The sequence below is a fragment of the Dendronephthya gigantea genome, unplaced genomic scaffold (assembly GCF_004324835.1).
Source record: "Dendronephthya gigantea isolate DGI-Jeju-01 unplaced genomic scaffold, DenGig_1.0 000058F, whole genome shotgun sequence".
In the NCBI taxonomy this organism is placed as follows: domain Eukaryota; kingdom Metazoa; phylum Cnidaria; class Anthozoa; order Malacalcyonacea; family Nephtheidae; genus Dendronephthya; species Dendronephthya gigantea.
The window spans coordinates 949,169-1,020,127 of NW_021163068.1; the positions used below are offsets into that span (position 1 = coordinate 949,169).

A 70,959-nucleotide genomic window follows, 5' to 3' on the forward strand; every position below is an offset into this window, starting at 1 on the left:
TTAGAAATGTGGGTTGGTCTTAGAAGCTCGTACGTTCCAGCTCTCATATCTTGTTTGTATAAGGCGTTGACGCACTAGTCGAGTTCGTCTTTAGCTCTATCGATCAATACTTTCAAATGTTCACAACTTAAAATATTTATTGTCAACATGCAAGTATTAAAATTATCAAACATTGTTTCTGTGAACCTTATTTTATAGCTTAACTATTTATTCTACTATTTTAATCGATTTAAACTTTCTCTGACGTAATCCTTAAAATGCTCGACCGCGCATTATAAAAAACACATTTGATTGACATAAGAGCTTCACATGCAGCTGCCTCGAGCATGCATATTTTCAATTATGACAGTTAAACTTGGCAACGACATACGATTGTTGATCCAGATGCGCACGTTCTGACAGGATGATTGATATTTTCACCTTACTACTTTATTCAATCCCACGAAATGTCATGCATGAAAGGAAATGTGATTAATGGTTGCGAATGGGCCGAAATTATATTTACTCAGGCATCTTGTGGCAAAAATTAATAATTAATCCCTGTCATGCTCTTGCTACTTCTATTTTTATGGCTATTTTTATATGCGTATCTCAATCACTATAAAGCCTTGCGTAACAACTCTAAAGCAGGACGGGGACACTACGACGGCAGCTATCAATTCAATGCTTTATTGAAAATAAATGAATTATTAAATACCTATGGGAGTTTTAGACGTAATACAGGGTGTCTCAAAAAAAAACTATTGAAATCACCCGTAACAATGCAATTGTTAGAGTTTGCATGCTTATAGGCACTCTGTTGGGACCCACGAGTGTATATAGCCTGATTCACACTAGCTCCTAAGAATCGGGGATCCATTGTATTTTTTTCCGGTAGACAAAGGTTCTTGCACATCAGTGACCTCAGACAAAGGGAATCCCAGATTCTTACGACAAGTGTGAACCAGGCTTAAGTGTTTGCCATACGCATTTTCATGCATGCGTATGATGCACTAAAATTTGCTTGTCTGCGCAAAAATTATATTTACTAACAATATTTACATCTACATGTCAAAGGCCATTACCTTCGACATGTCGCCTTTCTCTTGCAACACAAAGCATTTAGCATATTAAGTTGCATTAAATCCCCACGGGCTGAAATTCGTGAGCACGGTATTCAAATTTTAACAATGAGTGATTTCAATAGTTTTCGGGTTTTTTGAGACACTCTGTATAGGAAAGAAAAAGTTTAATGTTATCTAAAGTGGCGGTAGAATCAGTTCTTTAGACTGGATTTCCAGCGAGAAATAGTTCGCCATCGAATTATTTCCCGACAAACGACAAACGCGCTTCGTAAAAAAACTGTGTAGCTCAACATAATAATCATTAATACCAAGTTGATACCAACCGTTGGTCTCTATTTCGAATTAGTATAGTCACGGGGAACCCTTGCCATCCAAAGACACATACTAATTCGTTAACAGTAACATAACACCTTTATGTGTCATTTTAAATAAATAGCATACCTCTTCGATGTATGACCTATTTAGTTTAATAAAGCGCATTTATAATTAGATCGATGCAACTAATATTAACATGAGCAGGCACGTTAGTACTTTTTTCCGGGTTCATATTTCAGACAAATGATGATATTTGCATTAGCTGATAGCAGGTGTTTGATAGCAGGTGTTTCCAGAAAGACGTGGAATTCATAGCAACGGTGCATGATACATTGATTATCATAACAACAGCAGACGCGCACTACTAAAACATTGTAAGAACGGGCGGTTTATTTTATTAATATTGTATTTCGCGTTGGATTTTATATAAAGAAAAAGCTGAGAGGTGCAGAAGAATAAAGTACGTAACATAATTATGCCTTATTATTTAAATGCAATTACGCAACATAATTATGCCTTATTATTTTATGCCTTATTTTGCTATAGGGTTCTGTGACAGTAACTCGGGGATTTTAAGTAGATGTTAATGCTTATGTTCATGCATTTGTTCGTTTGTTTGTTAATCGTTTAGACTTAAATTCATTATATCCTTTTAAAAGTGAATAAGAGTCGCAAGTTTTCATGTCACAAATTTCCATGGCGGTATCTCAGTATCTCCGTAATTGGAGATCTATATACGTTGGCCCGACAACACCCTGATTTCTATTTCACAATATTTGCTATAATAGGCCCAAGATTTGAAAATAAATGTGTTTATCTTTACTTCCGATCAACTGCTTGAAAGCAGTTATTTGCTGCGGGTAAGAAATTAATACAGATTTCCTAGAAAGTATCGTTGTTTTGAACATGTGTTGTGTGCGAGTTTAATTATTATTAGTTGAGCAGAACAATACTAACTTCCCGAACGTAACAATATCGGCAATAGTGGAGGCTGTAACACTTCAAAAATAAAGCAAAACAATTTCATATTTTTATTTTACATGAACTGAAACCCATGAGCCAATAATCCCGAATGAGAATAACTTGACCTTTAAGGGAATGACACATAAAAATGAAATAAACAAACGAAAAAGCATTGTCAAGGCGACTTTTTGTGTGCGGGTTTAAGTTTATTGACGATTACATGCATGACAACAACACTAAGTTTCAGCCCGGGCTAAAAACACTCCATGTAATCAGCCCCTTATAGCTTCTGGGAATGTTTAGCTAAAGTTTTCCCCACACGGCATTACGTACAATAGTGAAAGTGAAACTGTATTGGAACATCATACATAAAGTAGCTATAATATTTATTATAGTGTTTTTGATGCAGCAACAGACCTCAAACGCTTAATAGCGCCGATACAGTTACTACTATACAGGGTGTATCAAAAAAATGTCCTAAATGAAAAATTTCCGTTTTTCAGGATATTTTGCAGAATTTGGCAATTTTTTGTGTTCCTAGAGATAGTTAAGACTTATCTGGTATACCTAGGCCAAGTTGGGTTTTTCATTTACAAAATTATGTTACCGGGGGGCGGTTCCTTTCCACTTATATTGAGAGGGCTTGCGCGCGAAAATGCATGTGAAGCTGAAATTGAGATATTATTTAGCTGTCTAAAAGTAGCAAAGCTTTTTAATAAGCTGTAAAAGTTTCAGGAAAAATAATGCAAACTGGGAGCAACGCGCTACCCATAAAAGTGATAAATATTTCATTGCGCGCAGTGGATTAAATGCATGGTTGATTTTAGCGTGACCGATCTCATGCAAGGCTGTGCAAATGAATAAATTAAAGCGAGAACTTGAACAAGAAGACGAAGCGATTTAGTAACAAAATTTTTATTCTTGATGTTAATCCTCAACATTTCTACCATTTCTTTCTAAGCAAACTGCGGCTCGTCTGAGCGTGGTAAACACTGAACGGCGAACCACATTTGTCTGTCCTGCCTCAAATTATCCATTTCGTTCGAAATTCTTTCTTGCAAATCGCCTACGCTACCACCGGCAAATCTAGGCGAATGGACAGACAAATGGTTCGCTGTTCAGTGTTTAGTATGCTCAGACAAGCCGCAGTTTGCTTAGAATGAAATGGTGGACATGCTGAGGATTAACATCACGAATAAATCGCTTTGTTTTTGTGTTCAGTTTCTCGCTTTAATTTATTCATTTGCCCACCTTGTATGAGATCGGTCACGCTAAAATCAACGATGCATTTAATCCACTGCGCGCAATCATATTTGTCACCTTTAGGGATCGCGCGTTGCTCCCAGTATGCATTATTTTTTCTGAAACTTTGACAGTATACTAAAAAGCTTTCCTACTTTTAGACAGCTAAATAATATCTCAATTTCAGCTTCACATTTTCGCGCGCAAGCCCTCTCAATATCAATGGAAAGGAACCACCCCCCCTAATAACAATTTTGTAAATGAAAAACCAAACTTGGCCTAGGTATACCAGATAAGTCTTAACTATCTCTAGGAACACAAAAATTTGCCAAATTCTGCAAAATATCCTGAAAAACGGAATTTTTACATTTGGGACATTTTTTTTGATACACCCTGTATATCAGATATTTTATCAATATGGCGATTATGGCCGCTCTAGTAACGTTATAAGTCAATTTCGTCAATTAAGACGCCATATTCGCTTTTAGTCATGTTTCTTTGATCGTTACTATTTACTATTCTATTATAATTGAGCAATAACTTAGACGATCAGGAAGTTAAACTATTCGAGCGTCACGCAATGTCTGAATCACATGCATAAGTCTATATATATGCCTATCGCCCTCAGAGATTTACACCTTAATCATGGAATTAAATCAAAGCTTCCAAAGAATTAGGTATTCTTTAATATTAATCACTAATCTTTTGGTATAAAAAGGACTTGATGTATAACCTAGCTAGTTCATCTGGTCCCTGATGACGACTGAAATCATAGCCGAAAAGTCGCTATTTCTTTATACATTTGGTTGATCGATGCCACTAATATCTCTAAATCGCAAAAACATAAACGCTTTCTTGCCTTTATTTTACAGTGATGATAAGAAATTGTAGTGGGTAGTGGCATAATATGTTTGCTTGTTTTTCGATGCAAAATAATTATAACACCCAGGGCCGTAGCTAGAAGCTTAATTGGGGGGGTGCATATTCATATATTCGTCATATGCCCGAATGATTTCTTTTGTATGCTATTGTTCCTATGGTATATAAAAATGAATATATGAATATACACCACCCCAATTAAGCGGTCTAGCTACGGCCCTGATAACACCAGGGGAACAAGGGGTACATTATCATAACAACAGCTGGGGTTAAGTTTATTCATAAACTATGGTTTATTGAAAAGCAGTATTCAAAGACGTATATCGAACTTGATACTGCATTCCGCGTATCATAGTAATGATCTATCTGTAAAGATTTTGAGAGTTTGGGCATTGGGTATCGTTTGAACCATAGCTGAAAGGTGTCGAAGAATAAAAGTACGGTAATATATCTATACTTATTTTGATAAAAATGCGATACAATTCAGTGAGAAGAAATCAGGAAGTGATTTATTGTAGTGTACGTATGGTGGTCGACTATAAGGACTCACTAATAAAATTCATTTAAGTCGTTTTATTTGTTTAATTAATCGACTTTTTAGCTAATTAGTTCGATTTTACCAAACGGGAATGAGAAAAATTTTCTTTGAAATTTACCGCCTATACATTTCATATGTTATATATTCATCACTATAAGACTAGCGTTTTTACGCGACTGTTGTCTTTATTTTTAAAAGATTTCGCCCTTAATTGACAAGCCACTGCATTCATGTTCGACTGGCAAAACCGTAATTTATCTTTGCTAATTTCGAGTGAATTTTCAAAATACATGTGTAAAGCTCTACTACTTAACTTTCCACGACATCACGACATTTCAAAATCCACGAATTCATTGCTATACGTCATTATAAAGCATAGTTAAGTAAACACGATAATTTAGAATCTCAATCTAGCTTCTGCGGCTCTGCTTTAGCTGACAATCTGTACAATTCGCTTATTATATATTGATCGAGCGGTCATGACAGAATTGCAACGGGAGGTACGACAATTAATTAGTCATGTTAATAGGTTAATCCTTAATTAAATCACATGCAGGAACTAGCTATTATTATGGATAGTTATTCGTCGTCACACAGCTATTCTCCTAGCTCATTAGCTTTAAGATAACAAAATTTTCTCTACACTGCGATGTCCAAATGACCAAGCGGACTAAGCGGATAAGAAATTACATAGATCAGTAAAATTAATTTGATTTGCTTTCACTATCAGCTCAAGAATATCAAAATATTGATTCATATTATGACTCTTTTCTGTTTATATAAAGTAGAGGATAATTAATATACTTTGTATACAAACTTTGATACGTAGTTAGTATAGAATTGAAGTATCGCATCTAAAGAAAGAAGCTGTTTTTTGCTAATATGCAGTTTCTTAAGTGAATCATATCATCTGTTAGTTGTAAGTGCAGTTTGGCGAACAGGAAAAATTTTCTAACCGTTTGTTCGTCCGTTTGGAGAAAGGACGAAAAGCATTAATTCTCACGTCTATAACACCAGGGGGTAACCTATAAATAAACCTAATTTGCATGAAGGACTTTGCGTTGTATATTATGTTATCAATCGTGATCGTAAGTAAAGGGAAAATTTTCAGATACAGTTAATCGTAAAAAATAAGAAAATATCCTTGCTTCTTTTCAGGAAAACTTGTATTTTTTGCATACACAGGAGTGACAAAAATTGCATGGGTTCAGTTCAGAAAATGTGTTAGCCTTGCTGTGAAAAAGAATATATCTCGCGAGGAAGAATATCCCATTGCAGGAGCTACACGTAATGAATTGCTGCTGATTTCAAATTTGACTTAGTAGATATCATTTCTGTTTCTGTTTTACTTAAATCTAAATTTTTAGCGCTCAGACAAAGCTATAGAAGTAAGAAGAAAAATGACACTCCCTTCGCGAAAATTTCGACAAGTGGAAAGTGACTGAAAATTCAGTATAAGGAACACTAAATAAACAACGCGTGGAATATTCACATATACACTCTATTAAGCCTTGAAACTCTTATGGTAACCAACTCAGTATATTTTTTTCGTTACAGCTACCTGTTTACAAGATGACGAGCTTTGCCTTCATGACTGGCGCGATTTTCCTTTTAAATCAATTTGTACCACATCAATGTCAAGGTAAAGCATTAGCGAGATTAAGATATGAGGCCTCGAAACTAAAGCCGGTCGCAGTAATATACATTCTGAACTAAAAGTCACTCGAGTTCTTCCAGTGTGGGGCGACGTTTTGCGAGTTTTTGTTCACGCGCGCCATTTACGCCGAGTGTTCAACACGTTGAATAATTTGCAATGTTTTGCCAATTTGCATATTATCGGTTCTTTTTTACTGCAGGGATTTGCTCTCTTTGGGCGCATGGAATAATTTGGTGCAAGAGTGCGCACTTACCCCACGTGTGCACGAAAAGATAACAAATTCCTGCAGAAAAAAAAAATCATATTAGCTTGCTATGACAAAAATTTGCTCTCTCCACCCACACTCTACGTACTTATTGAACGTTGAATATTCACGGACAGCAAAACGTCTCCGCACACTGGGGGCACTTGCTTAAGCCTAACCTCCACATGCACGTACTGTCAGTGCGGCCGATTTGGCGCATTCTGGGTGACTCGAAACTGGTCGCTAATGCCGACAGTAGAATTGTAGTCTACTTCAAGGCGGCCCGTCAACGCGAACGTGCGATTTCGCTTACGTATAATCCTATACCAGCGCCAACCTTTGCACAGATTGCATTAATATCACCTTCCCAACTAAAATATTCATCTTACTCAACTCCTAAACATTTTATAGATCTATACCATTTTAATGATTTATTCTTACAGACCACTGCTTGTTAAAATTTGATGACTCCAAATTTTGCTTCCAGAATTTCATTTACATGCTTAGCTATATACTGAAAATTCGCGTCGCGTTGCCGCTTCGTGCCGCGGTCTGTAAAGGCCCTAGCTTAAGCTAATCTTAACTGAGCAGAATGCTCTCGTGTGCAGCAGGTTTGGGGTTATAAGTATAGGGTTATACACACTGGAATACACAATCAAAGGAGAAAAGAAATTTCGAATAAAAGAAAGAGATACGCTTACAACGCCTGATTTACATAATCACACTCGCTGACTCGAAACTGGTCGCCAAGCCGGCCGTCTTTGTATGTATAACACGTTTATTGTTATGAAATGGGAATGTCCTTTGGCTTAGAACATCGCAAACAAAATGTGTAATGGTGCAAATGCATTCCAAAAGTTTCAATTTAATTCCTAGATGGGTCGCTAAGGTTACAAGGACCATCAAGTTGGAATGGTGCTGGCCGTGTTGAAGTATTGCACAAAGGATACTGGGGAACAATCTGTGATGTTGGATGGGATATGAAAGATGCTAAAATCGCATGTCGTCAACTTGGGTATAAAGATGTTGCAAGAACTCTTAAGAGGAACGAGGTTCCTTCAGGCTCTGGAAATATTTGGCTAGTTGCTCTTGATTGTACTGGAGAGGAGGAAAATATTACAAGCTGTTATCATAATGGATGGGGGATTCATTTTTGCTCCCATACTCAAGATGCTGGAATGAAATGTTCTACAACGGGTATAAATATAATAACATTCTTGCAATTTTCTATGATGACAACAAATAAGTAAATTAGCTTGTAGGTAGACCACGTAAGTATTTAATATCGTAAAGCTTTAGGTCTGTTAACACGGGCCTATTGCATTGATAAAGACTTGGGTTAACGGACCAAAAGCGTTGCAGTACTAAATACTTATTACTTATGCATTGTACCTATATAAGTATTGATATATTTCAATAAACTAATTTCGATGCTTGGAATGAAATTTTAACACTCACACTTGCTTAAGGCGGCTCTCTACAGTTTAATGTAACAAACGGCTGTATTCTAAAAGCTCACTCACACTCACACTCAAGTTAAACTCGAGTGAGCTGCTCCCAAGTGTGTTTGAAATGTGAGAATAAGTGGAGGGTGAGTATAACTTTGCACTTTGAAAGGGCGTACTCATTTGAGAAGCAAACTGGTCAAATTGCATTCAAAAAGCTTACTCAAGTGCGACTAACTGGAGTGCAGTTCAGTAAATAATCATGTATATAAGAGTTTGATTTTCTCGGCTGTGAAGTCCAAAGACAACGTGCAGTGAGATGTCCCAAGGCAGGCAGTATTTTTCACAACTAGAAAAGTCACTTCTTACAGAGTTAGTGGCAAAACACAAAGACGTCCTGGAAAGTAAAAGAAATGATTTTAGGACAATATCCCAGAAAAACGCGTTGTGGGAAACGTTATCGCAAGAATTTAATTCGCAGTCAGGTGTGACTAAGCGGGATGCAAAGCAACTTAAAAAATGTTGGGAAACTTTGAAGATGCGTGCCAAAAAGGTTCTTGCTAAAGAAAAACGGGCCGCTAAATTAACTGGTGGTGGTGTATCCACATCACTTGCAGACGAACAATCATCGGCTATTGCTTGAATAATCCCTGCTCAAATAGTCAGCCTAGAAAACCCTTTTGATGACGATAACTACGAATCTGGTAAGGGTATATGCTATATAGTAGAAAGATTATGGTATTGGGCATGTTTCAATTCTCATTCATTTAATAGAAACCGAAAATGGCGAGGCTCAGTCTGGTACAACATCAACAGTTACTCCGCATCAACAACCGTCAACTGTTGTAGAAGCTGCCTTTTCGTTACCAACGACCACAAAGAAACCAATATCTGCGGCTCAAGAGCGTTGTTTGAGCATGCAAGAACAACAACATGAGGCGGAGATGGAATTGTTGGTTATTAAAAAACCCCAATTGATCACTGAACACACAAGAAAGCTTGAAGTGCTGAACGCTGAACTGGAGTATTGGAATTCGATGAGAAAACACGTAAAACCTAACGAAGAAGAACAGCAGAGACCATTCACCCGTGCTAGGATGCACAAACAATAATTATTGAAGTGAATGATGTTAAACAAAAAACGTCATATTACAACAATTTCATTAATTAATATGTTGTTGTGATAGACGATTCTTACAAATCAAGTTGGCAAACGGTATAAATAACTTATATAATATATACAATATGTACAGGTATATATATGATGTAAATAGTATTTGAAACATTGCTTTGAACCGTTGTTTTGAAACCTTTCTCAAACATATTAAAGATGGCTTATTATAATTTAAGTGAAATGTTGTATTATCAAGGCGTCGCGCACAGCAAAACCCAATCGTCCATCATGACCTTCAACATCCGGAATCTCGTCATCTTTCTCTGGAATATAGTCCGGTTCTTCAAACGGATCATTTCGGCTTCGGACAAAGTTGTACAAAGTAGCTGTAGCAACAATAATAGTGAGTGTTGTTTCTAGTTTTGTACGTAGACTCATTGATAAGCATGGAAATAGTCTCTTTAATAATCCAAATGTTCTCTCTATCGTATTTCTCGTCCGTATATGTTTGGGCCATGTTATATCTTCGCTCTTGCGGTGTTTGCGGATTCAACAGTGGTGTCATCAGATAAGGCCGACATGGATAGCCACTGTCGCCCAATAAAATGCCATCAATGTCCCCTCGTTCAAACTTTGCACATAAGCGACTGTTATCAAAAATTCTCGCATCGTGAACACTACCTGGCCAGCGTGTGACAATATTATTTTAGAATTTCCAAATTTGCTCCGCAAACAACTTGCACGTTAATGGAAAAATACCCTTTTCGATTTCGATACAGTTCTGCATTTTGACCCCCGGGAGATGTAATTTTAACGTGGGTACAGTCTATTGCTCCAACAACGTTGGGAAATCCACCAATGCGCCAGAAATTAAGCTTGCTTTGCTGTTGCATATTCTCATTAGGGAATTTTATGTGATTATTCTTTAGACGAGCATTAGCTTCCGACACGCGTTTTATAATGCGATTTGCTGATGGCTGGGATATTTCACATAAGTCCGCACATGCTAACTGGAACGAACCAGTCGCATAAAATCGGAGAGTTGTCAGCAGTTGAATAGTAGCGGGAATAGGTCTTCCCCTGTCGTTATGTGCACGTATATGTGGTCGAATAATCCGCAGCAACTCCTGAAAAGCATCCTTTGTTAACCTATATATCCTCCTAAATTGCTCATCGTCATACGTGTCTATATTGAACGTATATGTCTTCATTTTATTTCTGTTATTGAATATAATATTATCGACGGCAATCAGTCTATTTATAGCGATCTGCCGGCCATGTTTTTATGACATACACACTCGTGAGTGCGGGTCAAGGGAGGTATACATTTCACTCACACTTCACTCCATTTTTAGGCCTCATTGGAGGGTGAGTAACGTCTTTGAATGACTGGAGTGTGAGTGTAACAATCAACTCAAAGAGTTCGAGGGGGATCTCATTGAGTTTTAAGTTTCACTCATTGAGCATAAGCGTCCACTCGTCAAGTGTGAGTGTGAGTGAGCTTTTAGAATACAGGCGAAAATCATTAATAAATGAAATAATGCCATTGTTTATATTAGCAATATTTTTTGGCAAGAATCAGGGGCGGATAGATTTGAATATTTGATTGTCATTTTATTACCTAAAAATACGTAAGCGCGCGACTGACTGGACTTATCCCAGATCCGCCCCTGTAGGAAATGTAATTCCAATAGATATATACATTTGCACCAAAACGTGGTTAGATAGCCATACACACGTGTTGTCGCGCAATGAAATTAAAATCCTCATTTTTTGTGATGTCCTGAATATAAAAATAATCGTATATTTCTCGTGTTTCCTTCGGTTAATATTTTTAAAACTTCTCTAATATTGAAGTGCGTAAGATATGCAAGTTTTAAGAAAATCGTACGAGCCGATTTGATTTATTCTAAAAAAGGTTTTTTGAGGATTACAAATTAAGTGCTCGTACGATTTTTTTTAAATGCCATTATTTAAACTAATAATCTATGCAAATACTGCAAAGCTTTTGGTACGTTATCCCGGGCCTTCATCGGTGCAATTGATTAACTTATTGCGCAAATTTACTTATTTGAGGACACTAATCAAACTTATAAGAATATTATGTGTGCAACCTAATTAAAACTCTAGACAGCCACCGCAATATACAGAAATAAGGGCCGCTGATAATCATAATGTATACTATATATTGTTATAACATTACAACTCCCAGAATATTTTACTCCACTAGGTGTGGTTGGAAAATATATTATTATATAATATTGTGCTATACGCCAAGAATTAATTAAGGTCTAACCCATTAGTTCTCGTATAGCATCCGAAATTCCTTTTAGATTTCGACACTAACCCTATCCGAGTGAGGTTACAAGGACCATTAAGCGGGAATGGTATCGGCCGTGTTGAAATTCTCTATCATGGATATTGGGGAACAATTTGCAATTATGGATGGGATATCAGAGATGCTAGGGTTGTTTGTCGTGAACTTGGTTATGATTTAAATGGGGTACATGCCAGAACGCTTTACCGAAACCTGGTCCCATCTGTTCCATCAAGTTCTAGACAGATATGGTTAGCCCACGTTGCTTGTAATGGAAAGGAATATAATATTACAGGTTGCTCTTATAATGGTTGGGGAGTTAATTATTGCTCTCATTCTCAAGACGCCGGAGTGGAGTGTTCAAACACAGGTGATATTATTATCATGGTAGCACTACATAACAAAATTGCCCTTAACTTTATTATACTATTAAGGCAAATTAGTACCCTCGCACGGTTGTCCGGACCGACTCGGAGAAAATAAAAATCCCCCAGGATTGGACGGGATTAGTGCTAGATTTTTAAAAGATGAAATAACTTTCTATTATTGTAATTGAAATACTATTTTCATTACCTTCAAGAGGTATTGATAAAATTGCAAGGACCGATAAGTGCTAATGGTACTGGTCGTGTGGAAGTATTCTACAATAATGAATGGGGAACGATTTGTGATGATCGGTGGGACATAAGAGATGCTCAGGTTGTATGCCGTCAACTTGGTTATAAAGATGCTGCTAGGGCACTTCATCGTGGTCAGGTTCCTTCTGGTTCTGGACAGATATGGCTGGGTTACGTCGATTGCAATGGAAAGGAACAAAATATAACAAGTTGTCATCACAGAGGATGGGGAGTTGATTATTGTTCTCACAGTGAAGACGCTGGAGTTGAATGTGCTACAACAGGTATGACTGAGTTCCCAATGAAATTCATATCAGACTTATTGTATTTATAACCGCCTTCAAGTTAGTGATAGTGAAATTTATTATCTTTTCCTCAAAGGGGCTTTTCAAAGATAATTACAAAATCGGTATGATAATATATAAAAGATTATAAGCTAGCCTATATTTACATTAATTAATATATTTAATTTGCTAAAAAGTCGATTAAAAGTTTGTTTCGAATGCTTTTCTTGAAACTGGATACGTTGGGGCAAAGTTTGAAATGTGCCTCTAAAGAATTCCACAAGCTTACAGTTTAAAGTTTAACTTTAAATTGCACTGAGAACAAGGATATTCACTTCTTTTCGTCGACCATGCGTCTTAAAGCCGTACTAATACGACAACTAGATGCATGATGCAACGACTCGCTATTTAAAAGCAAACACCCAATTTCCTGAACAAGCCTAATCGGAACTTATATTATCAAATGACTCAAAGCTCAATAGTGTTTCTATCATTCAATACGAAGTATTTACAAAAGTGTACATTGCTCGCCTCTTTGCTTCATTATGCTATAAAGGAGAGAGTTGATGCCAATGATGGACTCTTGCAGCTTAATCCTAATCTTGGGACAACCAGACCTAATCAATGACAATGTCCTTCATTTCTGCTTTGTCTTGGTTGACCCAATTTTCGACTAGTACAATAATCACTGTCGACTAGTACAGACCATCCAAAAGCCTAGACTCAATATTCGGAAAAATTTGTCCATAAATTATGACCCTCTATAATACGAACGTGTCATTGTCTCATTGACTTTATCTGGGAAGATATCACATGATATGGGAACAGATTAGTAATACAAACGTTAATCGCGCGACGATGTTCTTTTAAGATATGCCAGCTTCACCTGTGTCGCTCCGGTTACAAGGCCCATTAAGTGAAAATGGTACTGGTCGTGTTGAAGTATTTTACAACGGCCATTGGGGAACAATCTGTGATGATGGATGGGATTTGAGGGATGCTAGGGTAGCCTGTCGTCAACTAGGGTATAGAGATGCTTTCAGACCACTTCAAAGATACACTTTTCCTTCTGGCTCTGGACAAATATGGTTAGCTTATGTCGCTTGTAAGGGGGAGGAACAAAATATCGCAAGTTGTTCCCACAGCCCTTGGGGAGTTGATTATTGCTCTCATTATCAAGACGCTGGAGTGAAATGTTCCAAAACCGGTATGGATGTCCTAATCTCCTTGATGCCCCAATTAATTTATATAATATAACGTTTTAGGGTTAAAAGAATCCAACCAATTTCATTGATCGAGAACCATGATCTTTAAGAGGATAGACGCACGGAAAACGTCACAGAAAATTTTACCGAATTTTGTCAATCATCGCTTGTTTATTTTGTCAGCCAATTATATTTTCTTACGTGTCTTGGGAGAAACAAAAAAAACTATTTGAACGTTTAATTTGGGAACTTTTCGATTTTATTTATAAAATAAATAGATAACATTTAACCCTTGTCCGTTCAGTTAAAGATACGCGGTATTAAGTTATTTGTGATGAGACGTTTTTTTTCTTATCGCAAATGACCGTACCGTGTCTCTATAGCTGAACAGACAAGAGTTAAATGTTATCTATTTTTTAAATATTCATATATATATATAGAGAAATATATCTCTGTTTTTGACTAATTGCTAATTTACATGTCTTGCATGTTTTTTTAGAAACTTAATTGAATTAGGGCGGGTGTTCATATTCATATATTCGTCCCATGATCGACTGACTCCCTTTGTACGGCCTGCATGGGCTATTTTCAAAATTAGATGATACTTATTACATATGGCCCAGCCTAATTTTAAAAACAGACTGACACAACTTTTTTAAAGATTACCCAGATGATATTAAGTCCGTGAAACTAAGATTACAAGGACCTCACAGTGCAAATGGTGCAGGTCGTGTTGAAGTATTCTATCATGGATATTGGGGAACAATTTGCGATAATGGATGGGATATGAGAGATGCTAGGGTTGTTTGTCGTCAACTTGGTTATGATCCTGATAATGTACATGTACGCACGCTTCAGAGGAACTCGTTTCCTTCTGGTTCTGGTCAGATATGGCTAGCCAACTTAGTTTGTACTGGTGATGAACAAAATTTAACAAGCTGTTCTCATGATAGTTGGGGGGATCACTCTTGTTCTCATTATCAAGACGCCGGAGTGAAATGTATTTCGAAAGGTATAAAGTGTTACTATATAATTTTTACTATATAAAGTCCTACTATATATTTTGCAAATTATTCGTGTAATGCATTCTTGACCGGAAATGCAGGCCATTATGGTTGCCAAGCATGCGTGATTAAGCGCTAATTAAAAGAGAATTATCAAAATTTGCTTTCTATGCAACCCACAATTGAGAAGTCATGTTTTTTCACGTCCAAAACAACATCAATCTTATCGATTTTTAACAACTGAAAATTAGAGAAGTGCTCGAGATGCCCAAGTATGTTCCCGACAAAGAATATTTTAACGATTGAAATTGTATAAGAAAGAATATACTCCGAGCATATTAGGTACCTTAATTACAGCTCCAATTTCTGCTTGTTGTTGGCAGGCATCGGCAAATGTCCAGAGTTGGTTTGTAAAGACTCAGTATTTACATTGCTTTTTAGAAGCTTAAAAAGACGCGTAAATGTAGTCGCCAACGCGATGAAATACATCAGTTTCATAGAGTTTATTTTTGATCGCCATTATGCAAATAAACAACCATTGTAAATACACAACCACGATACTGCAAACGAATTCATACGAGAAACAGCGTATTTTATTTGTCTTTTTGTATTTTCAGTGTGTGAATCGTCAATAAGTTGAGAAATCTAATTAAATTTTGGCCAAGGTCCACGGTTGCGAGAAGGATTTTGACAGATGGGATTTGCTTAAAGCATAAAGAGTGCAATGAGACAAATGTATAGTACAATTGCACTCTGGAGTGAGAGTGCAATGGAACGCATTCGATTGCACTCTTGGGAGATGGGACTTTCTATTTATGATCAATAAGACATGACCATTATCAACCGATTAAACGATCTAAATTCAATGAAGTATAATATGATATTTTATTTTAGCTGTTGCTATATTACCGCAAATTAGGGTGATCAATTCTCCCGTTCTCGAAACTTCTAACGAAATGAAAGTTTATAGCAATAAAATTGCCTTTGCCACCCACCTCTAGCTCAAAGGAACATGCAGCCGTTTCCCAAAGTTTTAACAAGGAGTTACCTACCTGGGTATTGCTAGGTTCGGTATGGTTAATTGAACGTCTATGCCGAAACTGATGATCACCGGACCGCAGTATACTGAAACAATAGGGACCTTAAGCATGTAGGACGGCAACACGACGACGACGCGGCTGAAATTCTCCTTTAAATATTTCTATGGCAAAGTTGTTGTTTTATATTATTAATTGTACCAATTCAGTGAGATATAAGGCGTTAAAAACATTGTGTTCATGTTTAAGGACAATTCTATAGAGCCTAATTCGAGGGAGGGCTCGCTGGGCCTGAAATGCCACCGTTCTAGGCAAGACGTAAAAAACGACGTTTTCCCGTTGTAAACAGAACGAAGACGACTATCGCAGAACCTCCAACTTGGTTTCTGCCGTACTAATGCGCATTCAAACCCCGATTCAGGGGACTGTATCTTTCTTGATTGTAATATTTATTAGATTGATTTGATTAGCTATTTACACAAGTTTAACGCGTCTCGTTCACCGATCTCGAAGCCTCTGCCCAAGGCCAACAACAATACGTCGTTTTATCCACCGGTGACATCACTACATATCAAATTACATTAGATCAACTATTAATTAAACTATATTTACATAAGTATTCAAAACAACCACCGCTGTATTAAGGAGCTGCTGGCGCTGCGCAGGGAACCTACAACAACGACGTCTAAAACCCATCATGGGTCTTTAAATATTCATTTCTTTTCAATGACCCATTGTATTGATAGCCGCCGTCGCGTTCGCGTTCTACATGCTTAAGGTCCCTAATAGAAACCCTGTAGGACGCGAACGCGATGACGACGGCTATCAATACAATGGGTCATTGAAAAGAAATGAATAATTAACACCTGTGCACGTGGTGGGTTTTAGACGTTGTTTTCGTTCTGTTTACAGCGGGAGGACGTCGTTTTTTACGTCTTGCCTAGAACAGTTGCATTTCAGGCCCAGCGAGCCCTACCTCGAATAAAGTTCTATATAGAATTGTCCATAAACACAATGTTTTTAACGCCTTAAATCACACTAAATCTGTACAGTTAATAGTAAACAACCACCACTTTGCCATAATAATTATTTAAAGGAGAATTTCAGCATCGTCGTCGTCGTGTTGCCGTCCAACATGCTTAAGTCTCTATTTAAATTACGAATACGAAGGACAGTATCTTGAACCAATGCCAACTATTTTTGGTCAATGAGACCGCGATACGTTGCTGTTCGATAGTGGATGCACCAATAAACACAAGCTACCTTGCAAAATTAATACAAACTTGTAGCATAATTATAGATATAAAAATGGTGAGCTGCGTTCATAAAATAAGCGTTCTAATAAGCGATATGTTATTGAATAACTATGAAGAGCCTTCTTTAAAAAGTAGGTGCTAATGAATTTAATTTACCATTTCTTTTGAGAATATGGTTCTTCCAGCGTAGGTCCTGTAGACGCGTATATGCATGCTATAAACACTGAAATCCACAGGAACGCTATTTCTCATCTCAGATTTATTCAAAATCTACCATTAGCCTTTTGCCAAAATCGTGTACAAAAATTATAAATACTTCTTGAAATATACCCAAAATATGAAGACAAAATTTGAGGAATAACCTTCTTCTTAAAGCAAGTAAAATATGTTCATATTCGTCTCATTTACTAGTGAGCTGGCAATTTTCATGCTAACTTTCATATGCAAATCCGCTGTAATTCTGCTGCCATATGTAGAGACACACAATAGACCGAAATAGTTGGCTATGCAAAATTTCCTGTTATAAATATATATTTTATATATATTTATATCTGAAATGATCAACACATGTGTTTAAATATGTGTGGGACTTTACATATGATACATGGCTGAGAGAGAAAAACTTTTAATATCTTACAGCTGTATTGGTAAGGTTACAAGGACCATTAAGTTCAAACGGTACTGGTCGTGTTGAAGTATATCTAAATGGAATCTGGGGAACAATTTGCGATCGTGAATGGGATATAACGGATGCCAGGGTTGTATGTCGTCAACTTGGTTACCTAGATGCTGTTAGGGCCCTTAAGCTTGAGACACCTCCTGGTTATAGAAGATCGTTGTTATCTGGCGTCGCATGTACTGGGGAAGAGCAGAGTATTTTAAGCTGTCCTCACAATAATTGGTCAACGGAGTTTATTCATTTTTTTTGCTTTCACTACAGTGACGCTGGTGTTGAGTGTTCCACAGAAGGTATACCTTTCAGTGATTTCCTCCAAAACTGTTTGATGTAATATCGCATCTAATGTGGTATACCAACTACCTAAAAAGACACCAAGAAGTTCTCGATATTTCGATATAATATTAACTCTATAAATCAGTAATTTATACATAGCTACTAACTTTCTATAATAACTCTTGTATGCATTTATGATACCAACTCTTTATATACATATATGTGTATATATATATATATATATATATATATATATATATATATATATATATATATATATATATATATATATTTATATATATACACCCATTTTCAAAAACGTTGGCTGCAGATAGATATATAGATAGATACTCGAAATCTAATTAGAATTGCATATGTTGTGTAATATGATTGAAATCCTATGCAAATGTAATCATATGCAATTCTAATTAGACCTCGAGTATCTATCTATCTATCTATCTGCGGCCAACGTTTTTGCAAATGGGTATATATATATATATATATATATATATATATATATATATATATATATATATATATATATATATATATATATATATATATATATATATATATATATATATATATAGGAGTCACCATTGCGCTCTAGTGATAGCCGGGAGGGCACATTGTTTTACACATGTTATATATATATATATATATATATATATATATATATATATATATATATATATATATATATATATATATATATATATAGGTATATAGGTTCTTTCTTGTCTATTTTAGGCAGATATATTATACCACAATAGTGATGCGCGAATTTGTTTGAAGACGCTGCCACGCTGCTAATATTTTTACTATTGGGTACAATATAGTCACTTGTTTGATGTCACTAAGTCACTTGTTTTCTACAGGCGCTTTATAGGCCCTACCAGCTTAGGTAACTGCTAAAATTTCAATATTTAACACTTCAGCTTTGATTTTGAAGTGACAGTTTACATTAAAATATAAATTTACGCTTTCAAAAACCGTTTTTAAAGTTATAGCGATGATAAGTTAAACGAGATAAGTTAAAAGGTAAGTTAATTCAGTCTAGACACGTACCAGTTTAACACATTTTAAAACTTTATTTATTGAGTATAAATCGTTACTTTTCTGTTTTTTAATCTTGAAAAGCAACCCTTTTTGTTTTTGATAACCATTTCCTGATTATTTTTCCATTTTATTTGGTGTAACTTTTAAAAATAGGTACGCAATGCGTACATGTGGGTAGCCTGTAATGCGATAAAGCTGCTATAATCGTAAATATCAACTGATGCAATAAAATATTATTTTCTAGTCTTATGTTCTAATGCCATAGACAACGGAATAAACGCCATATAGTTAGCTGGTTGAATACAGTTATAACGAAGTCGATTTATTCAGGGCCGTAACTACAACGATAATTGGGGGGGTGTTTATTCATATATTCAGTTTTGCCCGACGGATTTCTATTGTAAGCTATTGCACTTACAAAAGAAACCCGTCGGGCAGAACTGAATATATGAATAAACACCCCCCCAATTATCGTTCTAGTTACGGCCCTGGATTTATTATGCAATCTTTATGCAATCTATATATTATAATATTTTATTGTATTAAATACATTTTAAGACAGATCAAAACATATATAAAAGCATTTTTACAAGAGATAGGAAATGAAAAGAATAGGTGAACAGAACAAAAAGGAGAGTAAGTTTCCGGGATGGTGGCACACATTGTCTGATAACATAAAGCTTAGTTTAGAAGGAGAAAGATCTTAACAAAGATTTCATTGAGGATAAACTACTTGACCAGATCATTTTACAGTCACATAACAAAGAGTCCAAAATTGTTTCAAACGTTTCGCATTAACATTTTTTAAGGACTTATCTATGTATCTGAACAATATTTTAAAGATTTTTGATCAGTTGAAATGCACTTTTGTTAACAGTTTTGTTTTTGAACTCCAAAGCATTTGGTTTAATAGCCGCATGTCCACAAGCAAGAAATTGACAAGTGAAATATTGTATTATAATTTATAAAACAGGGCAACTTGTTACTACCATTTGCATTAAGGTAATGTATTTGGTTTAATAGCTGCATGTCCACAAGCAAGAAATTGACAAGTGAAATATTGTATTATAATTTATAAAACAGGGCAACTTGTTACTACCATTTGCTGAATTATAATTTATAAAACAGGGCAACTTGTTACTACCATTTGCATTAAGGTAATGTATTTGGTTTAATAGCATGTCCACAAGCAAGAAATTGACAAGTGAGTATTATAATTTATAAAACAGGGCAACTTGTTACTACCATTTGCTGAATTATAATTTATAAAACAGGGCAACTTGTTACTACCATTTGCATTAATTAAGGTAATGTATTTGGTTTAATAGCTGCATGTCTACCAGCAAGAAATTGGCAGGTGAAATATTGCATAATAATTTTTAATTCATAAAACAGGGCAACTTGTTACTACCATTTGCAATAAGGTAATGTATTTGGTTTAATAGCTGCATGTCCACAAGCAAGAAATTGACAAGTGAAATATTGCATTATAAGTTATAAAACAGGGCAACTTGTTACTATTTATTTCCTATTAGTGTAACTTTGTAGTTGTAGATTCCACGCTCACCGATCGCTTTTTCGTCTTTAATTTTAAAAGTACTCAACATCGCTTTAAAATTTGACAAACGTATTAACGTAACTTCGCTTCCGTCCTTCGAAAACAACGAAATTTTCCGTAATATTCGTCATATATCCAACGTTTGCCGAAGATTATCCGACGATTGCCACACACACACACACACAGATCCGGACACTTTTTCGACTACATAGTGGTTAGCCGCGCATGCGCAGGCTACCCACAAAAACAGTTTGAGGAAAAAAATAGAGAATTTTAGTTTATTTGAATTGCTCACGTTATTTATATTTAAATACAAATTTCTGACTCAGCCAATCAGCTGGTTGCTGATTAACGATTTTCACTCACTAAAATTTCGCGCATGCGCATAACTTACAAAACCATCCAAGGTCCAATAACAGAATTTGAACAACCTTGGATTCCGCTATGTTCTGTCGCACTATCCGGGTGTAATCATAATCTCCGGCGGAACAATTTTTTAGGATGATGGAAAAAAATTAGGAAAAGAAAAAATTTAAAATAGCACTTAGCTGACGTAAACACGCAACTTTATTCGAAATTTTAAGCTAATAAGATCAATTTTATTTTTCTGATCAAACTACTACAGTCTCATTTACCTTGAACTTGTTCATGACATATATTACGGAGATATAGACAGTATAAACTCGATCTCTTGGCATTCATGCACGGCTAAATTGGTACCTGTGCCCAATTTTATTAGGGTGCAGGCTACTACTAAAAAACCTGAGCACAATCGACATTAATATGGCCGAGCACCTATATTTTGTCGTGCGTTGGCAATATATTGAGTGTAGCGTAAACAAGGCCCATGCATGCCTCATGGCATACGCCTATGCTAATTCAAATCTCCCATTGGAATTAGTACCCAAGCTTGGCGCAAGCTAAAACTAGGCCCGTTTCAGACGTCGAATATTTCATGTGCCGAACCTAACGTTAATCAGCTAAAATCTTTGTTTAAGTTTATTTCCATTCGATTCGGCGCATAAAAAGTTCCACGTCTAAAACAGACCTTAAGGTGCAGCAGCCAACAAGATTTTTTATTATAAAGATTTTCCTGAAACGTAAAATCTGTATATATCTTTTCTCGCCACTCGCAAGCAAAATTATTGACAATACTATTTCGCCGTTCTTTTTCACACGAGTTTGTATAGGCTATAAATTTTTAACCGTATTTTCATTATACTGTATTCTTTTCATAGATTTTTCAGCTACGCCTGTGTTAGTCAGGTTGCAGGGACCACAAAGCTCTAATGGTACTGGACGTGTTGAAGTATTCTTTCATGGAATTTGGGGAACAATCTGCGATTACGGCTGGGATATAAGGGACGCTAGGGTTCTATGCCGTCAACTTGGCTACCTCGATGCTGTTAGAACTCTTCGAGCGGACGAGGTTGCTTCAGGTTCTGGACAGATATGGTTAAATTTCGTAGATTGTACTGGCGAAGAACAGAATATAACTAGTTGTTCTCACAGTCCTTGGGGAGAACATTATTGCCCTCATTATTATGGCGTCGGAGTGGAATGTTCTACAACAGGTCGGTATTTGAAATTCATCATACAGAAAGTCGTCTTATGAATGTTAGAAAATGACAGTATTATTAGGACATAATTTCTTGAAATAGAATATGAACATGCAGTTGCTGTATTTAACGAAACGTACATTTTTTGAAAGTTATTATGCGGTTGCATCCCAGTCATCAGTTCGTCTGTTCAAGCCTTATATTTAGGGCATCATTTGGTCCCAAAACCGTATACCAAACAGACTAAAGCTCCGTTTCCCTTCACTCGGTTATCAGCTCGCCTAAAATTGGTACCCGTGCAAATTTCATCTGTGCTAGGCTTTTGTATTGATAGCTTGAACACGACCAATAGAGACTCGTTTTAGTCCATAGCTTCTTGAAATAAGGTATAAAAATTAATGATACAGCCAAATGGAAATCAATATTTGAATATACTTAAAAGACGATATAGGAGATTCATGCAACAGCAGCATTCTAACATTGTTTTTTATTGAAGCTGTTCCGCTTCCAGTTTTTATAAATCAGCCGCCCTTTTCTCGTGACATGTTATCAAGTTTTCAACTGTGGGGTATGGGACACTTAACTAAATGTTCGTGCAATACTCTACGTAGGGAATTTACAGATCTCTAAAATATGATTTTTACTAACTAATATTAATATTAAAAAATATGTTTAAAGACTTAGTATAGGTAATAGTATGGTTTCGAGGGCAATTTGGAAAAAACATGCACGAGTGAGTTTTTCAAAGACTCAAAAAGCACGAGTCCGAAGGACGAGTGCTATTTTGGGTCTTTGAAAAACTGACGAGTGTATGCTTTTTTCCAAATTGCACGAGAAACCATACTATTACTTGTTAATAATATACATGAAAATGTTCGAGACAAACACACTTACGAGTATTTCTTGTATTTCTGGTCCCCAGGTACATTTTGTTGATCGATTTTTCCTTTATATTGAATATTTCCTTTAGCGACGTTATATTTCTTAAATATTTTGTTGTGAAACCATTGTTTTAACGTTAAAAAGTCGCGAAAATCCAAATTTCCGTGCTTGATTTACGTTGCCATCTAGGTTTGTTTTGTTTGGGGTAAGCATTATATTTTTCCCGCCAAAACGTAGCTCAGATTTGATTGGCTGATATATTTATGACAGCCAATCAGATTGGTCTGTAACAAATTTTTCCACTGTTGTTACAGATTTTTGCACTGTTGATACAGATTTTTGCACCGCTGTTCGGGATTAATTGCACTGAAATCGACCAATCACAGTCGAGAAACATTTTCATGTATATTATTAAAATATTTATTACATTTTCGTAGTAAAATCATGACAGTTTGCTGACATTCTCGCTGAAATACCAAATTTTCTCCTTTTGCGTTCAGTACGAGTCATTACTCGTAAAAATTTAGGCATGCCCATAACCAAAAAAAACAGCCAACGTCGATTGTTCATTACATAGAGTTGAAATATAATGAGTAGAATATATAATCATACTATATATAATTGTATAATTTTCTTAGATATTTCAACTACACCTGTGGCGGTCAGGCTGCAAGGACCATTGAGTAAAAATGGTATAGGTCGTGTTGAAGTATTCTATAATGGATATTGGGGGACAATCTGTGATTATGGATGGGACATAAATGATGCAAAGGTTGTATGTCGTCAACTTGGTTTTCCGGATACTGTTAGGATTCTTCAAAGAAATCTGGTCCCCTCTGGTTCTGGACAAATATGGCTAGCCTACGTCGCTTGCACTGGGAAAGAACAGAATATTACAAGCTGCCCAAATAACGATTGGGGGAACAGTTTTTGTTCTCATTATGAAGACGCCGGAGTAGTATGTTCAAGGACAGGTATAATATATTTCTCTAGCCGTACGATCAACTCCAATTCGAAGAAAAAAAATGAGCAGAAAGGCTTTTCGAAATTCTGATTGAGTGAAAAAGGCGAACTGCTGAATGTAGCTATATGAATTATATACGCCGGAACAAAATAATTTTGAATTAAAAGCAACGTTCATTGAATGGCACTGCATGTAAAAATACGCATCCCAAGTCATCATAGCACGTATATTGAATAGCTAATATATATTGAAAAAATATTGAAAAATTATAAAAAACAGCATACCATTCTATATCTAAATTGAGCTTTCTGACCGTAACTGGCGTAAAAAAAATTTGACTTACTTTGGCCAGTGCCTCAGTCACACATGCATATTCATAGGAATGATGTACTCTCCATTCTTTTTTTTAGTTATAACTGTTTCGCTCAGGTTACAAGGGCCATTAAGTGAAGACGGCACTGGTCGAGTTGAGATATTCTACAATGGAACATGGGGAACAATTTGTTATAGTGGATGGGATATGAAAGATGCTAGGGTTGTATGTCGTCAACTTGGTTTTAAAGATGTTGCTAGGGAACTTCGTAGTGGACAGTTTCCATCTGGTTCTGGACAAGTATGGTTACAATCCGTTGATTGTACAGGCTCCGAGCGTGATATAGCAAGGTGTTCTCATAGTGGTTGGGGTGTTACATCTTATTATTGCAAACATTCAAAAGATGTCGGAGTCGAATGTAGTAGAACAGGTAAAGGTTGTCGAATATTTCGGGTTTTCCGCAATGCTACTACTTGATCAGTCCTAAACTAGAATGGCAATTTACGGAAAGGAAAATCTCAGCTTTAAAATTTCTGAAAATCAAGTTGAAGTTAATTAAAGTTGGCTCAATATTCAGTAAATATAGAGTATGAGGCTGCAGTTTAGAGTCAGTTTGATGTTTTACAGAAGGCTCGCAGTTCCATTTTAAATAAAACAGCTCGTCATCTTTTTACTTTTGTTTTTCTATTTATTCTCCAAAATTTGTACTATAAAAATAAGAATATATTAAAAAGCTATCCTTTTAGGTTTCACTTCATATAAATATTGGATTTTAGAAATTGTAGTCATTCATTCCTTTTAGATTTTTCAACTACCCCTGTGTTGCTAAGGTTACAAGGCCCAGTAAGTGAAAAAGGAGCTGGTCGTGTTGAAGTACTCTATCATGGATATTGGGGGACAATCTGTGATTATAGCTGGAGTATGAGAGATGCTACGGTTGTATGTCGTCAACTTGGGTATCTTGACGCTGTTAAAACTCTTCAAAGGAACGAATTTCCTCCAGGTTCCGGACAGATATGGTTGAGTCAGGTAACTTGTACTGGGAAAGAGCAAAATATAACAAGTTGTTCACATCGACCGTGGGGAGATCATTATTGCTCTCATAATAACGACGTCGGAGTGGAATGTTCTACAACAGGTCGGTACTTAATAAAATGCCCCATTCATATTACCTCAAACGAGATAATTCGGCGCATTACGTGTGCCAAAACATATCAAAAACTTCTCTTTAAATAATTATAGTTGGAAAATATATGTTATTAAGAGGGCAAGCTTTAGGTTTATGTTCAGGATCTTTGCGCGCTTTGATCGTAAGGGAAATTTCAAACTTGGGATTGGAATTTCATTTTTTGGTAGTTAATCTTTAAATAGACTTAAACCGATTTCAATTCTGCAACCTAGTTGTTTCGAATGTCTAAACATAAAATCTTTCTGATATTCATTTAGAAGTATAGCGACGTACACGCCTGTCAAATATTCGGAAATTTCTTGAGGAAATATACAGATTTAATCGGTATATTACGGACTGTAAACCATCTTCCCTGTCGTAGCTAGGTCACGCGAGTATCTGTTGTCTTTTTAAGAATTGCAGATAATTCTAAGATTAAACAATTTCAACTAGGCAGTTGGTTTATGGCTTTGCAAAACGGCATACAAAGCTGAAAGTTATAGAAAAAAACGGCATCCTTACTGCTGAGCAAATATACGAATAAAAAGTAAACACGTACCATTTTAAAACACTTATAAGTTTGCAGATTATGAATTATGTTATCTGTCATCATCTATTTTGCTTCTTCTGATTTTATTTGCCCAAAGTTTATGAAGCGCTTTTTAATTACAAAAGAGTTTGCCGAAATGACATGCAGTTTTATTTACTGAATGCTGACGTCGATGTTCTCATTGAAATGCAAACTTTCTATCGTAGCCAATCAGAACGTTGTTGATTACTAGTCGTTAGTCGGGCATGCGCAAAACTAAAAACGGTCGAGCGTCGACCGTCCATGAGCCATCCACCGTTCACAGACCATGACAGAACAATTTAGGATTCCGCGTGACAATTAACATTTCTACAAAAAATTAGCATTGAGGCATGCTTCTTTTGTTAGGCTAAAAAAGGTTTTTTATGCATCAGGTTTTCTTCAAGTTTTCTTTCTAGTTCCGGCTTCAAACTTGGCACATACGTATTAAGAAAGGTCATATTTTCATGTTAATTGACCGAACGAAAGAACAATCAGGTTCAAGACGCTAAATACACGAATATTTGCTCTACTTACGGCGCTTTCCCTTTGGCGGCTAAAATAGTCAGACCGGTCATATTTTGAATTGAAATAGAATATTTGTTAGGATCGAGTATGGTGATAAAACTGCTTTTCCTGTGCTAGGAAGATGTAAATAACGATATACTCGAATGGAGAGTTATAGAAACACTTTAAAATATCAATATTTTGTCTGTACTGAAAAACCGGTCAGGCCGTTTTTACCTAAAATAGGAAAGTACTTAATGATCTTCCGCGTCCTCTCTACGTCAGTGCAAGTGTTAAATTGCCAAATACTTTAATGGTGCGTTCAGGTTTCATTCAAGGCTCGCAAAATTGTTACATAAGACTTTGCAGACACTTTCACAATGTTAATTGATAAAATTTACTATAAAAACTTATGAAATTCTTATTTTCATGCTGTATGCAAGAGTTTTGTTTATACTTCAATTGGATCGATAATAAACTATCCGCACTAACCCCCCCCCCCTCCTCCTTGCTTCTCCTTTCTAGTGAAAAGCACAACCGTAGACCTATTCGAAAAAGAGCAATTAAGAAGCCTGTGGCGAGGTCCGCTGGACTCTCAGAAGCTGCAAAAACGATGTTTCTTTCAATCAAAATCCAGAAATAAACAAATAGTTTTGCACTTATTTTGACAGAAGAAATCTCGTTGTGTAACTCGCTACAGATTCTTGCTCTTCCTCTAATAGGTCTATGGCTACATCACTAAAATACTTTTCGATCTCTCGACCGATCAATAAATCGAGAAAAAGTTGTTGTCTGAGATCCTTAAAAGTACAAAATATTAATTTGAAATTTCGTTAGATTAGAAATGAAGAAATGAAAGTTCAGCTATTTTCTGCATTTGTCAAATTACGAAAGTTCTGCTATTTTCTTGGTAAAATGATCTAAAATGTTCTATTAGATATTCTTTATTGTTAGCGAAACTTAAGTAAGAAACTATTGTCAACTAAATTGGCAGTACCCTATTGCTGTCTAAGAAAACGTATTTAATGTTCACACGCTTGCATGCTTACATCTTTTTTACAGCTATAAATGTGCTAATCAGGTTGGAAGGGCCATCAAGTAAAGAGGGTACTGGTCGTGTTGAAATATTCTACAATGGACAATGGGGAACAATCTGCGATTCTGGATGGGATTTGAGAGATGCTAGAGTTGCTTGCCGTCAGCTTGGTTATCCTGATTCTGTCAGAACTCTTGAAAGGAACAGCGTTCCTTCTGGCTCAGGAAAAATATGGTTGACGGACGTCTCGTGCACTGGGGGAGAACAAAATATTGCAAGTTGTTTTCATAATGGTTGGGGAGTTCATTCTTGCCACCATAATCAAGACGCCGGAGTGCAATGTTCTTTGACTGGTAGGTAAAGTTATTTCAACTGAAAGTAGTATAGAATATTACATGAATTTATTTGACACAGAAAATTATCTGATTGCGATAAAAACTTTGCATGTTGTTTCGCTTCACACACTTCAGCGTCGCTGACCATGCAAAAAAGAATTTTTACTGAGATTTGAACATGTCTCCAAAAACAATTAAAAAATGTGTAGCTAGAGGTGTTTTGCCTATAAAATTATTAGTACGTTGTAAGTAAAACTTCGATAAAAGGAAATTGGTAAGCCTATTATTAGTTTTCTCTTAAAGCACTTTTGAAAACGCCTGAAATTACCATAAATCTGTCCGTTGAGAATATCGATTTGATGTGTTACTGAAAATAGAACTTATAAAATGTTAAATACTGAAAAAATGAATAATGCTAAATTTTGCGAGATACGGCCGGGACATGTCGAAGGTCATTTGCTTGAGCAGTAAATTTAGATATTACTGTCCATATATGTAAATAGTAAATATTCTTAATAAATAATGCATTTGTGGGTACAAACAAATTTTACTGTCATATGCATAAAATAGCTTCTGTAAAAGTAAATATTACATTGCAACGTTATAATTATTATATAACGCGTGATTTCAATAGTTTTACTGAGGTTTCTTGGTACAACCTCAACCTCGTTCCCAGGGCTTTTTACCTTGAATTCTGGGCTGGGATGAGTCCCAAAAGCCCTTGGGAACGAGGTTGGATACAACCTAAAAATATTCCTAACGGTGATTCGATACGCATTTCCTGTGTTTTACATCTTTTAATTAAAAATAATTTCCTTTTTCTGCGCTCAAGAGATGCCAAGGAAGATATTAAGAGTCCTACAGATCTTATGCGCTAGAAAAAATGATGTCATATTTAATTTGAATCTAATTTAGTTATTGGTTCGAATTTAGATCTAATCTAATTAGCTACGCTCGTATAACTAAAGAAATAAGCATAAGAAATCGAGCACCAATACTTTAATAAGACTCATCTGTCAATCTTTAAATAAAAATAACAAGCTTGCACAATAGTATATAACTTTGCTTTTTGTTTGCAGAGGCAGAACAATGTAGCACCAAAATATTGATTCGTTTATAAATTTGTTTACACCTTTACAGCTATAATTATAATAACTTGTAGGTACACCACGTAAGTATTAAATACTGCAAAGCTTTCGGTCCGTTAACCCGGACCTTCATCAGTGCAATTACTTGAATACACGTTTGCGCGTCACTTAAATATCATGTTAGTCGTGATTAGTTTGCTCGCGCTATTAATTAAACGGTTTCATTTAATTAAGTTCTAATTAATGCGCGCGCCCTAGACAAGTATTTGACTAAGAGACACCGAAAAGAGCACGCCACGTACTATTAAGTGGCTTTCCCTCTTGGACGATAGTTTGATGTTTATAAATTTCAATAGATTCTCTCATTTTACGAGAGACAGTAAACTTATCGTTTGCTAAAATGGTAGCATCGTTCCATTTAATGCGATGATCATAAGTCCATGCATGGTGAGCTACTGCAGACTTATCCAGTTTACCTTTCTCGCAGTTCGTCTTATGTTCTTTAAGACGTATTGAGAGATTTCTACCGGTCTCTCCAATGTAAACCAAACCACAGTAGCAGTAGTCTGCAGTAGCTCACCATGCATGGACTTATGATCATCGCATTAAATGGAACGATGCTACCATTTTAGCAAACGATAAGTTTACTGTCTCTCGTAAAATGAGAGAATCTATTGAAATTTATAAACATCAAACTATCGTCCAAGAGGGAAAGCCACTTAATAGTACGTGGCGTGCTCTTTTCGGTGTCTCTTAGTCAAATACTTGTCTAGGGCGCGCGCATTAATTAGAACTTAATTAAATGAAACCGTTTAATTAATAGCGCGAGCAAACTAATCACGACTAACATGATATTTAAGTGACGCGCAAACGTGTATTAAAGTAATTGCACTGATGAAGGTCCGGGTTAACGGACCGAAAGCTTTGCAGTATTTAATACTTACGTGGTGTACCTACAAGTTATTATAATTACTAAAGTCGCCATGCAATCATACAAGAAAATTATTTTTACAGCTATAACTGTGTCACTCAGGCTCCAAGGACAACTGAGCGAAGATGGCACTGGGCGTGTTGAGGTACTCTACAAGGGGCAATGGGGAACAATCTGTGATAATGGATGGGGTTTGCAAGATGCCAGGGTTGTATGTCGTCAGCTTGGTTACCACAACGTTGTGAGGACTCTTCAGAGGAGTGAGGTTATTCCTGGTTCTGGACCAATATGGTTAAACAACGTTGATTGTACTGGGGAAGAACGAAATATTGAAAGTTGTTCACATTATGGTTGGGGTGTTAGAAGTACTTTGTGTTCTCATGATCGAGACGCTGGAGTAGAATGTTCTCCGACAGGTGATTATTTAACCACTGCAATAATTAGATGTCTGATATTCATGTATTCAGTTCTATCCGATACTTTTCTTGGTCGCATGTAGATGCGGTTTCAATCGTCGGGCAGAACTGAAACATAAGTATGCACCTTAGGCTGCCCATAAATAGTTTCGTTCTCGTGGCGAGGTTGGCAAGCTTTGTTACTAAAATATTGTCCACTTTTGCCAAAACCTGAGAAACTTCCAAATAACAAATAATTTTCAAAGAATCGCGATTTATACGCATTCGTACTATAAAAATTTAAAAAAAGTTTCGAAATTATTCAATCCCCAATAATTAAGCTTATAAAATTATATGATATCCCTAGGCCTAACGTGTTTGCCCAATATTTCTTCGAGTAAAAAAACGTGTCATTTAAAATCTTATTTCTATTGCCCAAAATTTCAGATAGACCAAATGTAACGGTCAATTGTTCCAGTTTCATCGCAGTAAATCTTGGTGATGATATAACATGCTTGTGTGAAGGAAAAGGTGGAAAACCTCCAACCCATGTGACATATGCATGGTATAAAGATGGCGTCCAGTTTAGTGACACACAACAGGAACAAAACGTGTTGACTCTCAGTAATGTTGATGAAAAAGATAGTGGAACATACAAATGTGTCGGGAAAATCCGCACTTTCACGGATGAAAAATCAATTGAGATCGATTTTTACGGTGAATATAATTTAAAGTAAAAATTACGAATAAAAATACATAAAATAATTTTGCATTGCAGTATTTCTACAGAAGCGAGCTTGATTTATCATAAACTTTACTATTGATTAAAGAAAGACCATATCATTCATCATCGACCAGTAATAGCAGAATTGCTATGCCAAACTGAATGTTTACGAGGGTGAATGTTTTTTTTATTACAGCTAGGCGTTATAGAAGTACTTGTAATTCATTTTTTCTGTTTCTGAACCTTGCATAGCCGCATGATACATATACTTATATATTTCAGAAAAACCAAATGTAACAATCAATTGTTCCAGTCCGATCATTGTTAATATCGGTGATAGTGTAACATGTCTTTGTGAGGGAAAAAACGGATACCCGCCAGCCGATGTGACGTGGTACAAAAATGACACACAGATTGGTGACACGAAAAAGAAAGAGAATGTTTTGACTCTCAACATTATTAATACAACAAATGGTGGAACATACGTATGCGTAGGGAAAAGTGACTCTCTGGCAGGCAGAAATTCAATTGAAGTCCTTTTCAGTGGTAAGAAAAAGTTGGCACTGAATTATTGGTTGCAATACATAGAAACCATGGTTCGCCTTTTCATTCACTTTAAATTGCTCTTTTCTCGGGGTTGAATAAGTGTAAGCACTGATTACTACTGAACTTTCCAAGGATATTAAAATTAATGTTGATTGGCAGTGTTTTAATCAATTAAATATTGGTACTTTCATTGTTTTGTATTTTCAGCTGTAAATGTGTCACTCAGGCTTCAAGGACCCCTGAGAGAAGATGGTACTGGTCGGGTTGAGGTATACTACAAAGAGAAATGGGGAACAATCTGTTATAATGGATGGGATTTACGAGATGCCAGGGTTGTCTGTCGTCAACTTGGTTTCCCCGACGCTGTTAGGACTCTTCAGAGGAGCGAGGTTATTCCTGGTTCTGGACCAATTTGGTTAAACAACGTTTATTGTACTGGGAAAGAAGAAAATATTAAAAGTTGTTCACATAATGGTTGGGGTGTCCTCTATAGCTCGTGCTCTCATGATTATGACGCTGGAGTAGAATGTTCAGGTGATTATCTAAATAGAGGGCTTTAAGGCTTTAACTAGCGCAATAATTAGGCGTATGTTATTCATATATAGTGCTGCTCATAGATTCTTTTAATGCGATCGAAAATAGATCCGTCCGTGTACGCCACTTTATTATAATGATGCAATTTTCATCGTTTTGATACGAAATTGACAGAATTAACAATGATCGTGTCACAATAAATGCAACAACACCATTAACGTTATCCCTCAATTTCATGATTTTGAGGTTGGAGTAGTCTTGCCAACAAGGCTACATCAATGCTACCGTCAGGTTTTCTATTTTCATTTCACTAAACAAAAAGTACGTCGTTTCACGTCTCGTTTAATCTCAGCAAGACGGGATCCTAAACTTAGCCGAATAGTTGTTCATTGTTTTTATTTTAACATATTTATGCACGCGGTAGCCTTTCAGCAACATTGCCCTGTTTTCCAAAGGGTCGCGTTTTTTAGGCATATCATCCCTCAGTCCTAATTAAGGCTAAATTTTTATATTCTTGAGATTTTTCGCATGGACCTGACGTTACCCTGGCGTTTTTTTGAGTGCAAAAATATGTAAAAATATATTTCAGAGAGACCAAATGTAACAGTCAATTGTTCCAGTTTAATCGCGGTAAATCTTGGTGATGATATAACATGCTTGTGTGAAGCAAAAGGTGGAAAACCTCCAGCCAATGTGACATGGTATAAAGATGGCGTCCAGTTTGGTGACACAGAACAGGAACAAAACGTGTTGAATCTCAGTAATATCAATGAAACAGATAATGGAACATACAAATGTGTTGGAAGAAGCTCCACTCTTACGGATGAGAAATCAATTGAGGTTGATTTTAATTACGGTAAATAAATAACACAATTTAGCTCAATATTATGATATTATGAGAAAAACACGAAATAATTCTTGTTAAAAATGCAACGAGGGCTATAAATAATTATGACCACCGATTGGTTAAGCCTAACTCGCACCCCGAAAATTTTCCTGTACACTCCAGCGACCTCGTGAATATCACGGGATGATCACACGTGAAGCGGAGGTGCTTTTTCAGAAGTCATCCGTCATCTATTTTGTCGTTTATAAAGATAAGGAAATGAGTAATTTGAAAGTAGGTCCAAAAAGATTGGCAAAGCTTGGCCTAAGGTGTTTCTGGTAAAAATTTACTTCTAAGAATTCGTTTTGAATTACTTTTTGAATTTTCCGATGATAATTTCCGATAGAAAAAGCATTTCGTGCACAAAAAGATATTCGATTCTTAGGACAAATGTGAACCAGGCCTATGTCCCTTCTCCATATAGTTTTGTATCTGTTATTCTTTCTATACCCTGATGAATAACTGTTTGAAAGATTATAATCGTATTGTTGCGGTGTCTATGTTTTAAGAAAAAACGTCGAATTTGTAATAGTGTTTGAAATTCATCATTATCCAATGAGCCGAAAATGAAAATTTGTCTTTATGCTGTAATAATTTTTATGCTTGATTCATAAATTCGTTGCAAACAATTCTGTCCGAATATTTGAAAACATGCAACCCAGTATTCACGCCCGGCTAACAATAATTTTGAACTTTAATCCAAAGTATTGCCTAACGTTCGACCAAATTTTTCAGCTATGTAAGAAATATTGCCTTGTAATGACATCAAGAGTAAACACCAATAAACTTGCTGTGCGCGAGGCAACAACCAATGAGTCAACAACCAAAGCAGGCATAGTGTAAAATACAAAATATGAGTTAAAAAAAACATATACTTAAAAACTATAGATATCAATTTCCTGTGCCAAATTAATTAGCCATTTCGAAATCGAGCAAGGTACTGGGTCTGGTCGCGAACCGTAAAGCATCTATGGACTGTTTGGAGGGACAAGAAGTTGTAATTGTAATCATTAGTCCAAACAGTCCGTATAAATGCTTTGTGGTTCGCGAATAGACCCAGTACTCTGCTCGATTGGAAAATGGCTAATATACAGCACAATTCTCTAAGCGCTACCTTCATGATAATAAAATCACAATAATGCGACTTTTATTTTCAGAAAAATCACAATCCAAAGGGTCGAAGGACGGAACTAAATGGTATATTTCTTTCATCATTGTCGTGGCTGTAATTATTGTTGTACTTTGTGTTGCATCTGCCGTGGTGTATTATCGTCGACGATGGTTAGGAAACAGAAATGCTGGATCGAGTACTGGTGTTCAAGATACAAATCCAGATCAAATTTACGAAGAAGTTGATCTTAAAAATGTGCCGCAAAACCGCTACTAGTCACCGAAAGGCGCCGTAAACGATGGATACTCGACTCATGCTGATTTAGATAAGGCGAGAGATGCAGACAACACTTATCAAACTCTTAAATAACTAGTCACGGTAATACGATAGAATTCACGTTAACGAATTCCCAGAACTGCATGTCAAGCATTTTTTAAGTAAACTTGCTCATCACATAATACTCAGCATACGTGCATACGACAAATTTTCTAAAGATAGGGGGGGGGGGGTGGGGTGGTGCAAATAACATAAATTATAACGTAATGATACAAACGTAATTTAGCCCTATATAACTCGTATAGTAAAATTCCAAAATGGGTAGGTTATTTCGGCATGGTGCATGGTTAGATGGGAGGTTGCCACTAATTTCCAAACACTTTAGTTGACGACTTTAGTTGATAATTATACTTAATTTTTACTCATAAAATATCTTCTGTATGCTAAAATACAAACACGTTGTATTATAATATCTCGACCCTAATTCGGTAATCACAGCTAGTCCTAAAAACAGTGCAAAATATGTAACAATAGTGCATTCAACCATTAAGATGCGGACGTAAGAAATATTAGCGCTTCTGATTAAATTCCGCATTGGCAGATAATGCGAGAACTACAGCATGGTAGCTGGTTTTGTGCTCTCATGCATGACCTTCATGCATGGCCGCTTGAATCAGCGCATATATGTATAACAAACCTTTGACATTTCAGCATGGATGCCAAACGGCTTTATTACATCTCGGAGCTACTAACAGAGGAAAATTTTCTGCCTGCCGGTATTATTTAATGACGTCAATCGTCAGTTTTTGACAACTTTCCGCCTACAAGACCATTTACCAATTTCGCAACATTCTCCGCAATAGCAGGACTCGTTTTCGTAAAATTCTTGGGTGACTCATTCGTCTCAGAAAGTCGGCGAACATTCTGGCTCCATTAAATAGTTGTCAACGAGATCGTTCTGTGCCTTCGGAGAGACCGGATTTGTAGACGACCCACTGAGCTCATTAGATGTCTGATCAAGTGTGTCAAGCAGCGAACTCAATGAAATAAGACTGGAACGCTAACTCTCTGACTTTCCCTCATTAATGAGTGAAGCCAAGATGGCGGACAATGTCTGTAAATTGAACCTAGACGAATTTCAAATATTCATTCATATGTTGCCTACATTTTACCTAAAAATTCCGGCGCCGGAGGACTGGATCATACCTACAAGACGGGCTTCAGTGTCCGCCATTTTAGCTTCAAACTTCCGGCGGAGCTAGCCTTGCGATCTTATTTGACTTCATTGCTGTGAACATGCAACCTCAGTCCCAGGGCCTTTTACCTTGATTCTGGGTTGGGGTAAAAGGCCAGCCGCTTCTGACTTCTGATTGATTAAATGTTTTTTTCTAATTTATGTTTAGCGTAATATTTTGTAATTATTCCGAAACAGCACAAATCTAATATGCTTTAATGCGAGAATATTATCCGTTCTACGCGACGCCGGCATTTTGAAAATATTAAGGAAAATTTTATGATAAATTATGCTTATTCAAAATACGGTCCCAGGGCCTTTCCTCTTCTCTCCTCTCGCTCCCAGCCCCCATATACAGTCCCAAAAGGCCCTGAGAAAGAGGTGGGTCAACACGATCAAAATTCGTCTCATTGTCCATAATGTGTTCGTCTAATTTCTTTGCTATAATTCTCATGCATATTTACCATCATCTCGCTGATCATGCCAGTCATGGCCTGTTTTACAGCTGGAGTGAAATCCGATCCAGTTTAGCGACACCCTTCAGGGGCAGGTTGTATCAAGCCAGCTTAGCTTAAGCGGTGGTTAAGTTCAAAGTTGAGCAAGTCTATCGTTTTATTCAACAAGCAAACAAAATGTTTTTAACCTTAATACATAGGTACTGTTTACAACTACATATTCAGGGCATAAGATTCAAGTCGATCAGCAAATTTGCTTCAAGCACACTGAGGGGTTGTTTACATGAGGCCGGTTACCGAGATTTAACGAAGCATAACATTTTGAAGTATTGAAATAATTCCTTTTGAAACAGAACATTTTACGCTTCGTTAAATCTCTGTAACCGTGGGCTCATGTGAACCGCTCCTAAGCAACATAGAACACATTAACTGCCGCGTGGTGATGCACCGTGATATTGGCATAAGTCAGCGTCATCGTTTCAGCAACCAGGGTTGCCGGATTACTGAAAAAAAGAAGCCAAATATGTTTATACTCGGCTCTTTGATTCCATTGTTTGAAAGAAAGAAAACAGCGATTATGGTAATATTATTTCGCTAATTTATTCAGTAATCTGGTAAACTTGTCAACAACCACGGCGATGTGCAAGGTTAAATGCAACATAATTTACATTTTCTTTCGTCTTTAAAAGCGTCGATATGTCGGGAAAGTAAGATTAGTTTCCCTTCATCATTTTCATTTAAGCGAAGGGAAAGTAATAGGTTTTGTTTCCTCATGCTTCCTTCCCTGTTCAGGCTAAAAAGCGAGCACGTTTTGCCGATACGATACGTTTTCCCCGCCGATATAGTTGCAGAGAGTTTAGAAAATACAACTGCAACGTGCTAATCAACAATGGGATTGATCCTTAAAGACAAAACCTAATAAAGTAGTATCCACTCAAAAAAATTGAAGCCAATCTAAATTTCATGTTAACCGGAAGTACGTCATTTCGATTTGGTAGAATTAGAGTAATGCAACTAATATTAACATGAGCAGGTACTTTTTCCGGACGTATGTGGAATTTATAACAACGCTAATACATTAATTATCATAACAACAGCAGACGCGCCCTACTAAAACATTGTAAGAACGGGCGGCTTATTTTATTAATATTGCATGTAAATTGCTGCTTCTATCGATTCTATGTTGTAGGTAATTGAGAAGCTCTCCGAACGCTTCCGTTAGTTTTCTTGTTGGTTTTTATATGAAGAAAAAGCTGAGAGGTGCAGAAGAATAAAGTATGTAATATAATGATGCCTAATTTATTATTATTATTATTATTATTAAGTTCATATTTAACCAGGATACCCACGTCACCGAAGTGTTTTTCACTGGGGTCCTGCATCTATATGTTACATAATTTCAAAATTTAAACATGCATTATTTACAGCAACACATATATACAACACAATACCATACAATACTGAACGGTACCATCCAATGCCTATGCCAAACAATACAATACTGTAAGATGTTCGCAATACAATATAATACTATATAATTCAATACAATGAGGAAATTGGATTATGATGTGGAGGAAAGATATTGAGTAGAAAATGGTATAATGGAAAGGAATGAAGAAGGAAAGTCTATAGCCAAATGGTATATTCGATCACCGTCTTTTCAATAGGTTCTTAAAGTTAGGTAATGAAATACTGTTTTTTAGTTCATGTTCCAGGTTATTAAAATCTATTGAAGCTGGATAGATCGATTGGTCGTTGTTTTCCTTTGTTAAGTTCGTCCTTGCTCGTTGTATGTGTAGAATGTGTTAATGTGTTAATTATTATAAACATTTTGCGATAGGGTTCGGTGACAGTATATCGGGGATTCAAAGTAGATATTAATACTTGCGTTCATGCATTTGTTCGTTCGTTTGTTAATCGTTTAGATTTAAATTCATTATATCCTTCTAAAAGTGAATAAGAGTCGCAAATTTTCATGTCACAAATTTGCATGGCGGTATCTGAGTATCTCCGTAATTGGAGATCCCTACGTTGGCCCGACAAGACCCTGATTTCTATTTCACAATATTTGCCATAATATTTGCCCAAGATTTGAAACTAAATGTGTTTATCTTTACTTCCGATCAACTGCTTGAAAGCAGTTATTTGCTGCGGGTAAGAAATTAATACAGATTTCCCAGAAAGTACCTATGTTTTGAACATGTGTTGTGTGGAAGTTTAATTATTATTAGTTGAGCAGAACAATACTAACTTCCTGAACGTAACAATATTCGCAATAGTGCAGGCTGTAAACAAAGTGAAATAAGTAATAATAAATGAAATAAAGAAACGAAAAAGCATTGTCAAGGCGAATTTTTCTGTCCGGGTTTAAGTTTATTTACGATTACATGCATGACAACAACACTAAATTTCAGCCCGGGCTGAAACCACTCCATATAATAAGCCCCTTATAGCTTCTGGGATTGGCTAGCTTAAGTTTTCCCCACACGGCATTACGTACAATAGTCAATGTGAGACTGTATTAGAGCATCATACATAAAGTATAATTATTGTTACAGTGTTTTTGATGCACCAACAGACCTGAAACGCTTAATAGCGCTGATACAGAGGCTACTACGCTGATACAGATATTTTATCAATATGGCGGTTATGGCCGCTCTAGCAATGTTATATAAAAAAACAATTTCGTCAATTAAGACGCCATATTTGGTTTTAGTCATGTTTCTTTGATATTTATTATTCTATTATAATTGAGCAATAACTTAGCCGATCAGGAAGTTAAACTATTCGGCCGTTCAGCAATGTCTGATACACATAAGTCTATATGCCTTTCGCCCTCAGAGATTTACAGCTTAATCATGGAATTGAAGCTTCCAAAGAATTAGGTATTCCGATCGAACTCGTGTTTGAGTCGTGAAGAGAAAATGAAATAATGAATTTTTAACCTATTTATATCATGTGTATGACTATGCCAAGCACCGGGGGAAGACCTGCTTTCGATATACCGAAAGACCAAATTGAAGCACTAAGAGATACTGGTATGAATTGGAAAGCAATCTAAAATTTTCTGGCTGTTTCAGAGAGAACTCTACTTAGAAAAAGAGATGAATATGGAATACATCCAATGTTTTCCAAAATCAGTGATGAGGATTTAGATGAGCATGTAAGACAAATTCTTTGCCTAACTCTTACAGTGGTGAAAGCTATGTTAGAGGAGGTTCAAGAGTTAGGCGTGTATTTGTTCAAAGAGAGCGGATAAGACAAAGCATGTATCGTGTCGATCCTATTGGAAGAATCATTAGGAGACGTAATGCAATTTGTCAATTAAAGAGTTTATAATGTGCAAGGTCCTAATCATCTCTGGCACATTGACTCCAACCACAAATTAATATCACAAAGATTTGTGATACATGGATGTATTGACGGTTTTAGTCGCTTGAGGATATATTTGAATTGTTATACAAATAACTGTGCAAACACAGTTCTTGGATATTTTTAGAATGGAGTTGAGGAATTTGGCTTGCCCTCCCGTGTAAGAGGAGACCATGCATGGTGTTGAAAATGTGGATGTGGCACGTTTCATGGTTGCAAACAAGGGAGAAGGGAGAGGAAGTTTTATAGCTGGCAGAAGCATACACAATCAACGCATTGAACGCTTATGGGCGGAAGTAAATCGAGTTTTATCTGCCTTATACAAGGACTTATTTCAGTTTATGGAAAACTCTGGGCTTCTTGATTCTTTAAGCGAGGTTGACTTGTGTGCACTTCATTACACTGAATTTCGATCACAATGGGATAATCATGGCATAAGAACCACCAAACACCTTTAGAGCTTTGGCAAACACACATCCACAGTCTTCCTGATGTCCCTGTAGCCACGTGACGAATAAGGAACAATTTTTTGCATAAATGTTCTCCGACATAGTTAATGAGTTCTATTGTACTTTAATGTAGTCTCCAAATCATGTATATATTAACTATGGTTGTATATTATGTTATCAATCGTGATCGTAAGTAATGGTATAATTTTCAGATATAGCAAATCGTAAAAATAAGAAAATATCCGTGCTTCTTGTCAGAAAACAGTATTTTTTGCATACATACGAGTGACAAAAATTGCATGGGTTCAGTTCAGAAAATCTGTTAGCCTTGCTGTGAACAAGAATATTTCTCGCGAGGAAGAATATCCCATACACGAGCTATACGTAATGAATTGCAGCTGATGTCAAATTTGACTTAGTAGATTTCATTTCTGTTTCTGTTTTACTTAAATCTAAATTTTTAGCGCTCAGACAAAGCTATATAGTAAGAAGAAAAATGACACTCCTTCGCGAAAATTTCGACAAGTGAAAAGCAACTAGAAATTCAGTATAAAGAACACTAAATAATAAACAACGCGTGGATTATTTACATATACACTCTATTAAGCCTTGAAACTATCATGGTAACCAACTCAGTATATTTTTTTGTTTCAGTTACCTGTTTACAAGATGACGAGCTTTGCCTTTATAACTGGCGCGATTTTCCTTTTAAATCAATTTGTACCACATCAATGTCAAGGTAAAGCATTAGCGAGATTAAGATATGAGGCCTCGAAACTAAAGCCGGTGACAGAAATATACATTCTGACCCAAAAGTCACTCGAGTTCTTCCATGCAGTGTGCGGCGACGTTTTGCGAGTTTGCGCGCTATTTACGCCGAATATTCAACACATTGAATAATTTGCCAATGTTTTACAAATTTGCATATTATGTTATAAGACCCGGAGTTGTGGATTTTAAGTATTGCGGGAAATCATAGTAATGTATAATAAAAACATCAAGGGACCAAGAATGGACTCCTGCGGCACACCACTTTTGATAGATTGAGAAGCCGATATAGTCATTTACACCGCAAACTTGCTGACGATCAGTTAAGTAGGATTTTCACAGCAAACTTGCTGACGATCAGTTAAGTAGGAGGTAAACCAGTTCAATTCATTTTCACGAATACCAAACTGGTCTTTCATTTTTGACATTAAAATTTGATGACTCCAAATTTTGCTTCCAGAATTTTATTTATATACTTCTGAAAACTGAAAATTCGCGTCATCACGCCGCGGTCTGTAAAGGCCCTAGCTTAAGCTAATCTTCACGAGATACGGCTTACAACGCCTGATTAACACAATCAAAAATAGACATTAATATATTTTGGAAATAATACCTTCCACGTACTGACAGTGCGGCTAATTTGGCGCATGCTCAGTGAGTGGAAACTGGTCGCTAAGCCGGCCGTCGCGACTAATTTTTTGTACTTATAACACGCGCATTTATGTGTAATGGCGCAAATGCATTCCAAAAGTTCAATTTAATTCCTAGATGGGTCGCTAAGGTTACAAGGGCCATCAAGTGGAAATGGTGCTGGCCGTGTCGAAGTATTGCACAAAGGATACTGGGGAACAATCTGTGATGATGGATGGGATATGAAAGATGCTAAAGTCGCATGTCTTCAACTTGGGTATAAAGATGTTGCAAGAACTCTTCAGAGGAATGAGGTTCCGTCAGGCTCTGGAAATATTTGGGTAGTTGCTCTTGATTGTACTGGAGAGGAAGAAAATATTACAAGCTGTTATCATAATGGATGGGGGATTCATTCTTGCTCTCATACTCAAGATGCTGGAATGAAATGTTCTACAACGGGTATAAATATAAAAATATAATAATATTCTTGTAATTTTCCATGATGACCACAAATAAGTAAATTAGCTTGTATGTAGACCACGTAAGTATTTAATACCGCAAAGCTTTCGGTCTGTTAACACGGGCCTATTGCAGATTGGGTTAACGGGCCAAAAGTGTTGCAGTATTCAATACTTACGCGGTGTACCTATGAGTATTAATATATTTCAATAAACTAATTTCGAAGCTTGGAATGAAATTTTAACACGCACACTTGCTTAAGGTAGCTCTCTACAGTTTTATGTTACAAAATCATTATTAAATGAAATAATGTTATTGTTTATGTTAGCAACATTTTTTGGCAGGAATCAGGGGCGGATTGATTTGCATATTTGATTGTCATTTTATTGCTAAAAATACATAAGCCGCGCGACTGACTGGACTTACCCCAGATCCGCCTCTGCAGGAATTATAATCCAAATTCCAATAAAATATTTTTGCACCAAAACGTGGTTATATATAGATAGCCATACACACGTGTTTTCGCACAATAAAATTAAAATCCTCATTTTTTGTGATGTCATGAATATAAAAATAATCGTATATTTCTCGTGTTTCCTTCGGTTAATATTTTTAAATCTTCTCTGACTTCCCTCTTGAAGTGCGTGAAATATGCAAGTTTTAGGAGAATCGTACGAGCCGATTTGTTTTATCCTAAAAAAGTTTTTTTGAGGATTACAAATTAAGTGCTCGTACGATTTTTAATTTTACATGCCATCATTTAAACTAATATGCAAATACTGCAAAGCTTTCGGTACGTTATCCCGGACCTTCATCAGTGCAATTGATTAATTTATTACGCAATTGCAAATTTACTTATTTGAGGACACTTATAAAACTTATAAGAATATTATGTGTGCAACCTAATTAAAACTCTAGACAGCCATATCAATATACAGAAATAAAGGCCGCTGATAATTATACTGTGTATACAGTATAATAATTTATATAATAACTATAGTGAAACACGCAATGTGATTGGTCAATAGCCGTGCAGGATCAGACAATCCTGCACGCGTTTTAGACAATCCTGCACGCGAAATTTAATTTTAATAAAGTTAACCGTTGTTTCACTACAGTTATTTATAAAAACAATTACCAAATGATTTTCCGTGCAGGATTGCGTGATCCATGCACTTGGGATGTTGCTCGACTTTCGGAAAGCGTGAAAATACACTCGCCTACGGCTCGTGTATTTTCACGCTTTCCGAAAGTCTCGCAACATCCCGCGTGCATGGATCACGCAATCCTGCACGGAAAATCATTTGGTATTCCTTTAATATTGTTATAACATAACAACTCCCAGAATATTTTACTCCACTAAGTGTGGTTTGGAAATATATTATTATATAATATTGTGCTATACGCCAAGAATTAATTAGGGTCTAACCCATTAGTTCTCGTATGGCATCCGAAATTCCTTTTAGATTTTGACACTAACCCTATACGAGTGCGGTTACAAGGACCATTAAGCGGGAATGGTATCGGCCGTGTTGAAATTCTCTATCATGGATATTGGGGAACAATTTGTGATTATGGATGGGATATCAGAGATGCTAGGGTTGTTTGTCGTGAACTTGGTTATGATTTAAATCGTGTACATGCCAGAACGCTTTACCGAAACCTGGTCCCATCTGTTCCACCAAGTTCTAGACAGATATGGTTAGCCCACGTCGCTTGTAATGGAAAGGAATATAATATTACAGGTTGCTCTCATAATGGTTGGGGAGTTAATTATTGCTCTCATTCTCAAGACGCCGGAGTGGAGTGTTCAAACACAGGTGATATTATTATCATGGTAGTACTACATAACAAAATTGCCCTTAACTTTAATATACTATTAAGGCAAATTAGTACCCTCGCACGGTGCTCCGGACCGACTCGGAGAAAATAAAAATCCCCCAGGATTGGACGGGATTAGTGCTAGATTTTTAAAAGATGGAGCTCATATTATGAAATAACTCTCTATTATTGTAATTGAAATACTATTTTCATTACCTTCAAGAGGTATTGATAAGATTGCAAGGACCGATAAGTGCTAATGGTACTGGTCGTGTGGAAGTATTCTACAATAATGAATGGGGAACGATTTGTGATAATCGGTGGGACATAAGAGATGCCCAGGTTGTATGCCGTCAACTTGGTTATAAAGATGCTGCTAGGGCACTTCATGGTGGGCAGGTTCCTTCTGGTTCTGGACAGATATGGCTGGGTTACGTCGATTGCAATGGAAAGGAACAAAATATAACAAGTTGTCATCACAGAGGATGGGGAGTTAATTATTGTTCTCACAGTGAAGACGCTGGAGTTGAATGTACTACAACAGGTATGACAGAGTTCCCGATGAAATTCATTTCAGACTTATTGTATTTATAACCGACTTTAAATTTCACTTTAAATTTCGCTGAGAACAAGGATATTCACTTCTTTTCGTCGACCGCGCGTCTTGAAAAAAGCCGTACTAATACGACAACTAGATGCATGATGCAACGACTCGCTATTTAAAAGCAAACACCCAATTTTCTGAACTAGCCCAATCGGAACTTATATTATCAAATGACTCAAAGCTCAATAATGTTTCTATCATTCGATACGAAAGTAGACAGAAAAGTGTACATTGCTCGCTTCTTTGCTGCATTATGGCATAAAGCAAGCAGTTGATGGACTCTTGAAGCTTAAATAAATGTTTAAAAACCAAGCTTGAAACAATCAGAGCAGTACAAAAACTTCAAAACAGACTAAACCTTAAAATAATGTTATCTTTCGAGTCCCGCATGACTCAGTTAAGAATTTTGGCGTTCGAAAATGGCGTCAGTACAACAAAGACAAAGCAGAATTGGTGGACATTGATTAGGTCTGGTTGTCCCAAGATTAGGATTGAAAAAGAGTGAAGAAGATAAATTTATTTCATATTTCGTGTTTACATAAGCCGAAGGGCCTATTTACATAGAGCGAAAGCGCATCACATCAATGGCATAAACTGATTTGTCTTTCATTATAATTTTTATGTAGTTCTCACCTGGCCTAGCCGGGATAACTTGCTCCATGTAAACAGGCCCTACATCACTGTCGACTAGTACAGACCATCCAAAAGCTTTGACTCAATATTCGGAAAAATTTGTCCATAATTTATGACCCTCTATAAAACGAACGTGTCATTGTCTCTATAAAACGAACGTGTCATAAAGTCTTATCTGGGAAGATATCACATATGGGAACAGATAGTAATACAAACGTTAATCGCGCGACGATGTTCTTTTAAGATATGCCAGCTTCACCTGTGTCGCTCCGGTTACAAGGCCCATTAAGTGAAAATGGTACTGGTCGTGTTGAAGTATTTTACAACGGCCATTGGGGAACAATCTGTGATGATGGATGGGATTTGAGGGATGCTAGGGTAGCCTGTCGTCAACTAGGGTACAGAGATGCTTTCAGACCACTTCAAAGATACACTTTTCCTTCTGGCTCTGGACAAATATGGTTAGCTTATGTCGCTTGTAAGGGGGAGGAACAAAATATCGCAAGTTGTACCCACAGCCCTTGGGGAGTTGATTATTGCTCTCATTATCAAGACGCTGGAGTGAAATGTTCCAAAACCGGTATGGATGTCCTAATCTCCTTCATACACCAAATAATTTATATAATATAACGTTTTAGGGTTAAAAGAATCCAACCAATTTCATTGGTCGTGAACCATGATCTTTAAGAGGACAGACGCACGGAAAACGTCACAGAAAATTTTACCGAATTTTGTCAATCATCGCTTGTTTATTTTGTCAGCCAATTACATTTTCGTGCGTGTCTTGGGAAAAACAAAAAAAACTATTTGAACGTTTAATTTGGGAACTTTTCGATTTTGTTAATTAATATAAAATAAATGGATAACATTTAACCGTTCTCCGTTCAGTTAAAGATACGCGGTATATTACGTTATTAGTGATGAGACGTTTTTTTTCTTATCGCAAATGACCGTACCGTGTCTCTATAGCTGAACAGACAAGAGTTAAATGTTATCTATTTTTTTAAATATTCATATATATAGAAAAATATATCTCTGTTTTTTACTAATTGCTAATGTGCATGTCTTGCATGTTTTTTTAGAAACTTAATTGAATTAGGGCGGGTGTTCATATTCATATTCATATATTCGTCCCATGATCGACTGACTCCCTTTGTACGGCCTGCAAGGGCTATTTTCAAAATTAGATGATACTTATTACATATGGCCCAGCCTAATTTTAAAAACAGACTGACACAACTTTTTTAAAGATTACCCAGCTGATATCAAGTCCGTGAAACTAAGATTACAAGGACCTCACAGTGCAAATGGTGCAGGTCGTGTTGAAGTATTCTATCATGGATATTGGGGAACAATTTGCGATTATGGATGGGATATGAGAGATGCTAGGGTTGTTTGTCGTCAACTTGGTTATGATCCTGACAATGTGCATGTAAGGACACTTCATAGGAACTCGTTTCCTTCTGGTTCTGGTCAGATATGGCTAGCGAACATTGTTTGTGCTGGTGATGAGCAAAATCTAACAAGTTGTTCTCATGGTGGTTGGGGGGATCATTCTTGTTCTCATAATCAAGACGCTGGAGTAAAATGTAATTCGAAAGGTATATTACACTATATATTTCGCAAAATTTTTCGTGAAATACAATCTTGGCAAGAAATGCAGGCCATTATGGATGCCAAGCATGCGTGATTTAGCGCTAATTTAAAAGGTTATTATTAAAATTTGCTTTCTCTGCAACCCACAATTGAAAAGTCTTGCTTGTTCACGTTCAAAACAACATTAATCTTATCGATTTTTAAAAACTGGAAATTAGAGGACTAGTCAAGATGCCCTAGCATGTGGAACAGGTCACATCGCTCAGAAGCTTTCGTCCAATTGGATAATGCTTTTCTATGCTTTCTAAAGAACGAAGCTATACTATTGGTTGAAACAGAAATGTATTGTAAAGTTCAGCAAATGAAAATCATTCTTGCGAGAATCTGCGACGCTACCCAGTATGTTCACGAGAAAGAATATTTTAACGATTAAAATTGTATAAGAAAGCATCGGCATATATCCACGTCAGAGCTATTTCGTAAAGACCCTAGATTTATTTACATCGCATTTTAGAAACTTAAAAAGACACGTAAATGTGTTCCCTAATGCAATGAAATACATCGATTTCGTAGAGTATTTTTTTTATGCCATGCACTATACAAATCTAAATAAATTGCGGCCATGGTCCACGGTTGCGAGAAGGATTTTAACAGATGGGATTTACTTAAAGCATAAAGAGTGCAATGGAACAAAATGTTTAGTACAATTGCACTCTGGAGTGGAGAGTGCAATGGAACGCATTCGATTGTACTCTTGGGAGATGAGACTTTCTATTCAATTTTGCATGACCATTATCCACCAATTAAACGATCTAAATTTAATGGAGTATTATAATATTTTATTTTAGCTGTTACTATATTACCGCAAGAGCCCACACACCTCATCGCTTACCGGCCTGAATTTCTGGCCATGTTGATGTGAAACAATTATATTGAAGTGATCAATTCTCCCGTTCTCAAAACTTCTAACTAAATGAGGGTTTATAGGAATAAAATTGCGGTTGCCAACCAGCTCTAGATTAAAGGAACATGCAGCCGTTTACCAAAGTTTTAACAAGGAGTTACTTATCTTGGGTATTTCTAGGTCCTGAAATTCTCCTTTAAGTAAATGCTGTGGCAAAGTGGTTGTTGTATATTATTTACTGTACCGATTTATTGAGATATAAGGCGTTAAAAGCATCGTGTTTATGTTTGAGGACAATTCTACAGAGCCTAAAGCCGGTTTTCCACTAGCGATATCTTTTCGCGCGAATCGACAGTTTACTTTTGTTCCAGAGCTCTCAACTGCAACCATCTGGAACAAATTGCTCAAATACAAAGGAATAAAGTCGATTCGCGCGAAAAATATCGCTAGTGGAAAACCGGCTTAATTCGAGGTAGGGCTCGCTGGGTCTTGAAATGCAACCGTTCTAGGCAAGAGGCAAAAAATGACGTTTCCCCGTTGTAAACAGAACGAAGACGACGTCTAAAAACCATAATGGGTCTTTAATTATTCATTTCTTTTCAATGACCCATTGTATTGATAGCCGCCGTCTGCCCGTTCGCGTCCTATATGCTTAACGTCCCTATAACGAAGGACAGTATCTTGAGGCATCGCCAACTATTTTGGTCAATGCGACCGCGATATACGTTACTGTTAGATAGTGGATGCACCAATGAACACAAACTACCTTGCAATATAAACTCATATAGCATAATTGTAGAAATAAAAATGGTGAAATTCATAAAATAAGCGTTCCTCTTTACGTTTGCCAAAATAGGACCATGTTGCTGATATGAAGATCTATATGGCCTTCTTTAAAAATTAGGTGCTAATGAATTTAATTTACCTTTCCTTTTAAGGATTGGTTCTTCCAGCGTAAGCACTGTAGACGGGTATGCTATAAACACTGAAGTCAACAGGAACATTAATTCTCATCTCAACATTAATTCTCATTGAAAATCTACCAACCTTTTCCAAAATCATGTACAAAATTATAAATACTTTTTGAAATATACACAAAATATGAAGAAGAAATTCGAGGCATAACCCTCTCCTTAAAGCAAGTAAAATATGCTCATTTTCGCCTCATTTATTAGTAAGCTGGCAATTTTCAAGCTAATTATCACATGCAAATCCGCTGTAATTCTGCTGCCATGTGTAGAGACACACAAAAGACCGAAATAGTTAGCAATGTAAAATTTCTTGTTATAAATATTTTTTATATATATTTTATATATATATTTATATCTGAAATGATCAACACATGTGTTTAAATGTGTGTGGGACTTTATATATGATAAATAGCTGAGTGAAAAAATCTTTTAACATCTTTCAGCTGTATTGGTGAGGTTGCAAGGACCATTAAGTTCCAATGGTACAGGACGCGTTGAAGTATTCTACAAAGGACTTTGGGGAACGATTTGTGAACATGGTTGGGACTTGAGAGATGCTAGGGTTGTCTGTCGTCAGCTTGGTTACCTAGATGCTGCTAGGGCTCTTAAAGGAAGCGAGACACCTCCTGGTGATGGAATAGCATGGTTATCTAGGGTCGCATGTACTGGGGAAGAGCAGAGTATTTTAAGCTGTCCTTACAATCATTGGCCATCGTGGTTTATTCACTTATTTTGCTCTTACAGGAACGCCGGTGTTGAATGTTCTACAGAAGGTATACCTTTCAGTGATTTCCTCCAAAACTTTTTAAACAACTTGCTATTTGTATTTGCATGTTTCCTTGCAGATAACAATACTTTAAGTAACATCGTATCTAATGTTGTATAAATACAAATTTCTCACTCAGCCAATCAGTTAGTTTCTGATTGACGGTTTCCACTCATTCACTTAAATTTCTTAAAAACTTACAAAACCATCCGAGGTCCACGACATAGAATTTGAACAACTTCGGATTCCGCAATGTTCTGTAGAATACCGGGGTGTAGTCATAATCTCCGAGCGGAATTAGTACCCTCGCACGGTGTTCCGCACCGGCTCGGGGATAAATTCCCATGAACAAGAATACAAAATATATATTTATAAATACGAAAAATAGACCTGTTTCCATTTAGACAATTTTTTAGGATGATGGAAAAAAATAGTAAAACAAAATATTTAAAGTAACACTCAGCTGACGTAAACACGCAACTTAAAAAAAAATTTAAATTTAACTTTATTCGAAATTTTAAGTTTATAAGATCAAAATTTTATTTTCTAATTAAACTACCGCAGTCTCATTGTGCATGGCATATATTACGAAGCTGTAGAAAGTCTCAATTTTATTAGAACGTGCGTTGGCAATATATTGAGTGTAGCGTAAACAAGGCCCATGCATGCCTCATGGCATACGCGTATGCTGCTAATTCAAATCTCCCAGTCGAATCAGTACCCAAGCTCGGCGCATGCTAAAATTAGGCCCGTTTCAGATGTCGAATATTTCATATGCCGAACCTGATGTTAATCAGCTAAAATCTTTGTTTAAGTTCCACGTCTAAAGCAGACCTAAAGGCGCAGCAGCCAACAAGATTTTTTATTTAAAAGATTTTCCTAAAAAGTAAAATCTGTATATGTATCTTTTCTCGCAACTCGCAAGCATAATTTTCAACAATACTATTTCGCCGTTCTTTTTCACGCGAGTTTATATAGGCTATATATTTTTAGCTGTATTTTCATTATACTGTATTCTTTTCATAGATTTTTCAGCTACGCCCGTGTTAGTCAGGTTGCAGGGACCACAAAGCTCTAATGGTACTGGACGTGTTGAAGTATTCTTTCATGGAATTTGGGGAACGATCTGCGAGTACGGCTGGGATATAAGGGACGCTAGGGTTCTATGCCGTCAACTTGGCTACCTCGATGCTGTTAGAACTCTTCGAAGGGACGAGGTTGTTTCAGGTTCTGGACAGATATGGTTGAATCTTGTAGACTGTTCTGGCGAAGAACAAAATATAACTAGTTGTTCTCACAGTCTTTGGGGAGAACATTATTGCTCTCATTATAATGATGTCGGAGTGGAATGTTCTACAACAGGTCGGTATTTGAAATTCATCATACAGAAAGTCGTCTTATGAATGTTAGAAAATGCCAGTATTTTAAGGATATAATTTCTTGAAATAGAATATGAACATGCAGTTGCTGTATTCAACGAAACGTACATTTTTTTAATGTTACTATGTGGTTGCAATTCAGTCATTAGTTCGTCTGTTCCAGCCTTATTTTGGAAATCATTTGGTCCTAAAACCGTTTACCAAACAGACTAAAGCTCCGTTACATGCATGAGCCCAGTTACCCGAGATTCAACGAAGCGTGACTTTAACAGGACTTTGAGGTATTGAAATAGGTCTTTAGGACACCAAACAAGCACATGCTATAGTTGTGGTGTTTATACGACTGCCGGGATCATGCTCATTTCTGCTCATTTCAACACCTCAAAATCATTTCGCGCTTCGTTGAATCTTGGGTAACCGGGCTCATGTAAGCAGCCCCTAAGATGGGTACCCGTGCAAATTTCATCTGTGCTAGGCTTTTGTATTGATAGCCTGAACACGACTAATGGGTAACAATTTTAATTGTGCGTGCCGAAATCTCGAATGTAATGTAAACTGCAATGCAAGTAGGAGACACAACTTTTTTTCCACGTAAAGAGCATGCATATGTGCATTATCATAGGTATAAAATGATACAGCCAAATGCAAATCAATATTTGAATATAATTTAAAAGACGATATAGGAGATTCATGCAACAGCAACATTCTAAAATTGTTTTTTATTGAAGCTGTTCCGCTTCCAGGTTTTATAAATCAGCCTTTTTCTTGTGACATGTTATGAAGTTTTCAATGTGGGGTATGGGACACTTAACTAAATGTTCGTGTAATACTCTACGTAAGGAATTTACAGATCTCTAAAGCATGATTTTCATTTAAGAAATAAAAAACATTTTCCGTGTTTCTATACAGTTTTAGTATACACCCGACTATTGTCTATTACAAATCCTACATTCTGATTGGCTACTCAACCATCGTCTATTCGTGATAGTGCACGTTTGGGAAAAATTCGCTCGCGCAACTGTATAAAATTGAATTAATTAAATTATTTTTCGGTGTAATTGCGGTGTATCGATTATTTCCTCGAAATTAATATATCTAGGTACAGGGTGTATACTAAAACAATTAGACAACTCGCCTTCGTTGCTTATGAGCGGATAGTCAACTCAGGCTTCGCCTTCGTTGACTATTCGCTCATAGACAACTCGGACTCGTTGTCTAATTGTTAAATAGAAACACGCGTGGGAGTTTGGGAGAACCAGAAATAATCAGTGGGAAAACGAGCGCGTAGGGCGAGTTTTTCCACGTTATTTCGAGTTCTCCCAAACTCCCACAAGTGTTTCTATAACTGTATAGAAACACAGGAAAAAATGTTTTCTATTTCTTTTACAATATAACTCAATAAAAAGATTTTTTACAAATATTATAATTCGATTCAATTACAAATTCTCATTACATTACTTCGCTTGACAAGTTCGGCGGGAAAATTCGCTTGACAAGTTCGGCGGAAAAATTATAGAAACACGCTTCTCGACCCATCAGCACGCGCGTACTATAAATGTTATACTATAATAACTAATTATAATATTAAAAAATATGTTTAAAGACTTAAAATATTTATTACATTCTCGTAGTAAAATCATGATAGTTTGCTGACGTTCTCGTTGAAATAGCAACTTTTCTCCTTTTGCGTTCAGCACGAGTCTTGCACGAGTCATGCGCATAACCAAAAAAAAAATCCAAGTCGACCATTCATTACATAGAGTTGAACGACTTATCAAAAGAATCATAAGAATTTATATAGTATTTTTTTATAGATATTTCAACTACATCTGTGAAGGTAAGGCTGCAAGGACCATTGAGTAAAAATGGTATAGGTCGTGTTGAAGTATTCTATAATGGATATTGGGGGACAATCTGCGATGATGGATGGGACATAAATGATGCCAAGGTTGTATGTCGTCAACTTGGTTTTCCGGATACTGTTAGGACTCTTCAAGAAAATCTGGTCCCCTCTGGTTCTGGACGGATATGGCTAGCTCACGTCGCTTGCACTGGGAAAGAACCGAATATTACAAGCTGCCCAAATAACAATTGGGGGAAGAGCTCTTGCTCTCATTATGAAGACGCCGGAGTAGAATGTTCAAGGACAGGTAATATCTCTAGCCGTACGACATCAACTTCAATTCGAAAAAAGGCTTACCGAAATTCTGGTTGAGTGAAAAAGGCGAACTGCTTAATGAAGCTATTTGAATTATACTTGGGAAGAAAAAAAAATGAATTAAAAGAAACGCTCACTTTAAAAATACGCATCCCAAACGTCTTCATAGCACGTATATTGAATCTATGAAAAATATTCAAAAATTAGAAAAACAGCATACCATTCTAAATCTAAATCTAAATCTATGTATATTCATACGACATATCTACTCTCCATTCTTTTTTTTTCAGTTATAACTGTATCGCTCAGGTTACAAGGGCCATTAAGTGAAGACGGCACTGGTCGAGTTGAGGTATTCTACAATGGAACATGGGGAACAGTTTGTGATAAAGGATGGGATATGAAAGATGCTAGGGTTTTATGTCGTCAACTTGGTTTTAAAGATGTTGCTAGGGAACTTCGTAGTGGACAGTTTCCTTCTGGTTCTGGACAAGTATGGTTACAATCTGTTGATTGTACAGGTTCCGAGCGTGATATAGCTAGGTGTTCTCATAATGGTTGGGGTGTTACATCTTATGATTGCAAACATTCAAAAGACGTCGGAGTCGAATGTAGTAGAACAGGTAAAGGTTGTCGAATATTTCGGTTTTTACGCAATGCTACTACTTGATCAGTCCCGAACTAGAATGGAAATTTACGAAAAGGAAACTCTAAGCTTTAAAACTTCTGAAATTCAAGTTGTTGCAGTTTAGAGTTAGTTTGAAATTTCACAGAAGGCTTGCAGTTTCCATTTTATATAAACCAGCTTGTCGTCTTTTTACTTTTGTTTTTCTATTTATTCTCCAAAACCTATACTATAGAAATATAGGTTTCACTTCATATAATATAGGATTTTCGAAATTATAGTCATGTGAGCTAGCATTTAAGCTTCAATAGTTGTGAATATTCCGTTTAGATTTTTCAACTACCCCTGTGCTGCTAAGGTTACAAGGCCCAGTAAGTGAAAAAGGAGCTGGTCGTGTTGAAGTACTCTATCATGGATATTGGGGGACAATCTGTGGTTATAGCTGGAGTATGAGAGATGCTACGGTTGTATGTCGTCAACTTGGGTATCTTGACGCTGTTAAAACTCTTCAAAGGAACGAATTTCCTCCAGGTTCCGGACAGATATGGTTGAGTCAGGTCGCTTGTACTGGGAAAGAGCAAAATATAACAAGTTGTTCACATCGACCGTGGGGAGAACATTATTGCTCTCATAATAACGACGTCGGAGTGGAATGTTCTACAACAGGTCGGTACTTAAAATGCGCCATTCACATTACCTCAAACGAGATTATTCAGCGCGATTACGTGCGCCATAACATATCAAACACTTCTCTTTAAATATAGTTGGAAAATATATGTTATTAAGATTTAGGTTTATGTTCAGGATTTATGCGCACTTTGATTGTAAGGGAAACATGGGATTGGAATTTCATTCATGGTAGTTAATCTTTATAAATAGACTTAAATCGATTTCAATTCTGCAGCCTAGCTGTTTCAAATGTCTGAACAAAAAATCTTTCTGATGTTAATTTAGAAGTATAGCGACGTACAAGCCTGTCAAATATTCGGAAATTTCTTGAGGAAATATTATACAGATTCAATCTTTATATTACGGACTGTACACCATCTTCACTGTCGTAGATAGGTCATAGGTACTGTTGTCTTTAAGAATTGCAGATAATTCTAATATTAAACAATTTCAACTAGGCAGTTGGTTTATGAATTTGCAGGCATACAAAGCTGAAAGTTATAGAAGTAAACAGCATCCTTACTGCGAAGCAAATATACTGATAAAAAGTAAACACGTACCATTTTAAAACACTTATAAGCTTGCAGATTATGAATTATGTTATCTGTCCTCATCTATTTTGCTTCTTCTGATTTTATTTTGCCGAAAGTTTATGACGCGCTTTTTAATTACAAAAGAGTTGAATGCTGACGTCGACGTTCTCATTGAAATGCAAATTTTCTGTCCTAGCCAATCAGAACGTTGTTGATTACCAGTCGTTAGTCGGGCATGCGCAAAACTAACAAAACGGTCGAGCGTCGCCCGTCCATGCACCATCCACCGTTCACGGACCACGACAGGACAAATTAGGATTCCGCGTGACAACGTTTTTACAAAAATTAGCATTTAAGGATGCTTCTTTCCTTGGGCTTAAAAAGGTTTTCATCCATCAAGATTTCTTCAAGTTTTCTTCCTAGTTCAGGCTTCAAATTTGGCATATACGTATTCAGAAGGGTCATATCTTCATGTTAATTGACAGAACGAAAGAACAATCAGGTTCAAGACGCTAAATAAACGAATATTTGCTCTACTAAGGGCGCTTTCCTTTTGGCGGCTAAAAGGTCATAAATTATTTTTAATTGAAATAGAATATTTGTTAGGAATATAGTGATGAAACTGCTTTTCCTGTGCTAGGAAGATGTAAATAACGATATACTCGAATGGAGAGTGATAGAAACACTCTAAAATATCAGTATTCTCTCTGTACAGAAAAACCGGTGTGGCCGTTTTTACCTAAAGAAGGAAAGCCACCTTAATGATCTTCCGCGTCCTCTCTACGTCAGTGAAGTGTTGATTTGCCAAATACTTGAATAGTGCGTTCAGATTTCACTCAGAGCTCGCAAAATTGTCACATTAGACTTTGCAGAGCTTTCACATTGTTAATTAAAAATTTACTATAAAAACAAAATATGGAATTCTTATTTTCATGCTGTATGCGAGAGTTTTGGTTATACTTTAATTGGATCGATCACTGTACGTCAATAAAACCTCTAATTAATAAACAATCCGCACTTAGATGCTATGGTAACGTGGATATGTACCTTTGCTTCTCCTTTACCGGTGAAAAGCAGAACCATAAACCTAGTTGAAAAAGAGCAAGAGGCCTGCATGAGGCAATTCTCAAAATCATGCATGCTTATTTTCATTTTCCCATTGGACTCTCAGAGGCTTCAAAGACGATGTTTCTTTCAATCAAAATCCAGAAATAAACAAATATTTTTTTGACAGAAGAAAACCTTAATGGCCTCGTTTTTGTGTACCTCGCAAGAGGTATCTTACTCTTTTTCAAATAGGACAATGCTCAAAATATAAATGGTCAAAAATAATCAAAATATAAAGTTGAAATAACGTTAGATTAATTATGAAAGTTCTGCTATTTTCTGCATTAGTTAAATTGCGAAAGTGCTATTTTCTGCGTAAAATGATCTAAAATGTTACGTTAGATATTCTTTATTATTAGCTAAATTCAAGTAATAAAGTATTGTCAACTCAATTGGCATGGTACGCCCTTACTGTCTGAAAAACGTATTTTTTGTTGACACGCTTGCGTGCTTAAATCTTTGTTACAGCTATAACTGCGCCAATCAGGTTGGAAGGGCCATCACGTAAAGAGGGTATTGGTCGTGTTGAAATATTCTACAATGGACAATGGGGAACAATCTGCGATTCTGGATGGGATTTGAGAGATGCTAGGGTTGCTTGTCGTCAGCTTGGTTATCCTGATGCTGTCAGGGCTCTTGAAAGGAACAGCGTACCTTCTGGCTCAGGAAGAATATGGTTGATGGACGTCTCGTGCACTGGGGAAGAACAAAATATTGCAAGTTGTTTTCATAACGGTTGGGGAGTTCATTCTTGCCACCATAATCAAGACGCCGGAGTACAATGTTCTGCGACTGGTAGGTAAAATTATTTCAACTGACAGTAGTATAGAATATCAGATGAATTAATTTGACACAGAAAATTATCTGATGGCGATAAAAACTTTGCATGCATGTTGTTTCTTAGTTGCTTCACACACTTCCGCGTCGCTGACCATGCAAATAAGAAATTTTCCTGAGATCTGAACATGTCTCCAAAAACAATTAGAAAATGTGTAGCTAGAGGTGTTTCATTTGTAATATCCGCTGAAAATGTACAGGCAATTGCATTTAAAATCAATATATGACATTTTGCCTATAAAATTATTAGTAAGGTGTAAGTAAAACTTCGATGATAGGAAATTGGTAAGCCAATTTATAGTTTTCTCTTAAAGCAATTTTGAAAACGCCTGAAATTACCATAAATCTGCCTTGAGAATATCGATTTCAAGTGTTACTGAAAATGAAATTATAAAATGTTAAATACTGAAGAAATAAATAATGCTATATATTTTGCGAGATAGGGAACATGTCGAAGGCATTGTGCTTGAGCAGTAATATTAGATATTACTGTCCATATTTGTAAATAGTAAATATTCTTAATAAATTAATGGATGCATGAAATAGCTTCTGTAAAAGTAAAACATTTATATGCCTATGCCCAACAGGGTGCTTAGGCATTCAAATTTTAACTATTACATTGTAACGTTATATTATATAACGCGTGATTTCAATAGTTTTACTGAGGTTTCTTGGTACAACATCAACCTCGTTTCCAGGGCATTTTACCTTGATTCTGGGTTGGTGTAAGTCCCAAAAGGCCCTGGGAACGAGGTTGATGGGTACAACCTAAATATAAGCCTGACGGTGATTCGATACGCATCTCCTGTGTTTTGCATCTTTTGATTAAAAAATAATTTCCTCTTCTTGCACTCAAGAGATTCCAAGAACGATATCAAGAGTCTTACGGATCTTATGCGCTGGAAAAAATGATGTCATATCTAATTTGAAACAAAATTGGATCTAAATTTAGTTAGCTACGTTCGTATAACTAAAGAAATCAGCATAAGAAATCAAGCACCACTACTTTAATAAGACTTATCTGTAAATTCTTATTTAATTAAAGACAATACTTAAATAAGAATAACAATAGGCATGCACAATAATATATAACTTTGCCTTTGGTTTGCAGAGGCAGAACAATGTATCACCCGGATATTTATTCGTTTATAAATTTGTTTAAACCTTTACAGCTATAAATGTGTCACTCAGGCTCCAAGGACCATTGGGCGAAGATGGCACTGGTCGTGTTGAGGTATTTTACAAGGGGCAATGGGGAACAATCTGTGACAATGGATGGGGTTTGCAAGATGCCAGGGTTGTATGTCGTCAGCTTGGTTACCACAACGTTGTGAGGACTCTTCAGAGGAGCGAGGTTATTCCTGGTTCTGGACCAATATGGTTAGACAACGTTGATTGTACTGGAGAAGAAGAAAATATTAAAAGTTGTTTACATGATGGTTGGGGTGTTAGAAGTACTTGGTGTTCTCATGATCGAGACGCTGGAGTAGAATGTTCTCCGACAGGTGATTATTTAACCACTGCAATAATTAGATGTCTGATATTCATGTATTCAGTTCTATCCGATACTTTTCTTGGTCGCATGTAGATGCGGTTTCAATCGTCGGGCAGAACTGAAACATAAGTATGCACCTTAGGCTGCCCATAAATAGTTTCGTTCTCGTGGCGAGGTTGGCAAGCTTTGTTAATAAAATATTGTCCACTTTTGCCAAAACCTAAGAAACTTCCAAATAGCAAATATTTTTCAAAGAATCGCGATTTATGCGCATTCGTACTATAAAAAAATAAAGAAAGTTTCGAAATGATTCAATCCCCAATAATTAAGCTTATAAATTCATATGATATTCATGGGCTTAACGTGTTTACTCGATGTTTCTTCCAGTCTAAAAACGTGTCATTAAAAACCTTATTTCTCTTGCCTAACATTTCAGAGAGACCAAATGTAATCGTCAATTGTTCCAGTTTTATCGCAGTAAATCTTGGTGATGACATAACATGCTTGTGTAAAGCAAAAGGTGGAAATCTTCCAGCCAATGTGACATGGTATAAAGATGGCGTCCAGTTTGGTGACACAGAACAGGAGCAAAACGTGTTGAATCTCAGTAATGTCAGTGAAACAGATAATGGAACATACACATGTGTTGGAAAAAGCCACACTCTCACGGATGAAAAATCAATTAAGGTTGATTTTAATTACGGTAAACAATTTAGGTCAATATTATGATATTATGAGAAAAACACGAAATAATTCTTAATTTTTTAGCTATATAAGAAATATCGCCCTTGTAATTGACATCAAGAGTAAATCGACCAGTAAACTTGCTGTGCGCGATACAACCACCAACGAGTTAACAACCAAAGCAGTTTTTTGTGTAAAATACAAAATATGATTTTAAAAAACATATGCTTAAAAACTATAGGTATCAATTTCCTGTGCAAAATTAGCCATTTCCTAATCGAGCAGAGTACTGGGTCTGGTCGCGAATGGTAAAGCATCTATGGACTGTTTGAAGGGACAAGAAATTGTAATTGTAATCATTAGTCCCTCCAAACAGTCCATATAAATGCTTTGCGGTTTGCGAATAGACCCAGTACTCTGCTCGATTGGAAAATGGCTAATATACAGCACAATTCTCTAAGCGCTACCTTAATGATATTAAAATCTCAATAATGCGACTTTACTTTCAGAAAAATCACACTCGAACAGGTCGAAGGACGGAACTAAATGGTATATTTCTTTCATCATCGTCGTGGCTGTAATTATTGTTGTACTTTGTGTTGCATCTGCCGTGGTGTATTATCGTCGACGATGGTTTGGAAACAGAAATGGTGGATCGAGTACCGGTGTTCAAGATACAAATGCAGATCAAATTTACGAAGAGATTGATCTTAAAATTGTGCCGCAAAAATTCCGCTACCAGTCACCGAAGAGCTCCGTAAGCGATGGATACTCGAGATTAAAGTCCCAATAATGCGACTTTATTTTCAGAAAAATCACACTCGAAAAGGTCGAAGGACGGAACTAAATGGTATATTTCGTTAATCATCGTCGTGGTTGTAATTATTGTTGTACTTTGTGTTGCATATGCTGTTGTGTATTGTCGTCGACGACGGTTAGGAAACAGAAATGGTGGATCGTGTACCGGTGTTCAAGATACAAATGCAGATCAAATTTACGAAGAGATTGATCTTAAAATTGTGCCGCAAAAATTCCGCTACCAGTGACCGAAGGGCTCCGTAAACGATGGATACTCGAGATATGCTGCTTTAGATAAGGCAAGAGATACAGACAACACTTATCAAACTCTAAAATAACTAATCACAATAATGCGATAAAATTCACGGTAACGAATTCCCAGAACTGCATGTCAAGCATTTTTTAAGTAAACTAAATACTAAACTGAATACAACAAATTTTCTAATGATAGGGGGTGGAAAATAACATAAATTATAACGTAATGATGCAAACCTAATTTAGCCCTATTAATCTCGTATAATAAAATTCCAAAACGGGTTGTAAATTTTGGCATGGTGCATGGCCGGATGGGAGGTTGCCACCAATTTCCAAAAACTTTAGTTGACGACGAGGTAAAAAATGAATAATTATTATACTTAATTTTATTCATAAAATATCATCTGTAAGCTAAAATACAAGCACGTTGTATTATAATATCTCGAGCCAAATTCTTTAATCACAGCTTGTCCAAAAAACAGTGCAAAATATGTAACAATAGTGCATTCAACCATTAAGATGCGGACGTAAGAAATATTGGCGCTTCTGATTAAATTCCGCATTAGCAGATAATACAAGAAGTAGAGCATGGTGGCTTGTTTTGTGCTCTCATGCATGACCTTCATGCATGGTCGCTTGAATCAGCGCATATAAGTATAACCAACCTTTGACATTTCAGCATGTATACCAAACAGCTTTATTACATCTCGGAGCTACTAACCGAGGAAAATTTTCTGCCTGCTGGTTTTATTTAATGACGTCAGTCGTCAGTCTTTGACAACTTTTCACCTACAAGACCATTTACCAATTTCGCAACTTTCTCCTCAATCGCAGGACTCGTTTTCGTAAAATTTTTGGGTGACTTCGTCTCAGAAAGTCGGCAAACATTCTGGCTCCATTAAATAGTTGTCAACGAGATCGTTCTGTGCCTTTGGAGAGACCGGATTTGTAGACGACCTATGCACTGAGCTCATTAGATGTTTGATCGAGTGTGTCAACCAGTGAACTCAATGAAATAAGACTGGAATGCTAGCTCTCTGACTTTCCCTCATTAATGAGTGAAACCAAGATGGTCGACAATGTCTACAAGACGGGCTTCAGTGTTCGCCATTTTGGCCTCAAACTTCCGGCGGAGCTAGCCTTGTGATCTTATTTGAGTTCATTGGTGTCAACATGCAACCTCGGTCCCAGGGCCTTTTACCTTGATTCTGGGTTGGGGTATAAGGCCAGCCGCTTTTGACTTCTGATTTAGTAAATGATTTTTTCTAATTTATGTTTAATTATAGTAATATCCTTAAAATTATTCCGAAATAGCACAATTCCAATATGCTGTAAAATGAGAATATGATCCGTTCTATACGCCACGCCGCCATTTTAAAATATTCAATTTACGGACTCAGGGCCTTCCTCTTCTCTCCTCTCGCTCCCAGCCCCCGTATACAGTCCCAAAGGCCCTGGGAACGAGACTGGTCAACACGATCAAAATTCGTCTCATTGTCCGTAATATACTGTATTAGTCTTTATTTGTTTGCTATATTCTCATACTTATTTACCATCATCTCGCCCATCATGCCAGTCATGACCATTTTTGTATCTGCGCTAGCGCAGATATAATGTCATCGTGTTGTTAGCTGTTAACCGTAACCTTTAGCCAATCAGAGCACTCTAAATCTTTGTCCGAGTTCATGCCGAAAGCTGTCGAGAGCTTCCGATTAATGCGTGTAAAACAAGATGGCGAATGTTAAAAGCATGGACATAAAGCGATTTTAAACAACCAACACAAAATACAATCTTTTCTTCCATAATATGAATCACTGACATGAATGTAAGGCCATATTTCTGACTATGATGCCTTCTGCTAATATGGGTTTTCATGTTATACCGTGGAAGTTCAACAACTGACTGGCAAGATATAAGAAATATTGTATATAAACAAGAAAAGAACTTTACATATACAGTTATCATAAATCATATGCATGGATCTAATCAATGTCATACAATTAACTGTACAAAACAAAAGCTATGATGCCTTCTGCTAATATGGGCTTTCAAGTTATGCCGTGGAAGTACAACAACTCACTGGCAGGACATGAGAAGTATTGTATTATTTGTATACAAACAAGAAAAGGACTTTGCATATACAGTTATCATAATTCATATAGATGGATCTAATCAGTGGCATACAATTTACTGTACAAAACAGAAGCTATTGATGCCTTCTGCTGGTGTTGGCTTTCAAGTAAAATGGCACAGTCTTATATACAGCTGCAGTAATCAAACCACACAGTATATGATTTATACATTGAAGTGGAGTTGAATATTACATCTGACTTTTATTCTTCTAAACATTTTGTGGTGATGTATGTGGCCTTTGGTTTGCAACGTCTTCATTACAATGTGGATTTCTGGAATAGCTGATCCATGTTGCTCAAGAGTGGACATTGACAGGTGTCCATAAACAACATTAGTATTAAATAAAGTTATGTGCAAATATGGATTCCATCAACAATTTTTCCTGTCAGGATTTATCCATATTATGTTGATTATAAATAATGGACAATTACCTCCTATCCCCATTGACATCTTAATTTATGTATTGACAATTAAATAAAAAACCAAGGGACTCTCATTACAGTTGCTGGATTTTATATCAGTTATTTACTTTCTCTATTGTGTATAAAAATTTAGTCAATATTAGTTCCAGTCAGTACATTCTTTAGTACAATAGTACTAAATTTTAAATAATCATTTTAAAACTTTTTTAAATGTACATACTTTAATTATGCTGATCAATGTTATTAAGAATATATTCTCTGAATTATTCTGTATTTTATAAATCATTTGTTTGCTTTGCTTATTGTCGGCAGTGCTAAAACTTTACCTAAATACCAATACTGTTACAGTTCATTAAAAAACCCAGCATTGAAGCAAGTAAGGTAAAACAAGTTTTTCATAACCATTACTACATTTCATCTTGCGCAGATACATGTACGCTTAGCGTGCCTCTCGTTTACAACTCAATCAAGCTCGCTTAGCTTAATCGGGGGCTAAGTTCAAAGTAGAAAGCAAGTCTATCCTTTTATTCAAAAAGCAAACAAAATATTTTTAACCTTAATACATAGGAACTGTTTACACTACATATTCAGTGCATAATACTCAAGTTGACTCAATCAAGTGAGAGATTATTAACTATTATATATATGGTCGATCATCAAATTTGCTTCGACGACACTGAGGGGTTCTTCACATGAGCCCGGTTACCGAGATTTAACGAAGCATGAAATGGGATTTTGAAGTATTGAAATAATTCCTTTTGAAACAGAACATTTTACGCTTCGTTAAATCTCTAAAACCGCGGGCCCATGTAAACAGCCCCTAAGCAACATAGAACACATTAACTGCTGGGTGGTGATGCACCGTGGTATTGGCGTAAGTCAGCGTCATCGTTTCAGCGACCAGGGTTGCCAGATTACTGAATAAAAGACATGTTCATAGTCGGCTCTTTGATTCCATTGTTTGAAAGAAAGAAAACAGCGATTATGGTAATATTATTTGGCTAATTTATTCAGTAATCTGGTAAACTTGTCAACAACCACGGCGATGTGCAAGGTTGAATGCAACGTAATTTACATTTTCTTTTGTCTAGTTAAGGATCAATGCCATTGTTGATGAGCACGTTGCAGTTGTATTTTCTAAACTCTCTGCAACTATATCTAAGACAGGAGAAACGTGCTGTATCGGCAAAACGTGCTGGCGAGGAATACAAAGAAAACTACATATTACTTTCCTTTTTAGCCTGAACCCGGAAGGTATCATGAGGAAACAACACCTTACTTTCCCCTCGCTTAAAAGAAAATGAAGAAGGGAAACTAATCTTACTTTCCTGACATATCGACGCTTTTAAACACGAAACCTAATAAATAGTGTCCACTCACAAAAATTGAAGCCAACCTAAATTTCATGTTAGTCGGAAGTAAGTCACTTCGATTTGGTAGTATTAGACCAATGCAACTAATATTAACTTGAGCAGGCACTTTTCCGGATTCTCATTTCATATTGGTGATATCATGTGTTTTCTCATTTCTAGAAGGACGTACGTAGAATTCATGACAACGCTAATACATTAATTATCATTTAACAACAGAAGAGGCACTCTACTAAAACATTGTAAGATTAATATTTTATGTAAATTGCTGCTTTAATCAATTCTATGTTGTAGGTAATTGAGAAGCTCTCCGAACGCTTCCGTTGGTTCTCTTGTTGAATTTTATATGAAGAAAAAGCTGAGAGTTGCAGAAGATCAAAGTATGTAATATATTGATGCCTAATTATTATAAACATTTTGTGATACGGTTCTATGACAGTAATTCAGGAAAGTCAGGAAGTGGTTTATTGTAGCGTGTTCAAAGTGTACGGGGCATTAATACTAATGAATGAAGTAATTTATTTCGTTCGTTCGTTAATCGTTTAGATTTGAATTAATTCTATCGTTAAATTATATCTAAAAGTGAATAAGAATCGCAAATTTTATGGTCACAAATTCCCATGGCGGTAGCTTTGTTTGCCGTAATTGGGAATCTATAATGTTGGCCCGGCAAGGCCAACAATATTTGTGAAGAGGATCGAGGTTTCAAAATCAATGTGTTTAACTTTACTCTCAATAAACCAACTTCAAACATCTATCTGCTGCGGTTAAGAAATGAATACAGGGTTTTCTACAAAGTATACCTTATGTTTTGAACGTGCGTTGTGATACTTGTGGGAGTTAGACCCGTTTCAGACGTCGAACTTTTTATGTGCTGAACCTAATGTTAATAAGCTAAAGTCTTTGTTTAATTTCATTTGCATTCGATTCGGCACATGAAAAGTTCGACGTCGGAAACAGGCCTTAGTTGAGCGAAACAATAAAAGCTTCCCGATCCGAACAATATATATATATATATATCGGCAATTAGCCATTTCCCAATCGAGCAAGGGTACTGGGTCTAGATCTACTCGCGAACCGCAAAGCATCTATGGACTGTTTGGACAAATATCTATGCTTTTTATATTTGAAAAGAAATTTTACGAATCACCGAAATAGGTGTGCTTCAATTCGGCCAGTCGACCACTGTAACGACACCTTCGTGCGGTAAGAAGAAATTCTGGCATTTTAAATACAAAAGCACTCAATGTGACTGGATCTACATTCAACCCTTTTAATACACCGACAATTTTTTATTATTAGTGAACACTTGTGTGTGAAGTTTAAAATACCGAAACAAAAGGCACACTCGCCCAACATACTCCGTGAATTTACAAGAAACTGTAGTAAACAAGGCTCAGAAAGAAATAAACAAGCTCAATTTTATTCATTTTTAAGTGTTAAATGTGTCAATCATCAACTACTAAAAGTAGCAAGGTGGGCAGAGAGAGCACTTTTAACAGCTTTCAGTCGAATTTTGATTCAGGCGACAAAAGGAGGGTTTCCGAGAGAAGAATTACTAAACTTGATACTACACGCGTGAAATTGCGAGACTTTCGGAAAGCGTGAAATAGGATTGTTTCATACTACATGCATATGCCTACGAACCATTCAAATTGCGTGTTTCAGTGTAGTTATTATATAATGTAAAGTTCCGAAGATATAAACTAAGCAAATTTTTGTATGCTTTTGTGTTGTGGCCGGAAGAGTGTAATTAACTTAATAATTAAAAACTTTTGCTCGTAATACAAAAGTTTACAAAAATTGTCTACTTCGTGCAAAGCTGTATTTTCTGTTCTACTCGACGTTTTGCAGCCGTACTTGGCATTTATACACGAATTAATCTAAGTATGCTCTTTTAGCTGTGGTGACATTTCCCCTTCGAATTCTTACTTATAGATCACAACTGAGTTGGTCTATCATGCAAGTAGTCCATAGCAAAGGTTATACCACGGCGAAAATAAAGCAAAATGACTTCACGACTGCTGTCTTTATGTTAAATATTTCATCCAAGATTTCGTCGTTGATCAGTCCCTGCACTTGCATGTTCGACTGGCAACACCGTGGTTTCTGTTTTAGAAACAGATTTAAAACTCGAGTGAGTTTTCAAAATACAGTTGTAAAACTCTCCTACTTCGCTTTCCACGACATTTCAAAACCCAAGTATTTCCTGCTATGCGTCATTATAAAGAAGAATTAACTAAACACGATAATTCAGAAACTCAATCGATCTTTTGAGGCTCTCCTTGCAACAATCTCCACACCTCAAACATTATACTAAGCGGTCATGACAGAATAGGTACGACATAAATAGTAATCTTTACAGGGTAAATCTCTAACATTAAGAGGAAAATTTTCATCCCGATACTACCATTCTCTTTATCAGTTTTAAACTTTTCACTACAAGCCGTGAATTCGAAATAGTCTGACGACATGCAGATCAGAAATTTTCATTAATTCACATCACTTCACATCAGTGAAATCACATTATCTGTTAACTCTAAGTCCAGTTGAGCGAATAGGAGCAAATATAATCGCATTTACGAACCTCCATCGGTACGAAAAAAAGAAAGAAAGCAGGAAATTCGTCGATAACACCAGCGGGTATCTTATAAATAAACTCATTTCAGATATTAGATTTTATGCTGCAAGTCATTGATCTGCAAGCCTCAGACAAATCACGGTATTCTGTGAGACCGGAGTTTAATAATTGTTTTATCATTCACTTAACTTGTTATTTTATGGTATTTTCCGCGTTTTTTTTTTGTTCGTGATAGCAGTACAACTTATTTCCGAAAGTTCAGCAAAACGAGTCGCCATTATTTTTTACAAAATTGAAGCGAATGCGCATGCTCGGAGTATTATTTCTAGCTGAGCAACGTTTTCAGCAAATGCGCATGCTCAGACTACTATTTGCACGCAGTTATTTGCTGGTAAATCAACCGATCAAAATTGGGAAAACAATAAAGTGAATGATAAGAAAAGTTATGTGGACAATAATGTGGGCTGTAAATGGTAATAATTCCAAAGTTGACTTCGTAGATTTAATGACTGTTTTGCGTGCACTGGGTTGAATTTTGCGTGCAATTTCCACGAGTGCATGGAATAGAGAAAATAGGGTTGCGAAATAGTATACTCAATAAACACCTCGTGGACTTTCAATTTAGTGTCTCAACATTGAACATGGGTTAGCCAAATAATGTAACTCCGTATATTTTTCGTTTCAGTTACCTGTACACGAGATGACAAGTTTTGCCTTCATAACTGGCGCAATTATTTTTTTAATTCAATTTGCACCAAATCAGTGCCAAGGTAAATGATTAGAGAGATTAAGATACGAGGTTTCGGCCTTTTTTAATGAGCTTAGAGATTTTCATTTTGATGAATACCCATTCGGAGGTGGGAGGGAAAGAGCTGGCCGGTACACCGCCCAATTTTCACAATAACAAATCTAGGTTTTTGAAAATTTCCTGAATAAATGCATACACTAAATACTTCTTAAGACAACGATACGTCGAAGCATGTTAATGAAAATCACCCACTAAAGTATTTTCACACCATGTTTTTATTAGGAACCTCCCCATTTTGCTTAAAACATCGCCAAACAAAATGTGTTGAGATTCGCATGCAAAACGTTTGAGATTCATTGCCAATTTGCCTGTCCTTTAGTCTCGCTAAGGTTACAAGGGCCATCAAGTGGCAATGGTGCTGGCCGGGTGGAAATATTGCACAAAGGTTACTGGGGGACAATCTGTGATGATGGATGGGATATGAAAGATGCTAAAGTAGCATGTCGTCAACTTGGTTATCAAGATGTTGCAAGAACTCTTCAGAGAAACGAGGTTCCTTCTGGTTCTGGAAATATTTGGCTAGTTGCTCTTGATTGTACTGGAGAGGAAGAAAATATTGCAAGCTGTTATAATAATGGTTGGGGGATTCATTCCTGCACCCATTCTCAAGATGCCGGAGTAGAATGTTCTAGCACAGGTATGAAGGTATCAGATTTAGTAAATTAAACTTCCAGCCTATTTAAGACTTTGCTCAAAAAATATTAAACGGAAGAAACATTGACAAGGTAATATTAACAGCATAAAAATATAATATACAGACACCAGAACTTCCAAAAAGAACGCTTGAAAAACAGGAAGGCGAGGGAATTCTCGAACTTGCCACAAATTTCTTGTGATTTGCAGTATTTCAGAAAAAAAATGAGCAACGAGGATAGTTGAGAGGAAAATTTTCTTGGTTCCCCAAAATTCTATGGAGATAGCTTTTGCTCATAAGCATCGAGAGGAAGTGTTTACAAGTGCATTATTTTTACTTAAATTCAGGAAAACGTTTTTTGGAAAAGAGTGTTACAGACAATTATGTGTAAAAAAGATCATCACTTAATTGGTTGTCATTAATAGCCGGAAATTAATTCGCGAAATTTGATTGGGCAGTACCCCTGTTGCATAGTAATTATTCCGCGGTAACCTGAACTTCTTGACGGCTTAAAAACGAGTTAGAATAGAAAGGTACCTAAGTGTGAATAGTCCAATAGCCAACGTGGCATGTTTAAAAAACGTTTCATCGAGTATTTTGTCTTTAACCATCTGATAAAAGCTACGAGCACAAAGCTGGTAGCACCTTTGAGAATTCTCATAACTGCTTAACAACTACAGGCCAAAACACTAGCTGAATGTCGCATATTTCAGTTAATGAGAAAAAAGGAAGGAACCAATGAGGTCTACTTCTGAAATTATGAATTTCCCCACGCTCCAATAATTTTATCTGAACGTGAACTAAAGAATATTGAATCGATTTTCAAATTCCGACAGCTGAAAATCACTATTTGTCATCATAATTTTATCGATTAACTAACTGTCATTATAATTTTTACCAAAGTACAAAAATGAATTATCATTTATTTACACCATTATCAAGTAAATTCTCACCTGCTTTTGTCCTATCGGAATTTCTAATCCTTTTTAGATTTTTCCACTTCTCCAGTAAAACTGCGGTTGCAAGGACCATTAAGTGCAAATGGTATTGGTCGTGTTGAAGTATTATATCATGGATATTGGGGGACAATCTGTGATTATGGATGGGATACGCAAGATGCTAGAGTTGTATGTCGTCAACTTGGTTATAATCTAGATCACGTACACAGTAGAACTCTTTATAGAAACCTGGTCCCTTCTGGTTCGGGACAGATATGGTTAGCACACGTAGCTTGTAATGGAAAGGAAAATAATATTAGAAGTTGTTCTCATAATGGTTGGGGGGCTAATAAACATTGTTCTCATTCTTACGACGCCGGAGTTGAATGTTCTGGCACAGGTAAGATAAAGATAATTTAAGTTCTTTTTTGAAAAAAATACATCCTTTTTATTGACCTCTTTTATTAACTGCGCAGGTGAAAAAAATTCATCCGCGCCGTTCTGTCTGTCACCCTTCCATCTCTGAGCCGGCGCAAATCCCGGCAATCATTAATGGTAATGGTTCCGTAGGCAGAATTATTATACCCAAGTATGTCGACAGAATTTTGTTGACATTGCATGTCGCATGTGCGGCATGTCGCATGTGCGACAGAGCCGAATCGCTGAACTTTGCGCGTGCGCAAAGTTCGGACGAGTAGAAAGCTGGTAATTAGCAACATCTTTCTTGGCGAAAAGGAAAAGTTTGTATTTCAATAATAACGTCAGTTAAATGAATTTTTTGAAAACAATTATCACTTTAAAGCTTTTGGAGTCGAGTCAGTCGACAGCTGTTACTGCATAAATATTGGAAAATCGACTTTGACTTTTATATTCCTTTAAAGAATGTTGCATGTACTATTTTGATATCTTGAAAGTCGAAGATCTAACGGGCTAGCTTGTCGATCGGCTTAGCGTATATTATTGAATTTATTTAATTAACTTTTTGTAGACATGCATAAACCATAATAAAAGTTTTAATTTACTTCATAAAATTACCCATCATTGGGAAATTGAAAAACCTCGTATGATTTCAAACAAACAATACTAACGTTTATTAACGTTAACTGATCGTGTATTATCAATATAATTCTCTTAAGATTTGTCAGCTACGCCTGTTTCCATCCGGTTACAAGGACCGTTGAGTACAAATGGTACTGGTCGTGTTGAAGTATTTTTTAACGGACATTGGGGGACAATCTGTGATTATGGATGGGATTTAAGAAATGCGAGAGTTGTATGTCGTCAACTTGGTTATAAAGACGCCGTCAGAACACTTCGTAGGAACACTTTTCCTTCAGGTTCAGGAATTATATGGCTAGCTTACATCGCATGTAATGGGGAAGAACAAAACATCACAAGTTGTACGCACAGTCCTTGGGGAGATCATTATTGTTCTCATTCCCGAGACGCTGGAGTGGAATGTTCCATAACTGGTATGAAAATATCATTAAAGAGAATTAATGCATCAAGAAAATAGCTTTATTTTTAACTATGTAAATAAAGTAATCTGATTGGCTGAGAGCGGGTTGGGTGCCAAATTCTGTGAAATACAACCGGCCCGCGGTGAAAAATGTGAACAAAACGACAAAACCAAACAACGTACGGCTAAAATGTGTGAAAACCTTTCTGGAAAAGGCTAAATAAATGTTAAAAATAAGTTTTTTCGCCGTTCAATACGTTGTTTTTTAATCAATTTGCCGTGATTAAGTTGCTATGGTACCAATATTTGCCATTTCATTGGCTGTTTCCCGACTAGGATATCCTTATAAGGAGTTGTTGACGTATTAAAATTCTAAAATGGTCTGCAGAATTGATAGTTTTTATAGTTTAATAAGTTTATTCATTGAATTTGTTGCATTTTTTTGTGTTTGATAAAGTCAATAAAGTCAAGGTTAAAAAATAAACCGAGACCTCGGGCACAGTTTTTTGCATCCGGTCCTCGCAGCCGGTAAATAACATACAGCTATTTATTCAATGAATCGCAGCAATGAGATGCAGCAATGTATCTTATAAACAGAAATAACGCTTCAACATCTTTGGCCTGTTGAACAGGGGCGTAGCCAGCTTGATGGTTTTGACCCGCAAGGAAAATTTGTTATTACTATTATTTTTAAGTTATAATTATTCATTTTTGAAGTTAATCGGTCTCACGGTCATTGAACACCACAAATTAAGTAACCTGAGGCTAAATCGTAAAGCTGCTATTGGTCTTAAGCCTTTACATTAATTCATTCAAACCTTTTGCATCGATCTTGCTTT

General features: G+C 36.4%; 4 protein-coding genes across 4 annotated transcripts in view; all 4 read left to right on the forward strand.

Moving 5' to 3' along the window:
* The first annotated feature begins 13,542 nt into the window (after positions 1-13,542).
* LOC114529925 (scavenger receptor cysteine-rich type 1 protein M130-like) lies at positions 13,543-14,791 on the forward strand. Its single transcript, XM_028551492.1, has 3 exons — positions 13,543-13,886; positions 14,546-14,721; positions 14,783-14,791. The coding sequence occupies exons 1-3, from the start codon at positions 13,553-13,555 to the stop codon at positions 14,789-14,791; spliced, it is 519 nt and encodes a 172-aa protein (XP_028407293.1). The 5' UTR covers positions 13,543-13,552.
* Positions 14,792-20,524: 5,733 nt separating this feature from the next.
* On the forward strand, positions 20,525-33,164 carry LOC114529926 (deleted in malignant brain tumors 1 protein-like). The gene is made up of 11 exons (XM_028551493.1): positions 20,525-20,549; positions 21,989-22,324; positions 23,830-24,165; positions 24,566-24,898; positions 25,271-25,606; positions 27,774-28,100; positions 30,185-30,517; positions 30,944-31,213; positions 31,503-31,766; positions 31,974-32,300; positions 32,890-33,164. The coding sequence occupies exons 1-11, from the start codon at positions 20,525-20,527 to the stop codon at positions 33,162-33,164; spliced, it is 3,162 nt and encodes a 1,053-aa protein (XP_028407294.1).
* A 7,582-nt stretch (positions 33,165-40,746) lies between these two features.
* On the forward strand, positions 40,747-60,194 carry LOC114529956 (deleted in malignant brain tumors 1 protein-like). The gene is made up of 15 exons (XM_028551525.1): positions 40,747-40,822; positions 41,620-41,940; positions 43,407-43,760; positions 43,985-44,305; positions 45,243-45,578; positions 46,249-46,599; positions 48,913-49,242; positions 50,262-50,597; positions 52,429-52,764; positions 53,063-53,395; positions 53,728-54,063; positions 56,175-56,501; positions 57,716-58,048; positions 58,475-58,741; positions 59,232-60,194. The coding sequence occupies exons 1-15, from the start codon at positions 40,753-40,755 to the stop codon at positions 59,513-59,515; spliced, it is 4,635 nt and encodes a 1,544-aa protein (XP_028407326.1). The 5' UTR covers positions 40,747-40,752; the 3' UTR covers positions 59,516-60,194.
* Positions 60,195-63,667: 3,473 nt separating this feature from the next.
* LOC114529927 (deleted in malignant brain tumors 1 protein-like) overlaps positions 63,668-70,959 on the forward strand; it is a 22,673-nt gene continuing 15,381 nt past the window's right edge. Inside the window, exons 1-6 of the mRNA XM_028551494.1 lie at positions 63,668-63,748; positions 63,995-64,080; positions 66,967-67,051; positions 67,409-67,726; positions 68,714-69,061; positions 69,798-70,133. Coding sequence (XP_028407295.1) covers positions 66,982-67,051; positions 67,409-67,726; positions 68,714-69,061; positions 69,798-70,133 — 1,072 coding nt within the window. The 5' untranslated portion in view covers positions 63,668-63,748; positions 63,995-64,080; positions 66,967-66,981. The remainder of the gene's footprint in view (positions 63,749-63,994; positions 64,081-66,966; positions 67,052-67,408; positions 67,727-68,713; positions 69,062-69,797; positions 70,134-70,959) is intronic.

What these genes read in the sequence shown, in the direction of transcription:
- LOC114529925 (XM_028551492.1), top strand. Translation starts at nt 13,553, where the DNA reads ATGCCAGCTTCACCTGTGTCGCTCCGGTTACAAGGCCCATTAAGTGAA. An exon ending in AGTGAAATGTTCCAAAACCG is followed by an intron (nt 13,887 to 14,545) that starts GTATGGATGTCC and finishes ACTTTTTTAAAG; the next exon opens with ATTACCCAGATGATATTAAG.
- LOC114529926 (XM_028551493.1), top strand. Translation starts at nt 20,525, where the DNA reads ATGTCTACCAGCAAGAAATTGGCAG. An exon ending in AGTAGTATGTTCAAGGACAG is followed by an intron (nt 24,166 to 24,565) that starts GTATAATATATT and finishes TCTTTTTTTTAG; the next exon opens with TTATAACTGTTTCGCTCAGG. An exon ending in AGTAGAATGTTCTCCGACAG is followed by an intron (nt 30,518 to 30,943) that starts GTGATTATTTAA and finishes CCAAAATTTCAG; the next exon opens with ATAGACCAAATGTAACGGTC.
- LOC114529956 (XM_028551525.1), top strand. Translation starts at nt 40,753, where the DNA reads ATGACGAGCTTTGCCTTTATAACTGGCGCGATTTTCCTTTTAAATCAA. An exon ending in TGTACCACATCAATGTCAAG is followed by an intron (nt 40,823 to 41,619) that starts GTAAAGCATTAG and finishes TTTAATTCCTAG; the next exon opens with ATGGGTCGCTAAGGTTACAA. An exon ending in AGTAAAATGTAATTCGAAAG is followed by an intron (nt 46,600 to 48,912) that starts GTATATTACACT and finishes AACATCTTTCAG; the next exon opens with CTGTATTGGTGAGGTTGCAA.